The sequence below is a fragment of the Dryobates pubescens genome, chromosome 26, assembly GCF_014839835.1.
Source record: "Dryobates pubescens isolate bDryPub1 chromosome 26, bDryPub1.pri, whole genome shotgun sequence".
Classification (NCBI taxonomy): domain Eukaryota; kingdom Metazoa; phylum Chordata; class Aves; order Piciformes; family Picidae; genus Dryobates; species Dryobates pubescens.
Genome location: NC_071637.1, coordinates 15,021,550 through 15,090,570, shown reverse-complemented (window position 1 = coordinate 15,090,570; position 69,021 = coordinate 15,021,550). Strand labels below are relative to the sequence as shown.

The 69,021-nt window shown below is 52.2% G+C and overlaps 2 protein-coding genes across 2 annotated transcripts; both read left to right on the top strand.

The window, feature by feature from the left end:
- Nucleotides 1–37,724: 37,724 nt before the first annotated feature.
- Nucleotides 37,725–45,309, top strand: SLC32A1 (solute carrier family 32 member 1). Its single transcript, XM_009901801.2, has 3 exons — nucleotides 37,725–38,138; nucleotides 41,390–42,193; nucleotides 43,149–45,309. The coding sequence occupies exons 2-3, from the start codon at nucleotides 41,816–41,818 to the stop codon at nucleotides 44,334–44,336; spliced, it is 1,566 nt and encodes a 521-aa protein (XP_009900103.1). The 5' UTR covers nucleotides 37,725–38,138; nucleotides 41,390–41,815; the 3' UTR covers nucleotides 44,337–45,309.
- Nucleotides 45,310–49,865: 4,556 nt separating this feature from the next.
- Nucleotides 49,866–68,135, top strand: SGK2 (serum/glucocorticoid regulated kinase 2). The gene is made up of 15 exons (XM_009901802.2): nucleotides 49,866–50,037; nucleotides 52,926–53,066; nucleotides 58,621–58,690; nucleotides 60,031–60,088; nucleotides 60,955–61,004; nucleotides 61,559–61,616; nucleotides 62,170–62,253; nucleotides 62,566–62,697; nucleotides 63,835–63,947; nucleotides 64,620–64,656; nucleotides 65,298–65,384; nucleotides 66,720–66,815; nucleotides 67,086–67,241; nucleotides 67,649–67,738; nucleotides 67,924–68,135. Exons 2-15 carry the CDS (start codon nucleotides 53,015–53,017, stop codon nucleotides 68,077–68,079), a joined length of 1,239 nt encoding a protein of 412 aa, XP_009900104.2. The 5' UTR covers nucleotides 49,866–50,037; nucleotides 52,926–53,014; the 3' UTR covers nucleotides 68,080–68,135.
- Nucleotides 68,136–69,021: the final 886 nt, after the last annotated feature.

Genomic DNA, 69,021 nt, shown 5'->3' with positions numbered 1-69,021 from the left:
TCTCCCCCCACTGCTTTTTTTGAACCCAGGCTGATATGTAGCTATCCCCATTCAGTATCTCCAAGTCCTAGTCTCTGTTGTAAGGACACTTAATTCTGTGGCTTCTCTGTCTGTGTGCTTAAATCCTCTTGGTGGATCAGATCCTTGAGGAACAGAGAGCTGTAGTCCATGTTCATTCTAACCTGCTGTGAATGCTGTGTGAGTGGTGCTGATGTCTTCAGGTGGATGCTTGTGGTAGAGACTCTGCCCCTATGTTTTTTGCTTGAGCTGATGCAGATGCACTGAGTGGTGGGATCACCTTCATTAAAACCCCACCCCAGTTCCAACCCTGACCCAGAACCCCAAAGCTGAGACTTTTTGAGGGTTTTTGGGGGGGGGGGGCTTAAATTGTACCTGAAAGGGTCTGATTCTTGTCCTTGAGGATGGGTGACTTGTGGCTCTCGAATGATCAAGCTGCTTCAAAACTGAGCATTAAAAATTGAGGGCACCTCCTCACCCATCACTTCTGGAGGTCTTTGTGGCGGTGATGGAGCTTAGCAAAGAGCAAATGCCAGAGATGTGATGCTCTAAGAAACACCCAACCCACAGAGGTATCAGTGAGAGAGACAGGAGAGCCTCTTCCTGCTCAAAGATCCTTTTGTGAGGATCACATAATGCTGTTGGTGTTCCACCCCCCTCATCTACTGGGTGGTTTCCATACACCTGGGAGGACAACACAGCATCACTGCTGCTGTGACAACAAATGGGGGGGGGGGGGGGGTCCAGGTCACAGCAAACGATGTGAATCAGTGCTGAGACAACAAGGTTGGTGGGAGAATCTCCTGAGAACAAATATCAGCTCTCAGATTGGAAGGAAGTGGATAAAGAAAACAACTCACAGCCAAACCCTTCCCAGGTGATGGTTATGCTTCTCAGTTTTTCTTTCCTCTCTTTCTTCCAGAAAGTGTGAAATATTTTTTCAGTCCTTGAGGTGCAGCCTGCTTCTGAATGCTGTCTTTTAATAACTTTGGTTGGTTGGTTGGTTTTTTACAAGGTTTTAATTCTGTATTTAAAATTCATTTATCCACCAAAACAATAAAACTGTACTAAAAATCTCCTGGCTGCAGTTTCATCAGTGGCTGAGAATGAATGAGCCTGGCAAATGCCAGCTGGGCTGTGAATGCCAGCAGGGTTTGCCTCGTGCCTGATAGAGGGGTCCACCTGGGGGCTAAGTGACCTTGACAGGAGTTGCCTGTTGTAGCTTCTGGGGAAGTTCCTCCTTGGGTGATCATATGGGGGAGATGTGAGAGAGAATAGAATAGAATTAACCAGGTTGGAAGAGACCTTTGAGGGCATCAAGTCCAACCTATCATCCAACACCATCTGATCAACTAAACCATGGCACCAAGTGCCCCATCCAGTCTCTTCCTAAACACTTCCAGTGATGGTGACTCCACCACCTCCCTGGGCAGCACATTCCAATGGCCAGTCTCTCTTTCCAGTTCTGGGCCCCTCAGTTTAAGAAGGACACTGAGACACTTGAATGTGTCCAGAGAAGGGCAACAAGGCTGGGGAGGGGTCTGGAGCACAGCCCTGTGAGGAGAGGATGAGGGAGCTGGGGTTGCTTAGCCTGGAGAAGAGGAGGCTCAGGGAAGACCTCCTTGCGCTCTACAACTACCTGAAAGGAGGTTGTAGCCAGGAGGGGGTTGATCTCTTCTCCCAGGCACCCAGCACCAGAACAAGAGGACACAGTCTCAAGCTGCAGCAGGGGAAGTTTAGCTCGAGGTGAGGAGAAAGTTCTTCCCTGAGAGAGTTGTTAGCCATTGGAATGTGCTGCCCAGGGAGGTGGTGGAGTCCCCATCCCTGGAGGTGTTCAAGAGGGGCCTGGATGTGGCACTTGGTGCCATGGTTTAGTCATGAGATCTGTGGTGACAGGTTGGACTTGATGATCTTTGAGGTCTCTTCCAACCTTGATGATTGTGTGATTCTGTGATTTCTATGAAGAACTTCCTAGCATCCAGCCTAAACCTCCCCTGGTGTGATCTGGGAGGAGGAAGAGAAGGTCCGTGTTGGGTGTAGAAAGCCCAGCAGAAGGTTAATGTGGCTGAAGGTCTGTGAGCAGCAAGGATTCACTAATCACTTCTGGAGGAAGGAGAGCTGTTCTTATAAATTTAAGCTTGAGAAAAGATGTCCATGGCCCAATGGAAATCCTCTTCTTACCTCTCAGTCCCTTCTCTGCTGAGCTGTGCTCAGTGACCTGCATCCAAGTTGGCCATGGAAAGCAAGAATCCAGCCTGAATCTTTGGTTAAATTGAGAGCAATATTGTAGTGCTCAAGAGCCAGTGAGGAAATGGTGGCATAAATCCACTGCTATTGGTTTAAAACCAGTAGCAGCAGCAGCCTGGCCAGTACTGCTGAGAAGAAAGGCAGGACTTCATCTCCTATCCAGAAACAAAAGGGAAGAGAGGAGGATCCAAGCAGCTTTAGAAAGCTTTCTGGGCAATTACCTGAGGAAAACACCAGCTTCTCAAACTCTCTTCACCCATTTATCTTCAGCAGCATTGAAGTGCTAATCTCTCCCACCTCCAATAGTGGGTTCAGTGTTGGGTCCCTCACCACTAGAAAGGCATTGAGGTGCTGGAGCATGTTCCAGAGAAGGACAATGAAGCTGGGGAAGGTTCTGGAGCAGAAGTCTCAAGAGCAGCAAAGAGGAAACTGGTCTCTTCTCTCAGGTAACAAGGGATAGGACAAGAAGAAATGGCCTCCAATTGTGGCAGGGGAGGTTTAGCTTGGATATTAGGAAAATTTTCTTCCCTAAGAGGATTGTCAAGCCCTGGAACAGGCTGCCCAGGGCATTGGTGGAGTCCTTATCCCTGGAGGGACTGAAATGCTGCGTAGATGTGGTGCTGAGGGTTTAGTGGTGCCCTAATGATTGGACTTGATGATCTTCAAGGTCTCTAGAGCCTAAACAATTCTGTGACTCTATGACAGCTTACAACTTGTGCTGAAACAGAATTTTTTGAGCCTAACCCAGAGCTTTAAAAGGCCTGAAGAGCACAGTTGTGTGTAACACACTCATGTTACCTCCTAGCTCAGTCTGTGTACCTGCCTAGTCAGTGCAGGTGGAGAAAGCTGCTCTCATCCTGCGCTGATGACTCTCTAATAAGCCTTCCCTGGACACAAGAGGCAGGCAGAGGGTGGAATAATTGCCTTTTACTTATAACAAACCAGCAGAGCTGGCCCAGGGTTTCAAGAGAGACAATTAAAGACATGGCATTGTTTACTTCTAAAGGAGAAACAGACCTGGGGGTTCCCTAACAGCCCTCCCGGTTCTGCGCCGCGCTGGCGGAGCGCCTCGTTGTGGCTTGCATTTATTATGAGCCACTTATTATCCCTAATTATTAAGCTGGGGGGAGGTCTCTCAGTAACAGGCAAAATCTGTGACTTGATGAACACTCAGCTGCCTGTATTTAAGGCAAAATTACTGTGATTAACCAAATGGATCAAGCCTGCTTTCCCTTTGCCTGGCTCGGGACAGAACAAATGGACTAAATGAGACCTATTTAGCACAGAGGTAGAGAAAGGGGGTTGCAGGCTTCAGGATAACACAGGCTTAGAGGATTAGGGTTTTAAATGATTGTATTTTCTTTTCCACACTCTGCTTTTAATGGTAATGGCCCCTAATTGTCTCCTGCTAGATAATTTTGCCTCCCAACAAAAAGCACTCAGGCTGTGCTTTCTTCAGCTCAGCCCAGCAAGGCAGAGCCCCGGTGGGTGAGTAGCCAGGTGGGTTGGTTTGTGGGACCCTAAACCCAGAGCAGGGCTGGGTTGGAATCCCTGAGTGATCTGCTCACTCGTGGTTCTTACCTAGGTGTCTGCAGAATCATAGAAACATGATTGAGTTACTGGAAGATGTCCAGAGAAGGGCAGCCAAGCTGGGGAGGGGTTTGGAGCACAGCCCTGTGAGGAGAGGCTGAGGGAGCTGGGGTTGCTTAGCCTGGAGATGAGGAGGCTCAGAGGAGACCTCCTTGCTCTCTGCAACTGCCTGAAGGGAGGTTGTAGCCAGATGGGGGTTGGTATCTTCTCCCAGGCACCCAGCATCAGAACAAGAGGACACAGTCTCAAGCTGTGCCAGGGGAGGTTCAGGCTGCATGTTAGGAAGAAGTTCTTCCCAGAAAGAGAGATTGGCCATTGGAATGTGCTGCCCAGGGAGGTGGTGCAGTCACCATCACTGGAGGTGTTTAGGAAGAGACTGAATGAGGCACTTGGTGCCATGGTTTAGTTGATTAGATGGTGTTGGGTGATAGGTTGGACTTGATGATCTCAAAGGTCTTTTCTAACCTGGTCTGGTCTATTCTATTCTATTGGATTGTTCTGGTTGGAAAACATGTCCAAGGTCATTGAGTCCACCTAATGCTACCATGGCTGTTAAGCAACATCCCAAAGTGCTATGTTTAAAGAGTAATGGTGAGAGCAGGACTGATCCTTCAGGCTGTCATATAGTTGGCAGATGTAGCCTGCTCTGCTTCCTCCAGCTGCTTTGCTGTCCAAGGGTGTATGTCCTTTTAAGCCTGGCCAATCCTCCCAGCTCTCCTTGGTGGAATGGGTACCAGCTGCATGATGGAGCCACGATCTCTCAGGCCGCACCTATGTGTGTTGAAGTAGCACAAGGTATAGAGCAGTCCCCAGGATTTGAATTCATGCCCTGACTCCATGGGAGTTTCCTAATGAAAACCACACTTGGAGCCATGTGCTGTCTCTGAAGCTGTTCAGCTGCAGGAGCTTGTCCCTTTTGAAGCTTTTGAGGTGTGCTGGAGGTCATCAGCCCATTGTCATTGCCTTCTCATTCCAGGGTTGTGTGGCATCTGCACATGTACTTAAGGTGATGCTGTGAAGTAGGCAAGATACTGGAGGGCCAAGAAGATGCTCTTCATTTCACTGTGGTCTGCTCTCCTGTGAAACAAACTGATCTGCTATAGTAGAAGAAACCAGCTCTGGCCATCAGCATGAAAAGGGGGGAGGGTAGCTCAGTGCCAGAAATGGGGCAGTCCCTGTGCCTGACTCTGTGGAGGGCAGATCTGGCAGTGATGGAGGGAGACAATGTCCCAGTTACAAAGTGGGACTGGTTCAATGTCAGCTGCTTGCTCTTACAGGAGGATGAAGATGTCTGTGGTGGACGCTGGTGCCCCTTACCACTGATGATCATTGAGCAGAAGAGGGGTTTGCTTACATGTGCTGGCCAAGAAAACCATGGTCAGATTCATTTCAGCATACTGTTGAAAGAAAGAAGTTGGAAGTGCTTCAAGGGACTGGAACTGCTTATCCTGGTGAGATGTCTTCATCCAGCCCCTTTTCCCATTTGCCAGTGGGGAGGCTTATCCTTGCTGTCCCCAAACCCCCAGCTCTGCTGTCGTCAGGGTGTTGCATCTGATGAGTCAATGGCTGCTGGAGGCTGTCTGGCTTGGTCTGTGGTGCTGAAGGCTCAAGGTTTCAGAGGGCCTTGTGGATGTGGTGCTTGGGGATGTGGCTTTGTGATTTACTCGGTAGAGAAGGGTTAATGTTTGGACTCGATGATCTTGAAGGTTTTTTCCAGCCTAAACGATTCTGTGATGCTCTGGTGTGTGTGTGTGGCTGCCCTCCATTCCTGGGGCTGCTTGTGCCTGTCAGCTGTTTTGCTGCTCTTCCCCAATCCCAACCATCGCTCTCTCTCCTCTGGGCTTTTCCTCTGTCCAGCTCTGGAGACATCCCTGGCTGGAGGGTACAGCGATTCACTGCTGCAACTGTCACATAAATGCAAGGAAAACCCATGTTGAACTGTCAAAGGCAGAGCCAAGAGCATTTAAAAGCTTCATTAGCTGGGCTTTGTTCTGAGGGTGCAGCCAGGCGGGGAAATAATGCTGTGAGTGTTATCAGCCATGTGCAGGAGGTGGTTGCGTAGCAACCCCATTGGGGTACTGCTCTGCTTCTCTGTCAGCAAAAAGAAATGCTCATTTTCCTCAATTTAGGGGCACTGCAAACAGGAATTCATTACTGATGAAGGATTCACTTAGATTTTGCATCTGAAGAGATGGTGGCAGCAGTGGCCTCCTGTGTGTCTCCATCATGGAGCTACAAACTCATGAGTTAAATGAACCCAGGACAGTCGAGGCCTGGTTTGCCCTTTTCAGCTGCTGGTTTCCACCCCTTGGTCCTGCTGGGGCTCAAAATGGGGTGAGGACTGGAAATTGCACTGCTCCTTTCAGTCTTGATGTAAAGGCATCTCCAGAAACCCTCCTTGGTCCCATGATGGTTATTGCAGTTATCCCTCAGCCCCATTCAGACAGTAAGGTGCAGAAGGGGAGTGGCTCTCCTACTGTATCTCCATATCAGGCTGGAGAAGTGGCCAGAGCACCTTCCAGTCTGCAGCACCTATGAGGATGTTCAGGACTGTTGGATGGATAGGAAATGGATTCACCAACCTGCTTCATGTCTGGAATCCCAGATGGTGAGGTTGAGGTGAAGGGACCCTGCCCAGGATTGTTTTGAAGAGCAGCATGAGTTTGTGGCACAAGCAGTGAGGTGGGTGGTTGTCTGTTCTCCCAGGCAGCAAGTGACAGGAAGAGAGGAAATGGCCTGAAGTGGCACTAGGGAAGGTTTAGGCTGGAAATTAGGAAGCTTCTTCCCTGAAAGGGTTGTCAAGCCCTGGAACAGGCTGCCCAGGGCAGGGATGGAGACCCCCTTCCTGGAGGAGTTTAAAAGCCATGGAGATGTGGTGCTGAGGAGCATGGTTTAGTGGTGACTTGGCAGTGCTGGGTTCGTGGTTGGACTTGATGATCTAAAAGGTTTCTCTGGCCTGAACAATGAAATGATTCTGTGATTCTACAGGTAAGAAACAATTCCCAGCACTGAGGAGTGGGATTGCCAAGCACACAGATAGGACAGTGCAGACCATCCTCTCCCTCTCCTGCTGCAGCTCAAGCAGTTTCACACAGAAAGGGCACAAATAGCCTTATCAAACTTCAGCTCTGATACACATTGTCTGGTAACAGCAGTGTAGTAGGGGCAGTCTGTCCTGAAAGAGGAGCTGGGCTGCTGGGACATCATGTGGGCATCCTTGCTGAAGCTGTTGAGATGTGGTGGCTCAATCCAGGGCAGCTCACTGTCCATGTTCACCTGGACAGTGCATCTGGCTCTCCCAGTGAACTCATGCACTGGAGCACCTGCCCTCCTACACTCTTCTCTGGGTGCCCAAGACAGTGCTAGCACACAGGGGCCATGCCTGAGGGCTACCAAGTGTTAAACAGGCAATTAACAGCTACAAGGCTATTCACTGGGCTTCTGCAGCTCTGCACAGTCAGGTGCTTCATACTGGCTTTGGTATCAGTTTGGCTGTTCCATTAAATCCATTTTCATTTTGACCCATGGGCCTCATCTCCTGATTCCCCTTCTCTTCTGGGGAGGGTTCATCAGCTGATGGAGCACCTGCTGGAGATTAGCCCCAGATGCAGGCTAAACATAGACACCTGATGAGCTACTACATTAAGTGCAAGAAGTTCACCTAAATAGGAAGAGAAACTTCTCTTTGATGTGAGGCTGCTGGAGCCCTGGAACAGGCTGCCCAGAGAGGTGGTGGAGTCTCCTTCTCTGGAGAGATTCCAAACCCACTGGGCAGCCTGCTGTGGGTGTCCCTGCTTTAGCAGGGAGAATAGAATAGAATAGAATTGACCAGGTTGGAGAAGACCTTTGAGATCATCAAGTCCAACTAACTCATCACCCAACACCATCTAATCAACTCAACCATGGCATCAAGTGCCTCATCCAGTCTCTTTTTAAACACCTCCAGGGATGGTGACTCCACCACCTCCCTGGGCAGCTCATCCCAATGGCCAATTCCTCTTGCTGGGAAGAATTTCTTCCTAACATCCAGCCTGAACCTGCCCTGGTGCAGCTTGAGGCTGTGTCGTTGGAGTGGATGATCTCCAAAGGTCCCTCCAAACTCTCACCCTGCTGGGATTTTGTGACAACAAGGAGGCAAAACAATATCATTTGCCCATTGTGGAAATCCTTTCTCTGCTCTGTCCTCACCCTTCAGCCTTTCAATATTGAGCACTAATACATCTTCCCTTCTCATTAGCAATTCAGTCTGCAGACTGATTCAGATTAACTTGGCCTCTCACTGTATTAAACACTTAAAGAAAAGGGGAAAAAAACCCACAGAGGAGCTCAGGATGTTTATGAAAAGCAATTTCCTCAATGCCAGGCAGTTTAATAACTCTCCAGCCATGGCACTCAGGCTCATTTATTTTAAGCTGTGTTTCCAAACTGTGACGGGTCAGTAATAACAGAGGCAGCGTGGCAGATTTGGCATGGAGGAGAGCTGGTCTCAAAGAGGAGAGCACAGGCAAGTTCAGCTGGGTGTGCAGAGAGCAAGTCTGGCTCTTAGCTCCCCCAAATGAAAGGCTCATTGGAGAAACCAACTGTTCTCCTAATCAATATTTCCCCCTGCTCAGCTATTGGCAGAGGGTGAAACGGTGGTGGCCAACGGGAGGGAATCCTGCTCCCCTCGCACCCAAACTGTTCTGTTCCTCGTAACAGTGACATTGTTCTGCTCCTGATCAGTCAGGATTGCCTTCTTTAATCAAGTTCAGGGTGTAGCCCCAGGCAGTCTTTTGCACCTGAGACCTCCAGCCTAGTCAAGCAATAAATGCACACAGCACAGAGGACTTGTTCAAAAATATTGGAAATCAGTAGCTTGTAGGAAGCAGAGGGAGTTAATAGTATTTGTTGAAAACACCTTTTACAAACCATGTGGGACACTGAGGAGGTCAGCTGGAATGTGTACCAACAGTCACCTATCTCCTGCTTCCCTCAGTGGATATTCAAGCAGAGATGTTGCTGCCTTTAGGTTTTATTATCTCCCTTTGAAGCGTGGAGCCTGCTGAGGAACCCGAACCAATTGCTTTGCTTTGTGTCCTGCTTCACTGAAGGAAACTTTGGGCTCTTCAGCTCAGGAAGGTCTTCTCTTCCTGGTCTGCCCTGTTCAGATTAGCAGGGTCAGTGTGTGAATGAGCTTTAAAAAGTGGCCAGATTGTTGTTAGATGCCCAGGGACTGGGGATTTGTCTTCTCTTGGTGAGCTTTCATGTCAGAATGCTCCCTGGTAGGAGGAAATCCTATAAGCATGGGCACCTACAAAGGCTGTCTCTGGGATGGGATGGGATGGGATGGGATAGAATGGGATGGGATGGGATAGAATGGGATAGAATGGGATAGAATAGAATAGAATGGAATGGGATGGGATAGAATAGAATAGAATGGGATGGGATGGGGTAGAATAGAATGGGATGGGATGGGATAGAATAGAATGGGATGGGATAGAATAGAATAGAATTAACCAGGTCGGAAAATACCTTTGAGATCGAGTCCAATGATGCAGCATTTCACCACAGCTTCTTTTGATATTAAGCCCTGGATCTTTAAAGAGACAGCCCCTTCACTCCTGACCTTCAAAGAAAGGTCAGGTACAAAAATATCTCCACTGCCATCTTCCTCCCCTCTGTCCTGAGGCCCGTGATCTCTCTGACCCAATGAATGAGGACCCTCGGCAAGGATCCCTGCCCTTAGAGCCCTGCAGCTGGCAGGCTAATGAGACAGAAACATAACTCATCTTGAACTCACATCTCCCCCTCCTGCTCCTGCAGCTCAGTGACCATGGCTCCTCCTGCCCTGCCCACACCACCTTGGGGATGGAGGTCTATATGAGGACCTACAGCAGGATGCAGATGCAATGCGCTGGGATGAATATTGCTTCTCTGCTGGCAAAATATTTTAGGGTTTGGGTTTTGGGTTTTTTTTGGGGTGGGGGGAGCTGGTTGTTTTGGTGTTTGTTGTTTTCTTTTAGCTACCAGAATAAAAGAAGTCCTAGAGCCTGCTTACACTGCAAGGATTAAGTGGAATGGATGCCCTGTGCCTCATCCTCCCGCAGTCCTATCCGCAAGGATGTCTCTGCTCTCAAAACCATTTCTGAGTCACAGCTTGATGAGTCTGGCTGCAGGGGCATTGACTAAGTCCCCAGCATCACAGTGTGCCATGCAGGGATGCCTGCTGTTACATCAGGTGACCAGCAACGTGCATTGCTTGCTGCTCCTTGGCTTCTTTTTCCGTTCCTTTCGTTTTGAGGCACCCTGCCAGTGTGTGGGGATTCATTTGGCTTTGATGTGCTGCTCGCAGAGCTGTGGAGAGCAGGAATTGCCATCTCTGGTCAGGCAGATGGAAGTGTGTCTAAAAAGACACAGAAAAGAGACAGTTTTTACACTATTCAGCTCTGGTGGTGGTGTCCCAGCTGCTCCCAAACCTTTCTAGAAGGATTCCATGATGAGAATCGTTTGACAGCTTCTCATCTTGCAGGGTGACAAAATAGTTTCCTGATCCTCTTCTGTGCATTGGGCTGCTCACTTCTGTTCCTGGAGCTCTGGGGGTTTGTCTGATGGTGGGTGACACCCTTCTTAATGCACCCAAAGAAAACCCCCCACCCCATGGCCCTGTAAAAAAACCCTGGAGATAAGCCTTAGGATAGGATAGAGGAAGGATAGGATAGGATAGAGTAAGGCTAGGATAGGATAGGATAGGATAGGGTAAGAATGGAATAGGCTAGGCTAGGCTGGAATAGGAATAGGAATAGGCATGGAATAGGAATGGAATAGGAAAATGAATAGGAATGGAATAGGAAAATTAATAGAAATAGGAATGGAAAAGGAATGGAATAGGAAAAGGAATAGGAATGGAATAGGAAAATGAATAGGAATAGGAATGGAATAGGAGTGGAATAGAATAGAATAGAATTAACCAGGTTGGAAGAGACCTTTGAGATCATTGAGTCCAACCTATCATCCAACACTATCTCATTAGTCTGAAGCAGGGGAAACAGAAGTCACCCAGCTTGTGTAGCAACCAGGGAAGGAGCAGAGCAGTGCCATCCCTCATGCTGCTTGTCTGCAACGTGACCATTCTCAGTAGTTAGAGAGGGGTGTGGGCTTCAAGCCAGAAGTAGGAGAAAGTGACTCAGTCTTGCTCCAGAGGGGTGCAGTACAACAGGCAGTGCCTTGCTCTCCTCCTCACACGGGATGCCACTTACTCCAGAAATCCTCAGAGACAATTCTGTGAGTCATCTGTGGGAGGCAGAAGTGGAGGGGTGATGGGGAGCCATGTGAGCATTGTGTCCCTGAGGTGTGCTTTGCTCCAAAGCTTGTGGGGAGGGAGCAAAGCACAAAAACCTGACAAAGGTGCTTGGGGAGGAATGTGGGGAAACAGCTGGTCAGAAGTCTGAATGTTTGCCTGTGAGATCAATTAAACAAGGAAGGTGGGAGAAAGAACAAGCAGTTTCCAAATGTGCCTAATGAACTTACTAAGCAGCCTTAGTGTGGGGAAAGTTTGGACCCAAGAGTCCAGCAGTGAGGATACTTGGATAGAGGTGAAGATGGAAACTGGTCCATAAATCCCAACATTTATCATCTGCATTCTTTCAGACACCAGGCAGGACTGACACACATGCTTAATTCAAACTAAATAGCCTATAAAACAAGTTCCCCCAAGGCTAATCATAATAATATCAGGAGAAATGAATATGAGGATGATTGAATACAGGATACACCGAGGAGTGAATATGGAATACAGATACATATCGTGCTGCCAAGAAGGGGCTGCTGTTTATGGTAGGCTCAAAAGTCCAATCCATCATCTGACCAGGGAGTGTAATGCAGTTAGGATCACAAAAGATGCCTCTGTCCAAAGCAATACTGCAGGTTGGAAAGCAGCAAATGCAGACCATCAATCAAAGGCAGCAAGCGGGCAGCAGTGGAGTATCATGGAGCAATCATTCAGATCACAGCTGGGTTGATGAGGAAGAGCCTGAAATCTGCTATTTAATTAGTATGAAGTTCCTGACACCCTGGAGAATGGAGTGCACAAACCCTCTCAGGCTAATATGATAATAGGAAGAGAAAATGTTGTGGTCCTTAAATAGGGAGGTGGTGGAGTCACCACACGTGTGTTCAAGAGGGGATTGGACGTGGCTCTTGGTGCCATGGTCTAGTCATGAGGTCTTGGGTGTCAGGTTGGACTTGATGATCTTTGAGGTTTCTTCCAACCTTGGTGATACTGTGATATAAGCCAGCTCAAGTAGCCAAGAAGACCAACAGCATCCTGGCTTTTATCAGCAACAGTGTGGCCAGCAGTCTTAGGGATGTGGTTGTGTCCATGTAGTGGGCACTGGTGAGGTCACACTTCAAGTATTGGGTTCAGTTTCAGACCCCTCACTACAAGAAAGACAATGAGGTGCTGGAGTGTGTCCAGAGAAAGGCAATGAGCCTGAGGAAGGGTCTGGAGAGCAGGTCTGGTGAGGAGCAGCTGAGAGAACTTAGTCTGGAGAAGTCTGAGGGGAGACCTCACAGAATCATAGAATGGTCTGGGTTGGATGGGACCTCCAGAGGTCATCCAGTCCAGCCCCCTCTGCAGTCAGCAGGGGCATCCTCGACTAGATCAGATTGCCCAGAGCCCTGCCAAGCCTCACCTTGCATATCTCCAGGGACTGGGGCCCCAACCACCTCCCTGGGCAGATGTGAAGGATGGAGTTTCCTTGAGGTGAGTGGCCTGGCTGCAGCTAGATCTGGCTCTGTAGTAAGGCTGTGGATTGGCATCATTAGCAGAATGATTGTGATTCCCGAGTCTGGGAACCAAGCAGCTTCCATCAGCTTCCCCTGATTTGGGAGTGTGTGTGGCAAATGACCTTTGGAATGAAAATATTAACAGAAGAGGAAAACATGACTGTAATTTATGAAATGTTAGCCCAGATGCCTCCAGGGGGGACCAGACCTTTCTGGCTGGCAAGCTGATCCGTCGCTGGGGTGCTGCATTGACATAGGTGCATCTAAAGAGTCAATTAAGGGCAAGCTGTGTATTTACACAGCCTGGATTAATTTTGTGAGTTGGCAACTTGCTTTTTAAGCAGTTGAGACTCCTCATATTGCATAAAGAACTTGTTTGTCCGGGCTGAGACACCTGAGGCTGTTTAGCCTAGAGCAGAGCAGACTGAGAAGGGATCGTCTCAGTGCTGATCGATAGCTAAAGGCTGGGAGGGCAAGAGGATGTGGCCAAATGTTTACAGGTGGGGTCCAGGACAAGGGACAGTAGGCACAAACTGGAACCCAGGAGGTTCCACCTAAACATGAGGAAAAAATTCTTTGCTGTGAGGGTGCCTGGAGCAGGCTGCCCAGAGAGGTTGTGGACTCTCCTCCGGAGAGATTCCAAACCCACCTGGACATTGTGATCCTGGGCAAGCTGCTGTGGGTGCCCTGCTTTAGCAGGGGGGTTGGACTGGGTGACCTCCAGAGGTCCCTTCCACCCCACCCCCCCACCTCTTCTTCACCAAGCACTGGAGAAGGTAACAGAGGAAAGAGGTAAAGCGTAGACCTCCAGTAACAAAGCATTTAGGTGGAGAATCTGGGAAAGCATCAGCCTGAACAGCACATGCTGGAGGAGTCCTGGTTGCTGGGATTTTGGCTGTGGGATGAAAACAACACTGGCAAATGGCTGCAAAACAAAAGAAGATTGCCAAATTCCCAGGGATGAGCTCTGAAGGAAAGCAAAGGTGGTGGATGCTCTCTTGGCAGTTGCTTTGTGAATTCAGTCCTCTGGGTAAACCCCCTGGGTTTCTACCTTCATTACTGGCCAGGAGCTTCCATACAGGGATACCAAAAAAACCCAACCCCTTTAAAGACTTTCTTTGAACTTGAAGGTAGTTCAATGCAAAATAGGGCAGGGGAAAATGGTTTATTGCTGAGGAAAGTACAGCCCTGTGAATAATAAGGAAGGAAAGGCAGCTGGGGGGCTCCAATTGAATCCCTATTATGCCTATGATTAAAGATAATGTGCTGGGAAAAGGCAATTGCAGGAGGGTTTCTGTGCTAGGCTGGATGGCTAAAATCGTGGTGATTGTGGCTGCTGAGCCCTCATTGGCCTGGGCTGGATGTCTAAATTACAGGGCTATTACACACACAGGAGCTTGCTGCTCTGTCTGAAATGAGGAGCCCCTCTGCTGCCCAGCTGCCTGGGGGAGACTGTCCCTGCTTGAGGATTAGCAACCCTCTGTCTCTCTGTTTTCTTTGGGCAGCTAAGGGTGTGTAGAACTTTGCATGGCCACAGAGGGTAGGGCTCTTTCTTTGTCCTTTTGGTGGTGGGCAGCAGGAGATGGACTTGGTTGATGCAGGAGAGCAGTTACATTCCTGCTGCTGACCAAAGCCCTTCCTGAGTCACCAGTGTCTCCCTCATCCATGGTGCTCACATGCCTTTGCTCTGGAACACTCTGTGGGGCTAGGGCTAGAACTATCCAAACTGTTGCTGTCCTTGAAATAACCAAAGGGGAGGAGGAAACTCAAACCTGACATAGCTCAGAGCCATGAGATCTTTCCCCAGAAGGACCAGTGGGGAAGGAAAGTTCCTGGGAAAGGAACACAAGAAGTGGTAAGACCTCTTCACAGTGACCTGGGAGCTCTCATCCTGACCTCTGTACCCATGGCAGGGGAGGGGCTGCAAGTAAACTGCTTCGTTTTACCTTAAAGCTTCCCACACCAAAGCTTTGTTTTCAGAGATCAAAGCAAGTCAATACTAACAGGTCGTTGCAGTCTCCTGCAGCCCCTGTGCAAACCTTCAGGTGGGTCAGGTGTGTTTGCTTTGTTTGAAAACTAGGCAGGGGGAGGTTTGGCTTCCATAGAACCTCAGAATCGTTTTGGTTGGAAAAGACCTTTAAGATCTTGGAGCCCAACCATTCTCTCTAGCAAGTCTGGTGCTGACCTATGAATTCTATAGCCCTGGGTTGATAAAAGACGTTGATGAGGAGGAGGTGCAAGGTTTGTGATGTTTTCAGGAGCACACTTGAGTGAGTTCAAGCAGTTGGGGTGGTCAGTGGTGGCTGCTGGGCTGCTCTCTGGCAAGCTTGATTCCATTTGAAATGTATCTGGGCTTGAATTTGGGAGATACTGCTCTCTGCTGCAAACAAACTTGCTTTTGAAGATGAGCAGAAGGTTCCAGTGAGATGTTTTTATTTAGTGGGCTCAAGGCACTCTTCTCAAACCTCGGAGCCATCCAGCATCGTGAGCCATTTTCCTCAGGAAGCCTTTCCCACTCTGCAGCCTCAGCCCCCTCCCAGCCTTGATCTGGGAATTGCTGCTATCAGCTGCCTGTAGTGTTCTGCTTCTGGCTTATCTCCTCCTGACACAGAAAGGACACTGGCAGCTGCTAATCAACCTCGACCCCACAGCTCTCCCAGAATCATCAACACTATCTGCACGGTCCCCTCCTTTTTCCTTTCTTTCTCATCTTCCCGGGATGGGAGGGTCGGAGGGGAGAGTATCTTTTGCTGCCTGCAGTTTCTCTGTGCTTAAGAGCTGAAGCACCATTTATTATGCTCATTGAGTTGCTACACTGACTTGTAGCTGAGCCATGTTTTTAAGCACAGAGCTGCTTAAATCTGGAGTTATAGGTCACACAGTCTGACCTGAACCAGAAGGTCAGATCTCCTTCTGGCACCAGTACAGGGCACTGTGTGGTATAGCCCCATTCCCACCCTGGCTTTGTCACTGCTTTAAGGGCTGTGCTGCAAGTCCTGTTCCATTGGAGCCCCAGACAGGTCATTGGGTGTTGATGTCACCTCTAGGTCACCCTCTCTGTTAGTGCCAAGCACTTAGTTGGTGAGCTGGCTGTGGGGTGTGGGTGCCCTGCAGAGCTCAGTTGGCACCTCTGCATGTGCCAAGGGTCTGGGATGACAAACTGCAGTTCTTCAGCAAAGGGCAAGGGTAAAGATGCTGGATGGACAACCACATTTTCTGCAGGAGGACATCTGGAGGTAGTTTGGTATTTGGAACTGGAGTATCTGACCTGTGCTAAGTGCACCCTTTCCAGCACATGTTGACCTTGACATTGATAGCATCACAGAATGCATTGGACTGGAAAGGACCTTTAAAGGTCATCTAGTCCATCCCCCACTGCAGCTGGCAGGGACATTCCCAACTAGATCCCAAACAATCCGTGTTCCTTAGATTGTTAAGGTATAAACCATCCAAAAAAACCCCTCAGCTTTTCTTTCTGTGTTCCTGTCACAACTCCCATTTCCTCTGCTGCTCTGCCTGCCTTTGCCTGGCTCATTGACACCACAGTGGTCATCACTTGCTAAAATGTGGCAGGAATGGGAAGGGTTTCTGCAGAGGTATAGGGGCAAAAGAGGACTTGGGGTCCTGGGTTCTTGGAGGGTTCTTAGAATCATAGAATCAATAAGGTTGGAAAAGACCTCAAAGATCATCAAGTCCTTGTGAGGGTTTGGCTGGAGGTTCTGTGATGTTACTGGGAAGTCAGGTAATAACTGTCTGGTAAACATCTAACCTTAAGTTCTGTGCAATCTTTGCTGTCTTTAAAGGGGGGGAAATGAGTCCAAGTCAGAAAGTGCAGCCTGTGGTGCGGGGCTGTGAAGGCTCCAGTCACTGGTGAGCAGTGCAGCGCTGGCCCACTGTGGCTGGAGCCCTGCTGTGGGGTGAGGTTCTGCTCTGTAGTGAGGACAAGGCAATGACATCTGCTTTGGTTTATGGGCTGTGCATGACTGGTTCCTGCACATTTTCCACCATGTCTTTGTGGCTAGTGGGAACCAGCTGGTGCTGATGGTGAGGTTTAGCCTGGCTATGCTAGACCCCAGCCTCTGCCCTTCCCCTGTCTTGTTGTTTAATTCAGGCAAAGAAGGTCAAAAGCACGGTAACTTCCCCCTCCTTCCTTCACACTTCTTCTGCTGTCATTTTTTAAGAGCCAGCCATGTGCAAAGGTTAAATTGCAAGGGTCTCTTTAGCCAAGAAAAGATTTGATTCCTTGCCTGAGGCAAGGGGATCTAACCTGAGCTGTTACCTTGCTTGTTTGACTCTGGTTTTCCATAGGCAAAACATACTGCCAGTGTCACCTCCCTGTCCTTGTTTGCTGTGAGGAGAGATGGATGGTAGTCAGGCTGGGTAAGCCTGATCTAACACAGCCTGGGAACACGTTCTCCCTACCCCATCCCACACCTGGCTGCCAGAGACTGGGGGCTGCTGACTTCTCTCAGGAGGAAGTGGTTTGCTTCTCTGCATCTAGTGTCTGCTGAGTGGGAGCTGGGAATTATTGGATGTCTCTTTGGGTTTCTGCCTTGTGTTCCTTGCATGTGCACACAGGGCATGGAGCTGACTTGTGACACAGCTGTGAGCGCTGGCTGATTGCTTCTGCTTCCTAAGGGACTTGGGAGAATTTCACTTCCATTCCATGAGTTCATCTGCACTGAAATGTATACAAATGTGACCTGAAGGCATCTTGCTGTGAGCACCTCGGGTGGCAGATCTTGCTTGGGTGTGCTGACGAGCTGAGGTGAACCTGGGACCGGCCACCCTCACAGGCTGTGCTGGGCCTGACAAGCCTTTGTCTGCCTTTTCCTAGGCAAAGGAAATGAAGTGGCAGCACAGTGAGCTGCATGAGAACAGCAACGTGGGACCATCCTTATGGACCATCTGGCAGAGCCAAGGGAATGGCTGAGCCTGCAGGGCTCTGTGTCCAGCGACACACAGAGGGAAGCCATGCGTGAGGAGAAGCCTTGCTCCTTCTGGCAGCAGGAGCAGTGCTTAGATCTGACAAAAGATTGCACAGCAGCCCTCATCTTCTGTGAAATCAGTTCTAGCTAAGTCTTCCTCATGCAGATGTCAGCAGGCCCCCACCTCTGCAGCATGCTGTGTGCTGCTTGACCCTGCAGAGATGCTGCCCTGCTCTGTTTCCTGATCCTCCATCCTGTGATGAAGGCAGTGGTTTACCTGCCTGATCTTTCCAGCTTTCTTGAATGCAGGTTAGATGTGCAGCCAGCTGCAAGTCCAACGGTGTTGCTTGAAGTCTCAACTGTTCTTTGAGATAGGGCTCAGGAGAGCTGCATCTCCACAGCCATGGGTCTTCTCCTTCTGCCTATTCCTCCCAGGCACCCCTGTCTAAGAAAGGTTTTGGTCACCAGTCCCCCTGTACTGTTACAGAACAGCTCCAAGCTTCTTCAGAGAGCCATTCTTGTGGTGAGAGCCACAGTGGAAGAGTGTGCTGTGGTACAGAGGGTGAAAGCCATCACTGTCTCAGCCAAGACTGAGACATTGGAAGCCGCTGATGTGGCCATGAGGTAACTTACAGCCTTTTGGCTGCCAAGCTAAAATATCTGGGAGCTCAGAGAAGCCAGAATGAAAGCTGTCAGCATCCGGGGGGAGTTTTGGAAGGAAGTCTAGCTGACCTTTCTTTGCCTTACACCAACTGCTGGCTTCTCAGGTGTCTGCACAAGGTATGCCCCTGCGGGCAGAACACAATCTTTGCTTTCGCGTTGGGATCCAGACAAACAAAGGCATCGGCGGCTCCCCCCGAGAGGCCGGGCTGTAATTGAGGTTATTAGCTCCGCTATTTGTCAGAGCTCGGAGCCGGCTGGCGAGCAGCCAACCCCTCCCTGTGCTGCCAGCATCTCCGCTGCTCCCGCGATCGCTGCCTTTCTGCATCCCCTTCCAGCCCGCCCCTCCTCAGCTCTCTCCTCCCCAGACTGTCAATCGCCTTCTCACCAGGGAGCTTTTGGAACGGCAGCGTGTCTGGTTAAAAATAAAATGCAATTTTAATGATTGCTAAATATCCTCCTTTCCACCCAACTGCTCTCTGGGGGAAGGGGAGGGTTAGGAAGCTGGAGGACACCCCAGAGCTGGAGCAGGGGTCAATGCTTCTCACCTGCTTTACTGGGGCTTATGGGGTAGGGAGGAGAAAACAAAAAGAGATCTTTTAATTAGCCAGATTGTTTTCTTTTATTACCTTTTAGTGTTAGGGATGGAGGAAAGTGGCTAGAGAATCATTTGTTTGAGTTGGTAGTAGCCAACACAGCTCTGGTGATAGGGTTGTGAATCCTGAACACAGATTGTGCTTTGGAGCTCTGACCAGCAACTCCAAATCTGCCCCAGCCTGGGCACTTAGGGAGAGCCAGAGCGGCAGCACCCCCTGAGCCCTGGCCACAGGAGCTCCACGGTGCAGCCCTGCTGGGGCACACGAGCAGAGCTGCCCCGCTGGCATCCCTGGACCTTGTGCCTTGTTTTGGGAGGGACTGCAGTGCTGTGACAGACCTGGCTGAGCAGCAGAGTCTGCTCAGGCAGTCTGCTCAGCGTGCTCAGATTGAATTTGTCACTTCCCCCCGGTTTTGCCCTTGGGAAAACACTGTGTTCTAATACTTGGTGTTTGTGTTTGCTGAAACACTGTGTTGCTTCCTCCAGTGCTGCAGAGACCACAGTGCTCTAACACCTCCAGCCTTCCTCCTGATGACCTGTTTAATCACTGCTAAAACAAGTGGAGACATTGGATTGAGCTGTGAATCGATAGTAAGGCAGTGTGCCTTGTGGAGACTGGGTGGTAAAATAACCAGAGGTGTTACTGTCTTCACAGGGTTTACTGCTGGAAGAAGTTAACTCCACAGCAGAGCTCTGTGATCATCTTCCACGTGTGAAATCCAGCTCTGCAAGGACATTCCACGTGTGAAATCCTCCTGGAGATCTGCAGACTCCAGCACTTTCTGCTCAGGGCTGGTAAAAGGCCTTCCCCTGCCTGTGTATCCTTGCTCTGTAGAAAGACTGAAGTCTGGAGCATCTACTCACCCAGGGCAAGCTAGTGCTGGCTCCTGCCCTGCTGGCTCACATGGCAGAGCTGCTGCCATCCCATGGCCAGGGATGAAGTGTGGTGAGTCACCCCAAGAACTGAACCTGTCAGACATTATCTCATCGTGATGGCTGCTGGGGACGTCGCAGGGAATCCCAGAGGTTACTCAGCCCCCACGGCTGCTTCTCTAGCAGGTAGGTGCCGCTACACGTCAAAAGGTGCTGGTCAGCGCTGTGGGGACAGCAATCCCATCACCCAGCTGGGATTCCCTCCCTTTCCCTACACAAACCTCCCCAGCAGCAGTCTCTTTTTTTCACCCTGCATTTGCTCACAGTCTGGAAAGACAAAGCAGGCATCGTTCTGTGCGTGTGCTCTGCGACTTTAGAGAATGAGACATCTCTGACTGCTGGAACCTGCTGAGGAAAACAAGGGATTGGCATCCAGAAATTAGTGATGGGTGCTTTGCAAATGTCTGGGTGCCCAAAAATAGCTGCAGAAGACAATGCTGCTTAATACATTTTAAGCACAAGAACGAGCAGTGAGAGCTTTCCCAGAAGTGCTCAAGGGAATAGCAGACTTCTCCTTTGAGGCTGCAGTGTTTAATTGGATCATCTGTCTAAACATATAGGTTATGTGAGGACCTGATGATACAATGCCCTTTACAAACAGCTGCATGCAGCTGGAAATGGCAAAACAAGTGCTTGTGTGCCAGGGAGAGTCACCATAAATGCTCCTCTTGACACAATTGCTCTGGAGAAAGCTGTGGCAGATGCCTTGTGCTGCCTTTTTGGAGAGAAGGGCTCTTTCCCCCCCAGTGAATCAGTTTGTGAGCTGCCCCTTGCCAAAATAATTGATGATACCTGATTCATTGATGATACCTGAGTCACTGATGCTGGGCATTCTGTTGGATTTTCCTCCCTTTATTCACACCGGGCTTGATTCCCAGGCCAAGTGACACAGTCCTGCAGTGGCCCTGCTGCCTGCAGGGCTCTCTCTGGAAGCCACCGAGGCTGCTGTTAGATCCCTGTGATTTGGGAGCAGTCCCACCAGTCCTGCCACTTGGGTGAGCTGAATAGAGTGATAGAATGACTGGAGTTGGAAGGAACCTTAAAGAGCATCTAGTTCCAAACCCCTTGCCATGGCAGGGACACCTCTCAGTAGAGCAGGTTGCTCAAAGCTTCATTCACCCTGGTCTCAAACACTTCCAGGGATGAGGCATCCACATCTTGGGCAACCTGTTCCTGTGTCTCATCACCCTCATGGTAAAGAACATCTTCCTAATCATAGAATCAACCAGGTAGGAAAAGGCCTCAGAGATCATCAAGTCCAACCTATTACCTAATACCTAACACCTCCTGACAACTAAACCATGGCTCCAAATGCCACATCCAAGCCTTTTTTGAACACCTCCAGGGACAGTGACTCCACCACCTCCTTGGGCAGCACATTCCAATGGCCAATTACTCTTTCTGGGAAGAACTCTCTCCTCACCTTAAGCCTAAACCTCCCCTGGTGCATCTTGAGACTGTGTCCTCTTGTTCTGGTGCTGCTTGCCTGGGAGAAGAGACCCGTGTCCAGTCTAAATCTACCCTGCTCTAGATGAAAGCCATCACCCCTTGTCCTATCACTCCATGTCTTTGTTAGAAGTTCCTCCTCAGCTCTCCTGCAGCCCCCTTCAGATCCTGGGTTTATAAGAACAGATTTAACTCGGTGCTTTTTTCCTCTGCCTGAGCAAGGGATTTGCCATCCCCTGCAGCCGGCTGTTTATTAGCATAACTTAACGTCTGCCTATAAATAGAAACAAAGGGAGGTGCAGACAGAGACCTGCCTTCCTGGGGTATCTCTTGGATTGCTGCCTGTGATCTTCTCTTTCTTCCCCTCCCCCCGACCCTTTTTTTTCCCCTTCTTCCGCAGCTAAACAGTTAAAAGGCAATTACAATGTTAATTTGTTGTGTTAATGTGCTACAGCAGGAAGCCGAAGGGAATAGCATTGGTGACTGTGCAGAGCCAGTCGGTTCCCATTAACCATCCTGGCTGCTGGGGAGTCCTCCACCACGGCTAAAAAAAAAACAAGAGAGGAAACACAATCAGCATCTTATCAAGGCTGACACAGAAAATGAGGCAATCATGGTCAAGTGTCCCAGAAGGACCACGGCACTGAATAAAGATAAAGCCACTCAGCCCTTCCTTTCTTCACTGGGGTCATGGGCAAGGAAAGGATGTTATTAACCAAACAATGAATCTCACTCCTGAGGCTTCTAGTTTTGGTTTTCTCCCCTGCAGCTCCTCAGTTATGTGGGGAAGGGGATGGTACCCAGCAGACCACCTTGTCCCTGTAGGGGAGGGTCCACACCAAGGAGCACCACAGCCATGAGGCACTGAGCACAGCAGCCACGTGGTGAACACTGATAGGAGAACTGGTTGGTCTCTTCTCCCAGGCACCCAGCGCCAGAACAAGAGGACACAGTTTCAAGCTGTGCCAGGGGAGGTTTAGGCTGGAGATTAGGAAGAAGTCCTTCACAGAAAGAGAGATTGGCCATTGGAATGTGCTGCCCAGGGAGGTGGTGGAGTCCCCATCACTGGAGGTGTTTAGGAAGAGACTGGATGGGGTGCTTGGTGCCATGGTTTAGTTGATTAGATGGTGTTGGGTGATATGTTGGACTTGATGATCTCAAAGGTATCTTCCAACCTGGTTTGTCCTACCCTTCCCTTCCCTCCCTTACCCTTCCCTTCCCTACCCTATTCTATCACCCTCCATCAACCTCTTCCAGCTTTGCTGTTGCCCCGTCCACCTGTGCTCAACTATTGCTGGAGCACTGGGGATGGAGACCAGAAAGAAAAGCTTCTTGTCTCATCCCGTTCTTGCTGTCCTTGAGCCACAGGGGGCCTGGAGGCAGCTTTGATTCTCCCTCTTTTTTTTTTGCATAGACCACATCTGGATCACTTTGCAAGATTTGCTTATTTGACACTGAATTTCTAACTCTCTGCCATTCACAAGAGCCATGGAAGCTTGTTGGGTTGTTTGGGGCTCTTCTGTTTCTCTTCTTTCCCCTCTGTTTGCTTTCCTTCCCAGTAAGTTACTAATTAATTCTTTATTTTAGCACAAATAATGGAACCCACTTCAGAAATTCCAGTTCCTGGCTGCTTTTCTGCACTTCCCACCTGTTTATTAGGGAGACTTCTCGCTGGATCCAAGTGGTTCAAGAGCAGCTTGCAAATGGATTCTAAATGCATGTTTGAAAGCCACCTTCTTTCTAAATGGGAGAGGCTAATGAGTTTTAATTCCAGGGAAGGTCAGCCTCTTCAGCAAGTCAGCTGTTTTGCAGGCTGGTTGGTTCATTTATGCATCTATGTCCTGAGCAAAAAAGCATCTGATGAAGGCTGTGTTTTGTCAGCCAAGACATTACATGGAGCCCACTGCTGGAGCAGGCTTCACTTTGCAAACATTCAAAAGGAAATGCAGGAGGAATGGAATGATTGTAGCAGCTGAAGGCCACAATTGGGCCACTTCTTCCAGCACTCTGCTTTATCAATAGTTTTCATATGCTCAGAGCAGCACATTTTAGAATCATAGAATTGTTAGGGCTGGAAGGGACCTCAAGGCTCAGCCAGTTCCAAGCCCCCTGCCACGGGCAGGGACACCTCACACCACAGCAGGTTGCTCACAGCCACATCCAGCCTGGCTGCAAACACCTCCAGGGATGAAGCTTCCACCACCTCCCTGGGCAACCTGTGCCAGGCTCTCCCCACCCTCCTGGGGAAGAACTCCTTCCTAACATCCAGTCTGTCACACTAAACCTCGATGGGGGGGGAAAAAAAGCCCAAACCAACAACCAAAAGCTCAGGCTGTGATGTCTTCCATGTAGATCTTTGCTGTAAACTGCTGTTTGATGGCAGATGGTCCCCAGAGCAGAGGAGCAAGGCTATTGACTCAGCTATTTGCTTGAGCAGCCACTTGACTTTTTAAGGAGGACTTTTTTTTTTTTCCCCCCTCTTTATTTAGATTTTCAACTGTTGGCCATAAGTGCCAAGAGAGACAGATTGCTAAAGGCCAGAGAAGCCCTCTCCCTCTCTTGGCACTCTGCAGTGCCACACAGCTGGGATGGATTTTAATATCATCAACTTCAATTAAAAAAAAAACCCAACATTAAGCCAATTTTAGAAGGGGGAGGGGGGAAAATGAAGTCAGGATTTTCTGCTGGGTCTAACACCTCCCTCCCAGCCCTTGAGATTGTTATAAATAGAAAACCATCATCAACAAACTCCTTCACTGGGCAAGAGCCTAATTCCTTCCCCTCTGCTGGGATCTGGTGTGTTTCTCAGGCTCTGTCATTAATTGTGTGCATTGTGTGTGTTTTCTGCTTCACTAGTCAGTCAGATAGGCAGCAAATGGAGTCAGCTCTAGGTCAGAGAACACAAAAAGCCAACTCCTGCTGCCTCCCAATCAGGTAGAGATATTGAATTGGGCTTCACATAATTGAAAACATTAGCAGGCTAGACAATGAGCCAATTCTGAAACAGGCAAGCCTGAAATGCAGAAGAGAGGCAAGGTCTGAGATTCCCAATGGGCCTGATGGAATCAGGGAACTGTTTCTGTTGGTAAAGATCACTGAGTCCAACCATCCAACCTGATCTAGTGTGAGGGGTCCTTGCCCGTGGCAGGGGGGTTGGAACTCAATGGTCCTTGAGGTCCCTTCCAACCCTAACAATTCTATGATTCTGTGATCAATCTGACACCACCATGGCCATCAAACCACATCCTGAATCACAGGATACATCTGGCTGCAAGAGACCTCAGAGCTCTTCCAGGCCAAGCCTTGACCCAGCACTGAAGGGTCAACACTAAACCAAGTCCCTAAGCACCAGGTCCACAAGCTGCTTGGACACCTCCAGGGATGGTGACTCCATCACTGCCTGGGGCAGACCATTCCCATGTTTGAGAGCCCTCTTTGTGAAGAAACCTTTCCCAGTGTCCTGCATGACCTTGCTTTAGCTGAGCAGGCTGAGGGCCCTGGGGCTGTTTAGCCTGGAGAAGAGCAGATTGAAAGTGGGACTTCTCAATGCTGATCAACAGCTAAAGGGTGGGGAGCAAGAGGATGGGGCCAGACTCTTTTAAGTGGTGCCCAGTGACAGGACAAGGGTCAACAGCCACAACCTAGAACACTTAAACATAAGGAAGAACTTCATTCCCATGATGCTGCTGGAGCCCTGGAGCAGGCTGCCCACAAAGGCTGTGGAGATTCCTTCTCTGGAGGGAATCCAAACCTACCTGGACATTGTGATCCTGGGCAGTTTGCTGCAGGTGCCCCTGCTTTGGCAGGGGGGTTGGACTGGATGAGCTCCAGAGGTCCCTTCCAGCCCTCACCAGTCTGTGATTCTGACCTCCCTGCAATATTTGACCTCCCTTTTCTCAGCTTGCTTTGTTTGTTTGTTTGTTTCCTTGACTGAGCCAGTAGTGATGGAGCTCACCTTAGGCATAGTAATGTGCAGGAGAGGAGGTGACAGCACCTTCAAATGCTCTGCTCAAATGTGTCCAGAGATGGGCAACAAAGCTGGGGAGGGGTTTGGAGCACAGCCCTGTGAGGAGAGGCTGAGGGGGCTGGGGTTGCTTAGCCTGGAGAAGAGCAGGCTCAGGGAAGACCTTCTTGCTCTCCACACCTGAAGGGAGGTTGTAGCCAGGTGGGGGTTGGTCTCTTCTCCTGGGTGGCCAGCACCAGAACAAGAGGACACAGTCTCAAGCTGTGCCAGGGGAGGTTTAGGCTGGATGTTAGGAAGAAGTTCTTCCCAGAAAGAGTAATTGGCCATTGGAATGTGCTGCCCAGGGAGGTGGTGGAGTCACCATCCCTGGAAGTGTTTAGGAAGACTAGCTGAAGCACTCAGTGCCTTAGTTGATCAGATGGTGTTGGATGATAGGTTGGACTTGATGATCTCAAAGGTCTTTTCCAACCTGGCTAACTCTGTATTCTGCTTTGTATTTACAGTACAATGCAATTAAAGATGGGACCCAGAAGCTCCAGCTCAGGCATGGTGAGTGTTGCAGGCAGGGCAGGTAAAACAGTGCCCTTGGGGATGGGCTGCTCTGTCCAGAACACCTCAGAATGCCTAGCCTAAATCTCAGCTCTGCTGTTAAAGGGCAGGAAAGGGAGACAGGGAGGGAAATGTGCAGCACATCTTTTTCTGCAGGCAGCCTTTGGCTGGGATAATTATGGGTTTGCTTCCCATCGTGGCGTGCAGCATGAACTTGCATCTTACACTCCAGCCAGGCCTGCAGGGCTGCTCTGCATTGTGACCCCCTCAGCCAGCACGTGCACATTAATTAGTTGGGGGCATGGGCTCCCTTCTGTGCCCCCCCCACAACCCCAAAATGCAGATTCACAGTGGTGGCAGTGCAAGGTACAGGTCAGGAAGGAGCCCCTCCAGGCTGTGCGCTGGGGCTTCCCTTATCAGGTGAGCAGCACCAGCACACACATCCTCCTGGGACCTGCCAGAGCAGGGGATGGCAGAGATGATGACATACACTGAACGAAGGAGATAAGGCAAGGAATAATTCCCTGCTGTCTCCTCTTGCTTCAAGCTTCTTATCTACACCATCACAGCCTTGGGCTGTGTGTGCTGAGCGCTTGGCATCCCTCACAACAAGCCCTGCACAGCGTAGCAGTGGTACCACCACTGTTCTGAGCTTGTTGCTTTGAGTATCCACACCCCAGCCACCTTCAAAGGTGTGAACAGGAGCTGGCTGCTCAGTTAGTGATACCCCCACCCCCCAAAGAGTAATGTAGCTGCCTGAACCAAGGGGCAACTGGAGTAAGTATGGTTGGCTTTACCTCCAGTGTCTTCCCAGTAACCTACAGAACAGTGTCCTGGAGTCTAAAGGCATCAGGTTAATAGGGCTGCCTTCACCACCTCCCTGGGCAGCCTGCTCCAGTGCTTGACCAGTTGTAGGCTGCTCTAATTGTCTTTTAACTTGTTGGAGACTAAATGCCCTCTCCCTCCCTGCAGCACGATGCCTCCAGCCCCATAGGGCCCCACAGGGAGGCAGAGTGCAGCAGCTCCCAGTCTCATCATGGGCATGGAGAAGTGCTGCAGTTGCACAGATGGGTACAAACCACAGCTCACAGCCTGTCCTGTTCAGCACAGGACAGGTCCAGTGGGTTGTAAGCTCAAAGCTGAGGAGGTCTGTGCGAGGTGGTCAACGTTCAGAGAGTAAAACATGTCCTGGCTTTGGCTCAGCACCACTCTAGAGAGCACCTTGGAGCTGTGTTCCAGCTGGGACAGGAGACTGCTGGGGAGGAGAAGGGGAGGCACAGCCCTTCTGCAGGTAAGCCTGCTGATGCTATTGATGGCACAAGCAGAAATCCCCTGGGTGTGGGGATGGAGAGGGGGCTGGGGACATCACAAAGTGGCTTCCTGGGCTGCTGCTGCCCTCACACTTCTGTGCTGCTGGTCCACTGATTACACAGCCCAGGGGTGTGTGAGCATCACACCAAAACAGCTGGCTGCAGGTAACCTGGCCAGGGAGGTCACCTTCATTAAGTTTCAGAGTAAAGAGCACACAGGGATGAAGAAGGAAGTTCACAGTGCTCAGAGAAAAGTGGTAGGGATCACCTTTCCAGAAAGGTGAAAATGAATCTCTGCCTCTAGCCAGCTGTGTGCTGTAAGCTGACACCTTTAACAATGTGCTTTTGCTCCTGGTGTTGTCACAGCTGAGACCTCTCCACAGCTCTCTGCCTGTGCTGTGATTGTACTCCCCTGTACTCAGCCCTGGGGAGGCCACAGCTTGAGTACTGCATTCAGTGTAGGAAAGACGTCGAGGTCCAGGAGTATGTCCAGAGAAGAGCAATGAGGCTGGGGAGGGGTTTGGAGGCTGAGGGAGCTGGGGTTATACAGTCTGGAGAAGAGAAGGCTAAGGGGAGATCTTATTGATCTCTACAGCTACCTGGAAGGAGGTTTTAGTGATGCTGGTGCTGGTCTCTTCTCCCAGGTAAGCAGCAACAGGACAAGAGGAAATGGGTTTGAATTGTGCCAGGGGAGGTTTAGATTGGACATGAGGAAAAACTGCTGAGAGAGAGTGGTGAGGCATTGGAACAGGCTGCCCAGGGAGGTGGTGGGGTTGCCATCCCTGAAGGTGTTCAAGAGGTGTGTAGATGTGGTGCTTCAGAATATGGTTTAGTGGTCGTGGTAGGTGGGTTATGGTTGAACTCAGTGATCTGAAAGCTTTTTTCCAGCCTTAATGCTTCTATCATTCCATGATTCTATCATTCCATGATCCTCCTTTGGTCTCTCCCTGTGTGTAATGTTGCTGTTGTCCTGGCATGGGCCATGGGACATCACTGTAAGTGCTGCTGCTTGAGCTGATTTGCTTCCATTGCAGGCTACAAAAGCTGTGTACAGGGCTCAGAACTGAGGCTGATGCTGACACCCAGAAATCCTGGGTTAAAAGAATGCTTTTCTAGGTCATCCACTAAGAGCTAGACCCTTGCTAGGTGTTATGTTTGTGTTCCTGTGCTGACCAAGGGGCTTTGGCCTTACCTGAAATCAAGGGAAGTGGTCTGCAGTGATGAGGGACCAGGCAAAAACAAAAGAGAAAGAGATACAGAGTTTGATCATAAAATGAAACTTTAATTCTTACAAAGCCCTGAATGAGACACAGGAAGGGCAAATATTTGTTCTGCTGCTGACCTTCTCAGGCAAATAGTGTGGAGACCTCTGGGGCTGGAGGCATCACGCTGCAGGGAGGGAGAGATCATAGAAGAGCAGAGAGGGCTGGGAAGAAGCAGCTGATTGCTCAGGAGAGCCATGATGAATTCCCCAAATTCCAGCACAGGGAGAAGCTCCTATCTGGATGAACATGCCCCAAAGAGCCCCTTAGGTTTTGAGAGTAAGCAGCCCACCCTTCCTCTGGCTGATGCTGGCAGCAGCAGGAGAGGTACAGACATGGATTCCAGGCAACACCAGGAGCAGCTTCGGGAGCCCTGTGGTACCAGAGTGCCCCCAGCCCCCTGCCCAGTTGTGCTGCAGGTGCCACCAGCCACCAAAGCAGTGGTGGCTCTGACCTCTGCCTGGCCTGGGGGTTAGGCCAGGTTTGAGATGAAAAAGAGAAAGACTCCGCAGGAGAGTCTCTGAATGGCAGTACCTGGCTGGCAGGTGAACAGGGGGGGTGTTCCTCACAGCTCCTGCTCTCTTCATCGCAGCTCCTCATCCAGCCACTGTCTTCCCCTGCTCACCTCCGTGGCGATGCCGTGTCCAACCTCCCCGGATTAAAACCGAGCTGTGGCTGCTGCAGCAGCTTCCACCTTTGCCGCATAGCAACGAGAGCAGAAAGTCAATTAATTACCTTCCCGCTGGAATCCGGGGGCCCTTCCCTCCTCGGCTCAGCCGAGTGTGTAATGGGAAAGGGAGTGAGGCAGGCTGCAGCTGGCCAGCTGGGAATTGCATGACAAAGTGAAAGATGAGCTCTGGGGAAAGAGCAGAGGGAGGATGCTGAGGGGAAATCCTCCTCCTACAGGTTCATTAGGAAAACAAAAGTAAGATGCCACTTATTACACAATTATTGCCTCATTACCCAGCTTTCAGCCCGAGTAATGGTTCTGTGGACACCCTTGTCGCCTTGCAAGACAGCAGCTGAGCTCCAGGGGGCACGGAGTTATCTGCTCCGAGCTTCTCCTTGCTTTGGAACTGTGCTTTTGAGAAGCTTCTTTCAGCAGTGGTCCCTTTTGAGCTGCCATAGCCTCTCACGTTGCCCTAGAGAGATGCCAGGCAGCACTGGTGGCCAGACCTCTGCTTGCTCCAAGAGGTGATTTCAAAGGTGACTCTTATTGTCCTTTAGGGTGGCTTTCTACAGGGAAGGTTACTGGGAAAATCATTCTAAAGGCTGGATTGTCTCTGAAAGGTTTGGCTGATGGGTACAAACACAGCTGAAGGCATGGGTGATGATCTGAACAGGTAATAGCTTTGACTCAGAGCAAGAGGAGGTGCTACTGCTAGCAGCATGTCTGTGATACAAGGACATTAAAGGTCACCCTTAGTCCTCCTACAGCAGGGCTCAGTGTGCAGAGCTCTGTTCTGGGCCAACCTGGAAGAAAGCAAGCAGGTAAGGGATATCTTAATGTCCCTTTCTCAGACCTGGCAGCTTCAGACCCCTCAAGAGCTACCTGCAAGTCAGTGTAGCCTCTGGCCCCTCTAGTTCAGCAGCACCACATCACCTCACATGGGTTAGGAGGGGGAACTCCTCCTGGGGTAGAAAAGAAGTGACAGTAGAAGGGGGAGGATGAACTTGGGGTGTACACAAGCTTCCAGCATGGCTGGTGGATGAGGCTGGCAGAGCCATGGGGTAAGGAAGGCATGCCCATGGAGGGCTCTGAGGGCATGACAGCCAGTGAGGTGTTGGAGGGAATGTCAGAGGGGAATGTGGCACTGGGTGACCAGGAAAGCATCCTGGTTTGTAGAAAGATAAAGCTGGAAAGCCCATGGAAAGTGAGACCCTCTAGTTTAACCTTACTTCTGGGCACTTCTGTCCTCCTATCAGCTGGGCTGAGAGCTGAACCAGGGTTAAATGGTTTGTCTACAGTGACAAAGCTTCAGTGCCTGAAATGGGAAGAAGAAAGTTTAATCTCTGCTTTCCTACACCCATGCTGCTCATTGCCCATCAAGGGTTTATGCCACAGAAAAGAGTTTGGAGGTGTTTAGAAGGAGACTTGATGGGGTGCTTGGTGCCATGGTTTAGTCACTAGATGGGGTTGGGTGATGGATTGGACGTGATGATCTCGAAGGTCTCTTCCAACCTGGTTCATTCTATTCTGTTCTACTCTAAAATTAAACCTCCAGCTTGCTAACCTCTGGCACAGGGAGAAGGATGTCAGCTCCTCCTGAAAAGATTGTGTGGGTCCTGTACTCAGCATGGTAAGTTCAGTGACACTTGCAAGGCTCCAGAGACAAGTCCTGAGGCTCTTCTGCTCGGTGAGACTATCAACCCATGTTTAATTAATCACTTTAACCTAAGCTTAGGTGGCTCCAGCTCAGAAGAGTTGCTGAATTGCAGCCCTGCTCTCAGACCATGCTGCCCTCTCCTCTCCCAGGCTTCTTCCACTCAGTTTTCTGCTGTGCTCCACGCAGAAGTAGTAACTTTCGGTCTCATCATTAATTTGCCTCAGCCACAGCTTACGAGTGTGCAGGGAGGAGGTAATCACAGAGTTCCCTTCCCTGCTGTTCCTTTCCTGAGGTGTTTTACACTCTCCAAATTTCTTTTTGTCACAAATCAAATTAACTAAATTGCTGAAGAAGTGCTTTGCTATTAAAAGAAGGCAGTGTTATGATGCCACAAGGTTTGTTGTGAGCACTCCCTCTTTGAGAGCAGTGCTCTGAGTTTTAGGGCTGCTACCTCCAAAGTTCAAAGGCTTTGAGGGTGCTCGAGAGCTTCCCCTGTGTGATGGATGTTCTGGCAGGCATCTGCAGAGGTCTAAACCAAGGGATGAATGGATGAGAAGTTCTAAAGATGGCTAAAAGGTTGGTTACTGCCTTTGCTGAAGGCTCTTGGATGTCCATCTCAAGCTGCACCAGGGGAGGTTTAGGCTGGATGTTAGGAAGAAGCTCTTCACAGACAGAGAGACTGGCCTTTGGAATGTGCTGCCCAGGGAGGTGGTGGAGTCACCATCACTGGAGGTCTTTAAGAAGAGCCTGGATGAGGCACTTGGTGCCATGGGTTAGTTGATTAGATGGTGTTGGGTGATAGGTTGGACTTGATGATCTCAAAGGTCTTTTCCAACCTGGTTAATTCTATCCTATTCCTATTCTATTCCATTCCTTTCCATTCCAGAGTGGTGCCTGGAGCCTTGGTGGACATTCATTCTCAGGACAACTAACAGTTCAGATCAAATCAACTGCAGCTTTAATTTAAGTGTTAAGCCAGACTATCACCAACCAGACTTGGTTCTCAGGTGGGTTGACCTAAGCTGACCATCAGGCACACATTGGTAAGTCAAACTCTGGTTCTTGGACTTTTGACTTTGGGTCTTTAGTCCTCTCCAAAGCCCATGGTGTGTCCTGGACAGATTCACCATGCTGGGCTGGGCTTCTGCTCTGCTCAATGGAGGGGTGGCAGTGGCCTTGCAGGCACCATGAGTGTCTCTAAGCCTCAGGCAGACACCAGATGCTGCTGCCCTCTGCTCAAGAGCAAGGATGGAGAGAGTGAGCAGAAATGCTGCTCCAGAGCACAGAAAGTGGTCCAGGTGTGGCCTTCCAGTGTCTGAAGGGGGCCTGCAAGAAAGCTGGGGAGAGACTTTTTAGGGTGTCAGGGAGTGATAGGACTGGGGGGGGGGGAACCCTAAAAATGGGTAGGTTCAGACTGGATGTTAGGAAGAAGTTCTTCACCATGAGGGTGGTGAGAGACTGGCACAGGCTGCCCAGGGAGGTGGTGGAAGCCTCATGCCTGGAGATTATTGCAGCCAGGCTGGAGGTGGCTGTGAGCAACCTGCTGCAGTGTGAGGTGTCCCTGCCCATGGCAGGGGGGGTGGAACTGGCTGAGCCTTGAGGTCCCTTCCAGCCCTGACAATTCTATGATTCTATGATGCCTGCTGACTGTGGCAGGGGTTTAAGGCTAAAATGGAGCAAATGCAACAAAAAGCAAATGCCCCCCATGCCAGCCCAAGCAGTGCTGCTTTGCACAGGAAAGGTTTTCAGGCTGGACAAGGAGGACATTTACAAAGGAATCAGAGCCAATGGGCTTAAGCATGGAGTGGATGCTCCTGTGCCAAAGGCATAGGTGTGAGATTAGGACATTAGTTGTGATGTCTGATGTCAGGGGGGGAAAAATGTATCTGTTTGCAGCAGTAATTTAGGTTAAACTGTTCCTAAGTGATGGAGTGCTGAACTGCAGCTTTCTGCAGGGGGTAATGTGGGGGCTAGATGTGTATGTACCCATTGTACCTGTCTCTTCCTGCCTCCATTTCTTGTGTCTGAAAGGCAGAACAACAGAGCTTCCACCCACACAGCAGTGAGAAAGCCCAGGTAGTGCTGCTGGTGGTTGTGGTAGCTGTGAGAACACCTCTGGGCAGAGCAGGAACAGAATGGGGGCCAGGGAGCTGGGATTCAGCATCCCCTGGGGGTGAGTTCTGGAGAACAAATCTTACAAGGAGCAGCTGAGGAAACTGCAGTTGTTTAATCTGGAGAAGAGGAGGCCGAGAGGAGACCTCATTGCTCTGTTCAGCTACCAGCAAGGAGATTGGAATGAGGTGGGGGTTGGTCTCTCTAGTAGGAAGTGATAGAACAAGAGGAAATGGCCTGGAGCTGTGCCAGGGGTGGTTTAGGTTGGACATGAGGAAAAATCCTTTTCCTCAAGAGAGGTCAGGCATTGGAACAGGCTGCCCAGGGAGGTGATGGAGTCCCCATCCCTGGAGGTGTTCAAAAAATGTGGGGACATGGCACTGTGGGATGTGTTTTAATGGCCATGGTGGTGCTGTGGTCAGTGGTTGAACTCAATGATCTTAGAGCTCTTTTCCAAACAAAACAGTTCTGTGATTCATGATGGTAAGAGGTTTTGCCTGGCTTTGCAGGTGCCCCTGGACAGGGAATGCTCCCTCAGCATGTCTCACTGCTCACCTGCTCGTGAGGACAGTAAACATTACTCTGTCCCAGCCTTCCTGTTCTGCAGTGCTGACAGGAAACCTTTCCAGGTCAGAGTGTTTGATAGGCTCTATAGAAAAGCTCCAATTAGAGTGTGATGAACATGGGCTGTCCTCTGGAGTCAGCATGGAGGAGCTGTCTGCTGTCAGCACATGGAGATGAGCTGCTTGTGCCAGCGAGGATCAGACACTGGACATGGGCAGAACCCAGCAGCAAACTGGGACACTGAGATTGGCTGATCTCTCTGAGCAGCATTACACACAGGTAAACTCTGTTCCCCTGCATTTGCCCCCACTCACACCATTAGCCCCACACAGCTGCTGCTGCTGGATGCTGAGTCCCTTTGGGCTGCAGAAATCCAGGTGCTCCCTGGGCTGCAGCTTCTGCCGGTGCTGTGAGCTGCCATGCTCACACTGGGGTGCCTGGGATGAAAGGCAACGATGGCTTTGGAGCCATGCTGCGAAAAGAGAGGCTTTGGCTCTTTGCTTTTTCACCTTTCTTTTTTTCCTAGGGGCAGGACCCTGCCTGCAGTGCAGAAGCTCTGAGCATGCAGAGGGCTCACCAACACCAGCACAAAGTGGGGTCTCCTGACTCAGCCTTTCCAGGAGCAGATGCAGCAGCACTGGAAGCATTGCTGGGTGCTGAGCTGTGAATCCCTTTGGACTGTGCAGCAACTCCTCACTTTGCCCTTTGGTTTTCCTTGCAGCACAGCAACAGCTTCCCATGTGCTTTTTTCTCTCTCCCCAGACTGTGACTGTATCCTTTACATGGCTTTTGTATCCTTTACAGAAACAACAGCAACAACAAAAATCCAGCCCAAACTGATTGATAGCAACAGGCAGAGACTGAACATCCAAATCCTGCCTCTGGAATCAACAGCTCCACAAAGAGAAACAGAGGCCAGGTTCAGAGATCCAGATGCAGTTCTGCTGTTAACATCAGCCCTAGGTGTAGCCTCTGAGTCACTCAAAAACTTCCAGCAAGGTCCTGTTCCAGGCAGTTGCACAAGCCTGTGCCTGCTGCCTTCCACTGGGGTGTCACAAAGCTGGGGCCAGGTTTTCCCAGTGTGCTGGTGTTGGCTTTTGCAGGGGCCTGGGAGGTGTTTGCAAAAGATGTGAGGAACTGTTTGTGTTGTCATCCTGCCTTTGTCAGGAAAACAAACATGGAACAGAGAAAGAAAAATGGACAGATGGGAGGTGGGGCTGGCTGAGATTGAGCCCTCCTGACAAGAAACACCCCAAAGGCAAACTGGCTGCCTCTGCTCAGAGAGATTCTTCTCCACAGCCTGCACAAATTAAATAACATGAAGGGAAAAAAATAACACTGGAACCCCAAAACAACAAGAAAAAACACCCCCCAAAAAAACCCACCACCAAACCCCACAACAAATACAAAACCAACAGCAAAAACTTAACCCCAAGCAATATAGATGATAGAAAAACTCTCCAGTCCTGGGGCATCATCTGCTCACAGGCTGGGGGTGGGGGGAGATGTCCTGTGCACATCAGTCACTGCTCATTGCAGATTTCATTCTGTGCTTTGAAGCATCACTTAGGAGCCAGGATAGCAGCAAGCAGAGGAGCAGGAGGAGGTGAGTCAGACCCAGGCAGCAGTTGCTGGGTCTGGAGGAAATGAGCTCACAGCGAGGTGCAGGACTGGGGTCAGCAGAGCAAGTGAGGGATATGGCACGAGGATTATCCCCTTGACCAAGCCAAGGGGCTGGATGTGCCCTCCTGGGCAGGGTCCTTGTTCTGCTCTGCTTAGGAACACTCTGGGCTGGACTGGGCAAGACAGGCAAAGATGCTGCCTGAGTGGTCACCCCCATGAGCCTGTAGGTGATGCTCAGCTTCCTGCAACTTGTACTTTCATTGCAATTGATCCTAACTTTGTTTCACATCACAAAGGAAAAAGGGGAGGGGGAGAAAGAACAAACCCTAAAAATAACAACATTGTCCAGTATCTGAAGGGGGCCTACAAGAAAGCTGGGGAGGGACTTTTTAGGGTGTTGGGGAGGGACTTTTTAGGGTGCCAAGGAGTGATAGGACTAGGGGAATGGAAATAAAATAGAAATGGGTATGTAGGAGGAGGGCTGTAGATTCAGATTGGATGTTAGGAAGAAGCTCTTCCCCAGGAGGGTGGTGAGACACTGGCACAAGTTGCCCAGGGAGGTGTTGGAAGCCTCATCCCTGGAGGCTTTTAAGGCCAGGCTGGATGTGGCTGTGAGCAACCTGCTGTAGTGCGAGGTGTCCCTGCCCGTGGCAGGAGGGTTGGAACTGGCTGAGCCTTGAGGTTCCTTCCAACCCTGACAATTCTATGCTGGAAGAAAAGAGCCAGGCTAGCACTGGGGAGTTTGAAACCCCAACACTTAGAGCCTACAGCTGCAGCAGAGGAGGTTTTTCATTTGAAAGCTGAGATTAGAGAGCTCGGCATGGGTGAAGTATGTGCTGTCTTAATCCATAATTGTTTCCTACAAAAGCAAACACATATATGAATCTGTAATTTGACAGTGATGAAGCCTTATATATTAAGTCAATAAAAAATGCCCTTTGAGCTCATGGGAACGACGCTGCTTGTGTAGTGAGCTGGGAATTGGGCATGGCAAGTACCCAATGGCCACCACTTAATTTTTCCTGTCAGCAATGAAGACAAACTGGGAGGTAAATTTAATTCCAACTTATTGGAAGTGTCTTTGCAACCGTGCTGCGCTCCAGCTGCAAATGAATTTTCAGTTCAGAGATGACAATGGCTTGTCAGGGCTCTTCCTTTCTGGGAAATGGGGAAAAAAATCACAGAAATGAATGTGCAAACTGTCCCCCAGAGTGCAGATCAGGAGCTGGCACACAGTGAGCTTAAAGCAAGAAGCCTTTATTTAGTTTTTGCACCTTCTCCAGCTGTTTGGGTTTTTTTCCCCCTATCATAAGATATATTAATCTCCAATGACAACATTCCCAGCCCCTCTATGTGCTCTCTCTTTATGTCCCCAGAATGTAGGCAGCCATTTTGTGTTCAGCATTAAAAACAAACAAACAAACAAAAGGCATGAAAAGGAGGCATCCACTGCAGGCTTTCTCTTGGAGACTTTGCTTTTGGATTTGTTTTCTCTGCTGTGGATCTCTCAGTGCAAAGTCTCTGTCCCTGCGGTTGCAGCTGCCTGCCGTGAACAGCATCCTGCACATGAATTCAGCCTCGACATCCAGAGCAGCAGCTTCTGGGATTCTACCTCCACGAAGGTATAGGAGGATATGGCAAGGAGAAGGTGGCACCCAAGGCAGGGATGTTTGCCACACTCTGCTGAGTGTGTTTCCATCATGCTGGGCTGCAGACTGCAGTCCTCCTACCCCTCCCCAAATCCCCTCACCCTGCACCATGTGCTGACACCGCTGCCTTTTCCTTCCCTACCCTCCCGAAACTCCCAGAGCTATTAACTAGGTCACAGGAGCTGGTCCCAATCCAGCAGTTTATCTAATTGCCTTTTTATAGTATATTGTGCAAGTCTTTATTATCCTGTCAGAGGTCTCCTGCGTGGTGCCGGAGGGGGATGAGGAGGCAGAGTTGGGATGAAGCTCACTGCCGAGCAGCCACTCGTGGTGGAGAGCGGAGGATGAGCTTGTGCAACCCTGATGCTGCAGGGATGGTAATAGCCTGGGCAGTAAACCCAGGAGCTGCTTTTAGCCACGGCTGGGAGCAAGCTGGACCACTGCTGACTCCTGAGATCACATCTCTAGGTACCCCCATACCTGCCTGGGACTTGGGGTGCTGCTTCTTCAGTGAGTATCCAGGCTGGCCTGCATTAGGTCTGCTTTGCACAAGCTCGTCCTTGGACAAATGGGACTGAGGAAGGTTCTTGGCTCGTCAGGCAGAAGGTGCCCCCTCAGCCTTCTCCTCTCTGCTGCTGGCAGCTCTGTGATGATGCCTAGCAGTGAATTTTAGGGGTGTGGGGAAATATTGCGGCATAAGCAGGGAGGCTACGCAGGAACTGGGGGGATCCAGGCCAGCTTTTGGACACCCACGCTTCTCCTTTGCAGAGGAGGACAGAGCTGAGCATGCAGGATTGGAAATCTCCTTTTCATGTGGCCACACTTTGCAGCACAGCGGGTTTGAGGTAGTTCACAGCCCACTGAAGCCTGTGAGAATCCAATCCTTTGGGGTTTGGGAGCAGGACTGAGCAATGAACTAGGAGTGATGCATATCCTGCTCCCAAATAATCACCCTTCATGCAGCTGCCACCACTCAGTAACCTGGAAGAGGCTGTGGGTGAAGGCTGGTGAAAGGCAGCCCACCCGGGGCCAGCCTTTCCTGCTTTCCTTAAATGATTTTTGAGCGTGAATTGCTCTTTCCCCTCAGTTTATTAATCAGAAGATCCAGTCACAACCCCTCGAGCCTGCTTTGCAGAGATAAGGCACAGTCACTCTGCTGGCTGGATCTGGGGAGGATAGGGGGGGTCTGGGCGAGCTCTTTTCCTACCAGTGCTGCCAGTGGGGGAACAAGACCCTCCGACCGCTCCAGGGAGCAGCTGCAGAGGAAGCAGGCACTGCCAGAACCGCTAGCGCCAGCCCCGGGCAGAGTGGAGGGCTCGTCTGCAGTCTCGCCTTCTCCTTTTAGCTTAATCTGAAACGATTTGCAGCTCAAACGCCCCCCCGAGAGCCCCTAACCTTTGGATAAGGTTTGGCACCGGTATCCTACTTTGGTTAATAAGGAGTTAGGGGGAGCCCAGGAGTGACGCTGCCTCCATCCATTCCTCCATCCCTCCATCCATCCCAGCATCCCACCACATCCCTCCTGCGCCCCTTGCTCCCTCCACTCCGACTCCCGGCGGCGCGGCTCCCTGCGGGCGGCGATGGGGAGAGAAGCCGAGGTAAATGCCCCGATCCTCCTCTTCAACTCTCCGGGCTTTGCTTTCCTCTCTTCCTCTGCTTCTTCCTTCTGTTTCCCCCCTCCTCTCGCCCCCTTCTCATTCTTTGGGCTTTATCCCCGCTTCTAGCCGCCGGTAGAAATTCGCCTGTGTGTGTATGTGTACGTGCGTGTGTGTTTTATCCCCAGCTGCTGCTACAGAAAGTCTTGTTATCCCTCCTTTGGAAAAGGGGCAAGAACGAGCCGCCCTCCCACCCCCCGCCTGGGGCAGAGTGATCCCGTGGTGGGGAGGGGGGGTGTTCCAAGCCTGGCAGCAAGGCAAGGTGCTGCGGGGGGTGGCTCCGAGGGCTCCCCACCAGTCGCGGTGGGGCTCGGTGGGTGCCGATTCGGCTTCCCGATGTTAGAACTCGCCGAGGGGTTACCGTGTGGGTATGGAGGCATGCCCGGCACCCCCACTCCTCAGCTCCTGTACTCCTCGAACGCCTGCAGCCTCTGAACTCCCCAGCACCCCGGCACCCCTCGGAATCCGCGCACATCCCCTGCCTCTCCTGCACCTTCAGTTCCTTATTTCTTCGCTGTCCGCCGAGGCGGAGCAGGCAACCGGGGCTCCGCCGCGGGGTTTAGGTGAGGGTCTCTCGGGCACTGTGGAATCCAGCAGGGGGAAAAAAGACCCCCAGCCCCAGAGCATCCCCGCCTGGAAAAGTGGTCTGAATCCGTGGGCGGGTCCGTGGTGGGGTCCCACGGTCCGAGCAAGAGCCCTGCCCCGGGACGCACCGCTCTGAGGATTTTCAAGCTCACTATGCTCTGCGGATGTCTTTTTTGTTTGAGGTTTGGTGAGGTTGGTTTGGTTATTTTTTCTGTTTCCAATCTGGGGTGGTTTTGTTTGTTGAGGATTTTTTCATTGTTGTCGGTTGGTTTTCCTAAGAGGTTTCTCCCGAGCCCAGCACATCCCTAATACGTTGGATGCTCAACGAGCAGACCAAAGCCCGTCTCCACCACCTCTGGTGTGACACCAGGGGCCGAGGACCCCCTTCCCATCCCCAGCATCGAGAAATGCTGAAGCAGGTGGGGGGAAATGCAGCACATTGCCCCGGCGGGGTCGTGCCGGTGCTGGCCGGGGGCTGCGGCTCCCAGCCGGGGCAGGGCGGGGGTTTGGTGGTTATCAGGACAGGAGGGGGGATGTGTCAGGGCTATTTTAGGAAACACTCACGCACCAGACAGCGGTTTGGGCGATTTTTCGTTTCTTCCTCCCTGATGCCCCCTGCAGCCTCCAGAAATCGGTGTCCTTTGCAGCTTCTTTCACAATGAACTTCTCTTCTGGTAAAATAATTGCATTGAAATAAATAAATAAATACGAATGTTTGAATTGACCCCCAGACGTGTCCACCGTGGCAGCCGTTTTCCAGCGCTGTAAAGAGGTGAGACGACTGCTGCGGCAGCCCAGGGCAGCGGTGACAGCTCAAGTCCCCCGCGTCCCTCTTCCATTCATTTTCAACCCCCACGACCGGTTAAATCTCGGCCCCCAGCACCTTGGTGTGGGCAGGACGCAGCTAAACCCGGGGCGAAATCTGCCCGGCTTGGCTTTCTCGACCTATTTGTGCAGTGACATGTATTAATTCCTGCGCGCAGCCAAGGATGCGCCGCGCTGAGCCGCCCGCCTCCCCTCGCAGAGCAGCGCTTGCTATCCAAAAGCCTCGCTTTTGCGGGGGGGGACTGTTTGCCGCAGCATCCCCCCACCCCGCTTGGAGCTGCGGTCGAGACACCCCCTTAGGTGCTGTAATTATTTTGGGGGGGGGACGAATTTCAGTCTCTTTGCACCCAATTTCCTTTCGATTTCTGGCAGGAAAGAAAAGAAAAAGGACGTTTAAGGTCGGGATTATTTTTCCCCCTCAGGAGACTTTGGGGGGTTGGGGGGGAAGTTTCGTTTCCCACCTCAGCTCGGTGCCGCATCCCACCTGCAGCACTCTCCTCCCAGCGATCATGGAACGTTTTGGGTTGGCAGGGACCTTTAAGATCGTCTGATTCCAACGGTATTAGGGCAGAATTCAGCGCTGCTATTTTCTACCCATCTGGAGTTTTAAAAGAAAAAAAAAATAAATTAAATCCTCTTTCTTTTTTATGTATTTATTTTTAAAATTGGATGTGTATTTTGTTTTGGGTTTTTGGTTTGTTGTTTGTTTGATTTTGTGTGTCTGTGTGTGGCTTTTTTTTCACGTTCCAAACAAAAGGAAACTCAGATCTCCACCTTTTTCGTTTTTTTTTTCTTCTTTTTTCCCCCTTTTATTCTTTTTTTACGAATAACAGCTATCTATTTTATAAACCAACGATTCCAACGCCCCCCCTCCTTCAGCAGCAGAGGGGATTTACCCTCCCACACGCCTCCTCGAAAAGCCAGCGCTCCTCTTTGCCACCGTCCTTGTCTCTGCCCCGGCACAGGACGGGCGTTTCTCGTTGCCGTTTCTCTCTCCCTTAAATAAACAGCGCGAAGGTTCTTCGCTACAGTTCAGCCCAAGCGCTCGGCAGCACAAGGAGAATACTGCTATTTTTAATAGAGAAAGAAGAATTTCTGCCCTGGATGGTGAGAACCAGGAGCAGGAGCCTGCGCCCAGCATCCCCGGGGGTGCGGGATCCCGCAGCGCCAGAGCGGTGCCGGGGCCGTTCCGCGGGGCACCGGTGCTGTCTCTCAGGCTGTGAGCCTCGCTTGGCCCCGGGAACCAGTTTCCCTCCGGTTTTGGAGCCCTCAGATCATAAGAGTCGTTTCGGACGGCCAAGCCCGTGTTTCCTGTGCGTGGATTTCCACTCCCTCCTCTGCTCTGAGATTCTCTGTCCCCACTGTCCCCACTGCTGCCCCCGGCCTCCCATGGGTCCGCACGTTTTTGAGGGGAGAAAAAAGCAAAAGGAGAGGGTGCGAGAAGGAAAATTCCGTTAAGGAGCTGTCGAGAGCCGTTTGTCTGACTCTTCAACGGTTTTTTGTTGTCGTTTCACTGTGGGGAAGAAGCTGGCTGCCAGGTGTGGGGCAGGGTGTGAGGCAGGGTGTGAGGCAGGGCGGACAGCGCAGGGGATGCGGAACCGGTGCGCGGTTGTCGGGGGCAGGAGGGGGGGTCCGCTCTGCGGTGCTGCTGGCGAGGCCCGGCGGGCGTGGGTGGGGCGGGGAGGGGAAGGGCAGGGGGGGAAGGCTGGGCTTGGCCGGGGAGGCTGGTACCTCCCCCAGAAATGCAGCAATTCTCTCCCCTCTCCCTCTTCTCTCTCCGCGAGGTGGGCGCACTGCGATGGAGACGCGACGAGCTCTGCCAGGGGCTTGTTTCGCCGCCCGTCTGCTGAGAGCCGCCGGCTGCTGACAACCTCCTCGTCCCCTTCCCCATCCCCGACCCGACTATCGCCCCCCACCTCCCTCTTCCAACCCGGTCCCACCGCGGAGCAGCGCGGAGCGGGCGGCGGGGCGTGCGGGCCCGCAGCTCCCCTGCAGCGGTGTCATGCCCCTGGGCACCCCGGCCAGGACCCGCCCGCACTGCGCTGGGACGCGGAGGTAGCGGCTCGGAGCAGCCTCCCCCTCCCCAAAGCCCGCAGCCGCCCCTCGCCAGGCGCTGCCGTCCCGGCCGCCGCCCCGCCGATCCCCCGTGCCCCGTCGGGTCTCTCCGTCCCTAAGGCTGTCTCAGCAGCGGAGCCGGCCAGCCAGCCACCATGGCCACCCTCCTGCGCAGCAAGCTGTCCAACGTGGCCACCTCGGTCTCCAACAAGTCCCAGGCGAAGATGAGCGGCATGTTCGCCAGGATGGGCTTCCAGGCGGCCACCGACGAGGAGGCGGTGGGGTTCGCTCACTGCGACGACCTGGACATGGAGCATAGGCAGGGGCTGCAGATGGACATCCTGAAGTCCGAGGGTGGCGAGGAAGGGGGCGAGAGTCCCCTAGAAGGGGATATCCATTACCAGCGGGACGGCACCGGGCCTCTGCCGCCCTCCGCCTCCAAGGAGGCTGGAGTCTGCTCGGAGCTCTCCGGGCAGGGAAAGCCCAAGATCACGGCCTGGGAGGCAGGCTGGAATGTCACCAACGCCATCCAGGTAAGGCCGCCACAGCGCTGCTACCGCCGAGCACCGGGGAGCGCTCCCGGCTCCCTGCTCCTGGCCCCACTCCCCTCACCTGGTCCCATTCCCTGCTCCTGGTCCTCCTCCTGGCTCTGGTCCCGGCCCTGCACCTGGGGTGATCCCAAAGCCTCTTTAGGGATAACGGGGAAAAAGAGGAAAAAATGGGAAAAAAAACCCAAACCCAACCCCAAACCACCAAACCTTCAAAACAGAGGGAAGAGAGAAAACCTGGAAATAAAAGGGGGGTAGAGGGGGTGAAAGAAAAAAATAAGGGAACGACAGAGAAAATTGGGGGGGGGGGGAAACAGAAAAACGCAAAAAAAGGAAAGGAAGAAAACCTAAACCCAGATCTCTGCTTTGCTCCTCACCCAGAACACAGTGCAAGGTTGGGGGGTGGGGGAGGGCACTGGGCCCCAAGTCTTGCGGGGCCAGACTGGGGTGTCCCCTTTGGGCTGCCCCAGCACATGGAGCAGGGTACAAGGAGAGGACCCTGGGTGATGCCCAGGTGGTCAGCTGGGATGCACTGAGATGGCCCCAGGCTGTCTCCTTCAGGGGTCCCTGTCTCTGGGGGTCTGGATGCACTGAGAGTGGCTGGGGATGGAGAGGGTAGATCTTGGGGTGAAGCTTGGGTGCCAATCCCGTGGTAGCTTGTTCTGAGCGCTCGGGGGCGAGATTCTGCGGGCGCGATGGCACGGGTGCGATGACTGCGGGGGTGGCACGTCAGAGAGAAGGGAGGGGGGGGCTGGTGGGGGGTGACATGGCGTGTGGCTGCGATCGCGTGGCGTGACTGTGTGCCCGGCTGCGTGGGTGTGATGGAGCCATGAGCGAGGCAGCCAGCGCGCCGTGACCGACTGCGGCTGCGTGCGCCCAGGCGCCCGCCCGGGGCGCCTCCGTCAGCCCGGCAACGCGGTTTCCATTTTGTTTCTTCCAGGGGATGTTTGTGCTGGGCCTGCCCTATGCCATCCTCCACGGTGGATACCTAGGACTCTTTTTAATCATTTTTGCCGCGGTGGTTTGCTGCTACACTGGGAAAATCCTCATTGCCTGTCTCTACGAAGAGAACGAGGACGGGGAGATAGTCAGGGTGAGAGACTCCTACGTGGACATCGCGAACGCGTGCTGCGCGCCTCGCTTCCCCACCCTCGGGGGCAGGGTCGTGAACGTGGCTCAGATCATTGAACTGGTCATGACCTGCATCCTCTACGTGGTGGTGAGTGGGAACCTGATGTACAACAGCTTCCCCAACCTGCCCGTCTCGCAGAAGTCGTGGTCCATCATTGCCACGGCAGTGCTGCTGCCTTGCGCGTTCTTGAAGAACCTGAAGGCGGTCTCCAAGTTCAGCTTGCTCTGCACCTTAGCTCACTTTGTCATCAACATCTTGGTGATCGCCTACTGCCTCTCCAGGGCACGCGACTGGGCCTGGGACAAAGTCAAGTTTTACATCGATGTGAAGAAGTTTCCCATCTCCATTGGCATCATCGTCTTCAGCTACACCTCCCAGATCTTTCTGCCTTCCTTGGAGGGGAACATGCAGAATCCCAAGGAGTTTCACTGCATGATGAACTGGACTCACATTGCGGCTTGCATCCTTAAGGGACTCTTTGCCTTGGTTGCCTATCTGACCTGGGCTGATGAGACCAAGGAGGTCATTACAGACAACTTGCCATCCACCATTAGGGCAGTAGTCAACATTTTCTTGGTGGCCAAAGCCTTGCTCTCGTACCCCTTGCCGTTCTTCGCAGCTGTGGAAGTCCTGGAGAGGTCCCTTTTCCAAGATGGAAACAGGGCCTTCTTCCCCAACTGCTATGGGGGGGATGGGAGGCTCAAATCCTGGGGGCTCACCCTCAGATGTGCCCTGGTAGTTTTCACCCTGCTCATGGCTATCTATGTCCCACATTTCGCCCTCTTGATGGGTCTTACTGGGAGCCTCACAGGCGCAGGGCTCTGCTTCCTGCTCCCCAGTCTTTTCCACCTCAAACTCTTGTGGAGGAAGCTCCTGTGGCACCATGTCTTCTTTGATGTGGCTATTTTTGTCATAGGTGGCATCTGCAGTGTCTCTGGGTTCATCCACTCTTTAGAAGGCCTCATAGAGGCCTTCAGAACCAACGCTGAAGATTAAGGAGGGGGCCAGAGGTGGCTGCAGCGAGAGAATTGCATCGAACATCTGCATAGCCAAATAATTCTGCATCCCTTTGATGGAAAGAGTCATTATTTTCGTTACATGCATCCCACAAATTCTATCTCATAGAAGCTGCCAATTAAAGGAAAGGAGAAGAGGCAGGCAGGTTGGTCCTGCTGTCATTTTAACCGAGCAAAGATTTAAATCTATTTTTGTGTTATTTAGAGATTTTTTGGAAGGAAATGATGAGGTGCCCTGCCCCTATCTCCTCACTCGTTGCCTGAAGCTTGCCCCTTCCCCGCCCCCTCCCAACCCCCCGCCGCGAACGGCCCCGTTGGGAAGCAGTCGCAGCTTTCACTACTCCTCACAGATATGCAAATCAGTGTTTCAGGAGCTGAAACACAGCTGCCGATCCGATGGGATTGGGCTCACCGACGGGAGCACACCCAGCCCTGGGCGCTGGGAGCAGGGACCTTCGTTTTTACCCACTGTGAGACGGATGGAGGTGAGACCCAGATTGTATGACCAGCCCCAACGAGTCCGAGCCAGCGGCTTGCTGAGCAGCGATGCCGGTTAGCTGCAATGTTTACATCTTAGTCACATCCATGTCAGGACTGCTTCATTCTTCCGCCCCAATCCACACCGAGGGACGGGCGACTTTCCCACCGACGAGCTTTGAAATCACAGACCCGGGAGCCCGCGTCTCGGTGACTTTCATTTTTGTCGTCCTTTCTACATGCCGAAAAGTTAAACGAATGAAACAAACAAACAAACAAACAAACAAGCAACTAACATTATATTTGTTGGATTTGACGTCGTTCAGGATACAGGAACAAAACTCCGACACAACTCATTCTGTGCAATCTTACCAGATCCGTGGAGCTGTTTCCGATGTGCGTGTGGTGTCCTTGTGGTAAATAAGATGAAACACAAAACAAAACACAAAGATAATGTATATCTGAAAAAGAAAAAATACCCCCCCCCCCAAAAAAAAACGAACAACCAACCCTCTATCGTTAACATATAATGTGGTACATAAATATATCGAACAATAAAAGACAACATAGTCGATGAGTGAGGCTGCTTTGGTTCGTGGGGGAGGGGCTCGGAGGAGATGGGCAGGGGCAGAGGGATGTTCGTCCTCGCCAGGGGCAGAGGGATGTTCGTCCTCGCCAGGGGCAGAGGGAGGTTCATCTTCCCCAGGGGCAGAGGGAGGTGCACCCTCCCCATGCTCGCTTGCATCGAAAGGGTAGCGGTGGTGGTGATGGAGGGGCAGCTCGAGGTTGTATGCATCGAAGGGGTAGGGGTGGTGGTGATGGAGAGGCAGCTCTGGGTTGTATGCATCGAGGGAGTAGGGGTGGTGGTGATGGAGGGGCAGCTCTGGGGTTGTATGCATCGAGGGGGTAGGGGTGGTGGTGATGGAGAGGCAGCTCTGGGTTGTATGCATCGAGGGAGTAGGGGTGGTGGTGATGGAGGAGCAGCTCTGGGGTTGTATGCTTCGAGGGGATAGGGGTGGTGGTGATGGAGGAGCAGCTCTGGGTTGTCACCACTGGTGGATGGAGTTGTTTGTCAGAGGTAGAACGTGTGTATTTTGGGAAGAGGTCGTCCCGCGGGGGTGGATGGGGTATTTTCCACCCCTCTCCCCCAATCTGGCTTTACCCCATAGTTCTCAGACTCCAAGGGTGGGTGGAGTTTGTACCCCAAGGTTTTGGGGTTTGTGATGGAGGGGAAAATAATCCTCAGTGTGGGGAGTAAATGAAATCAGAAGGTGGGGGGATTCCTTGATTTGAACCAGACTCTCTCCACCCTGCCCACAGGTGTGGATTGTGGGGCTGATCCCTGCCAAAGGGGCAGTTTGGATCCTCAGCAGGGAGCAGCCCCATGCTCCACACCCATGATCAAAAATCACCTCGATTTCCACCCATTTAAAAGCCACAACGAGTAACTTGCTGTCCACTGCACGGCGAGGATGAAGATGGAGGGGGGAACCCCTGATAGCACTCTTGCAGGCCAGGCATAGCAGATATTCCCATGGACCTCCTCATGTTGTCCCCAAATCATGTCAGACCCTGGTAAGATTTGGGAATCCCCCTCCTCTGCCCAGCCTGGGCTGGAGGAACTTCTCCTGAAGGCAATGGGCAGCTCCGCAATGCGGTAGCAGGGAGGGGGTTGCAGGCAGTGTGGGGGGGCTGATGTCCTTTGCTGGAGAAAACAAGATTTTGGGTGTTTTCCCAGGCAGCCTCTGAAAGAAGATCACAGTGGAGTTGTGGGGTTTATTCTGTGGGGGGACAGGGATGTGTGGTGCTGTGGATGGTGTGGGGGGCATTGTGCTGAGGTGGCTGCCCCCCACAGTAGCCACGTTTCTCTCCTTTTCTGAGGGTATTCAGTTATTTCTCATCCCCATTCTCAACCTCAGAGCCATTCTCACCATCTTCACCCTCATCCTTACTCCCATACCCATTCCCTTTATTCATCCCTATCCCCATGCTCACTCTCACCCCCATCCCCACCCGGTGCAGGCAATCGGGGGTGATTAGCGGCACCGGCAGGCACCGCAGCCCGCGATACCCTCACCCCCACCTACCGCAGTCCCCCGGCGGTCCTTGCCTTCTGGCAGCCCGGGGCTTCGTCAGCCCAACGATGCCCCTCGCCCCCCCTCCCCGCCCCCCCCCCCCCCCCCCCCCCCCCCCGCCAGACAGCCCACCCTGTGGCGATAGGCAAGGAGCTCCTTCTTAATGTGTGCCTGATGCTTTTTCTCCTGTCCTGAGCTCTCTTGTCCAGCTCTATTCCCTCCCTAGGGGGCTGAGCAGGGACTAGGGCGGGAAGAGATCCAGCCCATCCTGTCCCTGCCGCGGGCAGGACTGAGATAACCCCTCGCATCGTGCGAGTAAGCAGAGAGCTGAGGAGCCCTGGCAGGTTAACTTACTCCTCTGCCCATCTGCGGTTTGCATCTGCTTTGCCCGCGGTGGTTCTAGGGCCCTTCTCTCCTTGCGTTTCCCTCTGGGGCTGCGGGAAGCAGAGGGATGCAGCCAGGCCCAGGCTGGCTGCCATGCTGCAGAGCAGCTCGCTCGCCTCGCCTTGCAGACAGCTGCTGGCCGTTGGTTTGGATGCTCACAGACTCACCTGTCCTGTCTCTTTGTGTTTTTCAGGGGCCAAAGTTTCTCTGAGAAGGGCACACGATGATGGAAACCTTTTTATGAAGATTTAACTTTGCAAAGGATTTAAACCTAATTCAGCTTCCCCCTTCCCTTCCCCCCCACCCCCTTGTGAAGAGAAACGGCTCCAGCTTTGAGTGCATTTGGGGCCGTAGGATGATTTGTGCCTTTTTGTGACCACGGGGTGGGGGGGGAAGTCAGGACAGCTGAGGGCTTCTTATTCTCATGATTCGTGGTGCAGAGCAGCGGCACAAAAGCAGAGGATGCCCTCAGCCTCTGCAAGGACACCTCAAATCCTTGACCCACCTCAAACCCCTCCTTCCCAGGGAGCATCAGCGGTCACCTGGCTGGAGGGACTCTGCAAAGCATCTCTGGCAGCCTCCTGGACGCTCGGCAGCAGGCTGCCTGGGTGCCGGGAATGAGTTTTAGGGATGACAGGACGTCTCGGGGGCTGGCTGCAGCTCTCAGCTGTGGCGAAGGCAGCGATTGTCCCGAGAGCCCCAGCGGGTTTGTGTCGCTGTCAGCTCTGCTGCGCGTCTCTGCCGGCTGCCGCCGCGCACCCGCGGCTGACGTGCGCCGAGCTTGCGAGGGCGGCGAGCCCGGCGATAAGCTCAGGCTTTTGTCCTCTAAACTTGTCCGTGGCTGGAGCGAGGGCGGCTGTTGCTGCAGCCCTTGTGACGCGGACATCTTGATGCTGTGCCGCTGGTGGGGACAGCCTGCGTGAACCTAGGTTTGGGGGGGATGTGCAGCCCTTAAAGCAGGGGATGCAGCAGGGTGAGCAAAACAAATAACCCCCCCAAACAGCAGCAGGTTTGACGTGGACAAAGCAGCAATCTTCTGAAAAGCCAGCACGGTAGGGAGTTCTGGTCTCTGCTCCAAATGGCTTTTGTCTGCAGCTTCCTAGCTTCTGGTCATGTGCTGCAGCAATCCTCTAAACCTTCTCATTCTGCAAACCAGACAAACAAAGGCCCTCTCTGCTCTAGCAGGGATGGATTTAGTTCTCTCTGTGTGACTTTATGGTTCTTCAAGCACAATAGGGACCTCTCTTTGGGTTTGTTGCCCGAGGGTTATATCCAACCTCTGTTGTCCTCATGCACCCACACGGCTGTGCCACCTCTGAGACTGCTTCCCTCCACACGCTGCCACTGGTGCTGCAGCTCACAGAGGAGCAGGTATGGCCTCTGCCTTCTCCCCGTGCACACAGAGCTGGAGACCTTGGCTGTGGTGGCAGGTGGCTGTCTTAGCCTTGTGCACTTTGGTGGCCCCAAATCATGTCTTACAGTCTGCTTCAGAGAATGCCTCCGATAACCTCCACCACCTGATTTTCACATGGTTGTGCCCATCTGTGTATGCAGATCCCACCTCAGCTGACCCTTTTGCTTTTGTAATGGCCTCCCCAGCCAGTGACCCTTCCTCTTTCTCCTCTCTGCTTTGGGATTTCCAGGCCACATGTTGGGATGGCCACGTGCTGACAATGCCAGCAGCCTGGCAATGCCTGAGGAATTGTGTGGCCCTTCCTGTTTTCCCAAGGCTGTGGGACTTGTCACCCACCTTGGTCCACTCCCACGAGATGGGCAGGTGCAAAAGGGCTTCTGAGGCTGGAAAACTTCCCTGGGCAATCAGAAAATGTCACCTTCATACAAAGTTTTTTTGCTGAGGAGCTGGGCAGTCCAGCAGCGACCAGCAGTGTGTGGCTCAAACAACATGTTCAACCAGCACCCACCTGTGCAGGAATGTGGTGATCAACAGTGCTGGGCATCTGCAGAGGGGAAGGGCGAAGAACAGGGAAGGTGGAAGGCATGAATGGAGGGCAGTAGGAGTTGGCTTCAAGAGAGTTCTTCTGTGCCTGTGGGGCTTGGCCCTCATTAGCTGCTCAAATGCTTCTTCCTGTGTATGTGTGGCCCAGGATGGGGTACATGGAGCCACATGGAGGGTCACACAGGAGGCAGAAGTGGAGTGGTAGGACTGTCACACCTGCAAGGTCCAAGCAAGTGGAAGTCCCTGCATCGCCCACCCTGGACGCAGTGCTACCAGGGGATGACACTCCACCTCGTCCAGCCCATTCCTTGCTGACAAGTTCTGTGGCTTGTTGGTGGGTTAGCAATGAGTCCTGTCCACACCCAGGCGATCTGGCTGGTGTTTGGGAGGTGACCCACGTCTCATTACCTCTGCTAGGACTTGGCATGTGACCCGGCACAGCCTCCGGGGAACAGAGTACTTTGTTCTGACCCTTTGCACTTCCCTGCCAGCCAGCAGCCCTCTAATCCCCCCCAAGGAAGGATTTTCTTCTCCCACCCCAGCTCCCGGGTGCCTCGGTCCCGGTGGCAGGGTAATCATTTACTTCCTGCCACAAGCCACTCCTTCGGACTTTTCCTTCGACCTTCAGACCGAATCGCCAAAACGCGAACGAGGGGAGGGAGAGAGGCACCTGCTGCGTCCCGCTGCCGAGCGTGGCACTGCCTGCTGGCCCCACTGCCGAGCGTGGCACTGCCTGCTGGCCCCACTGCCAGAGCCCAGGATCCCAGCTCCCATGCCTCGCTCTGCAGGTAATGACCATTTGCTCTCTCTGGGATGATCCTGCCTTTCCCTTCTCCGCATGAGGACTTAACCCCCAAAGGGGGAGGTAGAGAGTTTTGGGAAAGACTTGTCCCTTGATGGCAAGGACCTGCCTGGCCCATGGGACAGCTGCTTTCTGGGGGGGTCTGGCTCAGGGTCAGCAGCTGGAAGAGTATTTGTTTCCCAGCTGTGGAGGTATCCAGAGAGGAGATGAGCAGAGTCCTTACTCCCCCTGGAAATACTGTACTAAGTGGAAAGGTTTCCTGCATTAACTGTTCCTCCCCCAGGAAATTTCCATCAGAAGGAGCTTCCACCACCCTGTTTGTGTCTGCAGCCGCACATCAGCTCACCTGGCTGGGTGAGCTCCCGGGGGGAGCAGCTACAGGTGCCCCTGACCCTGGTTAGTGTCAGGAGCTGGCAGATCAGCAGATCCAGCTCGTGACCAGCTGTGTGTCCCTCCGTGTCCTTGAGCCACCTGCACAGGGAAAGGAGGCTTGGGCTGCAGGGGCCTTTTGAAGCGAGCCTCAGAAGGGTGAAGTTTGCACCAGGAATTTCAGGGCATTTTGGCTGTGGTCTCTTGGGCTGATCTCGGTGTCCAGCACCCCTCTAACAGAGCACTCTTGACACACTTGCTGGCAGGGGGTCAGCAGCCCAAGGGCTGTTCCTGCTCAGCCCCAGCCAGCAAGGGAACAGAGATGAGCTCAACAGATTTCAGGGCAGATCTGCTGCTCTTTGCTCAGGGGCTCACAGGTCCTGACAGTGCCTTGAGCAGTGCTTGGCCCAGTTTGGACTGGGCTGCCCACTGGATCCAGGGTACATATATAGCTCTGCTGGAGCCAATCTCTGCCTGTGCCAGCACCAGCTGCTCCCCAGCTCTGGCATGTGGATTAAAAGGGTGAAAATTCACATGCCACGCAGTGGAGCTGGAGCTGCAGCTCTCAGGGATAGGGGTGGGGCTAGAATGGAGGAGCATTCCCAGGGATGCTTCACTCACAGCATTCCGAATGAAGCCAGCACCGTGCCAGCAGAGAGGGGCCTGGGTTTGGACTCTCTGAGCTGTCCCTGAGCTGCTAAACCCTGCTCAATCCAGCTGGGAATCTGCCTTTCTGCCCTTGTCTCCACCAGCTTGGTGACACTTAGGGCTTGAGCTGTGGCTGGTGACTCTGACTGTGCACCCTGCATCAGGCTGACTGCTGCAGAAGAAAGGAGAGGCTCAGTGCCCCCCAACCCCCTCCCCCCCCAAAAAAAAGCAGTGGTTTTGGTTTTAAGAAAGGCTCTGAAACACAGCCTATAACTGCCCTGAGGTCATGCTGGGGAGAGGAGAGGGAGGAAGGGAGGGGAGGAGAGGAGAGAGGAGGGGAGGAGAGGAGAGAGGAGGGGAGGAGAGGAGAGAGGAGGAGAGGAGAGGAGAGGGGAGGAGAGGAGAGGAGAGGGGAGGAGAGAGGAGAGAGGAGAGAGGTGGAGAGAGGAGAGAGGTAGGGAGAGGAGAGGGGAGGGGAGAGAGGAGAGGGGAGGGGAGAGGAAAGGGGAGGGGAGAGGAGCTCAAAGAAAAATATAGGGGGGAAATAATTGTATTTTAAAGAACTCCAGTGGTCATCAATAGTCTATTTAGTCTTTCATGAATCCTCTTAAGATGAAGAAATAGGCTCTGATCTTTTAAAGAATATCCTACCCTATCCCTAACCCTATCCTACCCCTATCCTGTTCCTCATCCAGCAGAGATAACTGAGTAGCCAGACCTTAGGTCACCTTTCACTGCAGGTCAATGGCTTTGTGCTCTCTGGAGAACAGTTTGTTTTAATCTTATCTGCACCTTTCCCTGCAATTCTGATTGCTCAGGTTTCACTTCAGGGAGCCTTTTATGGTTTGATTATGGATCTGGCTAGATAGGGAGATTTAGACAGGACACCTTTCCCTGTGAAACAGCTCATAAAATATTCTAATACAGAGAGAAGGGGGAACTGCTCTGTGTGTAAAGACAATGGGCTGGACCTGCTGTCAAACAGGACTTGTCCTGCCCTGGAGAAGTTGCACCAGCCAAGGTTTGCCCCACCAGGAGGGATCAGGCTTACCCAAGGAGACCCATGCAGCCCTTGGCCCCATGTAGGGCTTATGGAAATGAAAGCAGCTTCCCTTCCCCATGGGGGAAAGGAGAATGCTGCCAGTGCAGCTCTGAACTCCACCATTCTGTGGCCAGGGCTTGCCCTCACCATGCTCTGACTGAGTCCGGCCCAGGCAGGAGCCATGCACGAAAGGGGTTAAGTTACCCAAGAGCTGCTCATCACCTCTGGACCCAGGTCCAGCCAAGAGGTTTTCCTGGCACAGATGTGCTCTCTGGAGGGCAGGGAACTGCCCCTGCAGAGCAGATCAGCAGCACTGGCCAACCCCACACTGACCCCAGCAGCTCTCTGCTTTCACTCTAGGGTTGGTTAATGTTCTGTAGGAGCCTGTGGGTGCTGGGCTGGGGAACAGGCCAAGGCCAGTCCTGCTGTAGGGGGTGTGTGGCCATGCCTGGAGCACCTCCATCCCTGTGTGCCTGCATGCCTGTACAGTGCATGTGCCCTGGAAGAGCTCCCACCTCCAGCAGCCTCTTCAGGTGGCACTAACTTGTCCTGCCGTGGGCAAAGGGCAAGAGCTGCTGCAGGCTATTGCTGAACACTGGAGCAGTGGCAGTGGAACCCCAGTGATCTCCACCAGACCAAGTGCTGGGTGGGTGCTGGCCAGACAAGGGTCAGGGACCTGCCCCCCCCTTGTCCCAGAGCTGTACCAGCTGGCAGGAGCTGGCCCCATGCCCCAGAGCTGTGCTGGCTGTCAGGCAGCCAGAGCTCCACCCGAGGGTTTGTTTCTGCTCTTACTCCTGTGCCTTTCACCTCTGCAGCTGGAGAAACATCTGTGTGAGCTGCTGCCCGAGGAGGCCCCGTGCTGGTTGCCCAGCTGTGAGGAGAAGGCACTCTTGTGGCTGGCTTTATGATCGTGGCCTGGATGGAGCCCTCCTCCACCGCCCTGGGGAAGACAAAGGGTAATGCTGCTGGCTGGTAGGGTGGTACTAATCCCTGGGGGTGGTAAGGGCATGGAAGAGGCTTCCCCACAGAGGTCTCCCACCAGCATTGGGTTGTGGAGCAGCTGGCAGAGGACAGAACCCCACTGCACATCTGGCTGGTGCCACAGCCTAGCCTGGCAGGCACAGACAGGGGCTCACCCTTCCCAGCGAGGGCTGCATGGAGTCCAGCTCCCATGGGACCTGGGAGGGCAGGGGGGGAGCTGTGTGCACAGGGGGTGGCAGATTCATGTCACAAGCATGGCTCTGAGTGACAGCCAGTGCGTGCACAGCCCCTGTGTGTCAGCAAGCCCTCCAAGCAGGGGGGGTGGGGTGGGCAAAGCCAAGCCAGCCACTGCCTTGTCCATCAGCATCGATCAGCATCACTGGCCCACACTCCTGATTGGGTATATTCTGCATTCTAGCTGCTACAATCTTTTCCTTCAGGATCCTTCTGCTCTCTTTGGTTTGGAGAGAAAAAAGTTTTGGGGTTTGGTTTTGTTTTGGGTTGTTTTTTTTTTTTTTTTATTAAAGATGCTTTTGTGTGGGGGGGAAAAAATCATCAAATCAAGTAGACTTTGTCACTACCAGCTAGGTTTTTATTGAAGGAAACCAACCCAGGAGTCAGCTAGTCTGAAACTTGACCACCTCAGTGCAAGGAGGAAATAGGAACAGAATGGAAGAGGCTTTAAGAGCTGGCAATGCTAACAGCTTGAGGATGTTGGCTGGGCAAAAATAATCAGGGTTGAATCTGTTTCAGAGCACATGCTGCTGCCCCTCTCTCCTTACACATGGCAGTGGGCACATCAGATGATTCAGAGAATGTCTTCCTGTTGGCTGTAATGTGGAGTGAGGGACCTGTCCCAGGGTGACCAGCTCCTCTGCTGCCCCCCTGAGAAGGTTGCCCAACCCTCTGCCTTGCACCTATCACTCAACAAGCTGTCAACAAGCTGGTTTATTTGTAATCACAGAACCACCAAGCTTGGAAGAGACCTCAAAGATCATCAAGTCCAACCTGTCACCACAGACCTCATGACTAGACCATGGCACCAAGTGCCACGTCCAATCCCCTCTTGAACACCTCCAGGGATGGGGACTCCACCACCTCCCTGGGCAGCACATTCCAATGGCTAACAACTCAGTGAAGAGCTTTCTCCTCACCTCCAGCCTAAACTTCCCCTGGTGCAGCTTGAGACTGTGTCCTCTTGTTCTGGTGAAGAGAGGAAGAAAATATCCACCCCTCCTCCTCCTCCAGTGCCTCCTTTTGCTCAGAGCTCAGGCTCTGTTCTCAGATCACCCTCCCACTCCAGGTTTTCCCCTTCACATGTGTTGATGTTTGTATATAACACTGCTGCAGAGTGCCAGTCTGGCTGCCCTGGGTTGGTGGAGGACATGGGAAGGAGCAGCTCCTTCTGGGTGTGACCTGAACCAAACGACAGTTTTGACCTTCCTCTAAATCCACAGGGCAGTGCACAAACTGCCAGCTTACTAATGTGTCAAGAATTGTTGTGAGCACCTGAGAAGCCTGCCCAGATGGAATTTGCTTCTACCCACCACCTGCATCCCCACCTAAATTCTCCCTCCTTGGGTAAGGGATCTCTTAATTTTTTGCAGCTGAGCAGCTTCTGCTCTCTTTAAAGGGCTGCAGTGAGGCAGTGGCAGTGGTATGGTCACCTTGGGAGGGTGCTTGTGTTCAGGGGCTCAATGAACTGCTGCAGGAAGCACAGCTACTTCCAGCTGAGCTTTAGGAAAGAGCCTCAGGCTTCTGGTCTGCCAGGGCAGTCAGAGGCAGGGTGGGCTGGCATGAGGATGGGAAGGCTGGGGTCTCTGTGCTCACCAGTTACGGACTGCTTCCCCTGCTTCCAGGCACAGCCTCTGCTGGCAGATGTGCTCCCAGGTGGGTTTGAGCCTTTGTTCTTTATTTTCATGGGATTCATTTTTCTCTTGCAAAGTGCTGCAAAGCTTCAGCCGCCTGCTGTTGCCTTCCAGCTCTGCATGGAGTTTTTCTCTCAAATCTGGAGTTGTTTGTCTGTGGGCTGCAGTTTGCTCAGAGCCAGAACTCTTTGGCTGGGCTTCTTGCTCTGAGCTGTGGTGTTCCTGGAGTGTAGGGGCAAGGGTCCACGAGAGAAAACTGTGTGAGCCAGGAGCTCTGCAGAGGGCAGCTAAGAAAACCTGCCCAAGTGAGGAAGTCCTTTAAAGCCTTCTCTAACATTTTCCTGAGCTTGCTGTGTGCTGTTGTGCCTCAATGGGAATGAAAGTGGAGCTCAGTGCTGGCCTGGAGCTATCTCTCAGATCTGTAGCAGAAGGAAGGCAAAGGATTTCTTTTTCCTCTTGCCAGTAAAAGCCTGTGCTTGCAGGGTGTCCTCCTGCCCACCTCCCCAGATGAAACTGGAGCATCCCCCTTATGCTGGGTGAATGCTCCAGGCTACCTTGGGTGCCCCTCTCGCAACCCTGAGCTTCCCCTGAAGCGCTGCCTGGAGTCCCAGAGGCTTCCTTGCCTCTCCGTGCTGGCAACCAACCCTTCCCAGAGCAGCAGAGGACGAAGCCCTCGCTCGGAGGGGTTTGCAATCTAGGTTAGGTAGGAGAGGATGCCGAGAGCAGTGACACGAGGGAGGAGGGTGGGAGGCAGCTCTGCAGATGACGAGGCTGTGAGGTTGCCTCTCCGTGCAAGGTACGCCTTGCATTAGTAATGTGTTTGTAGCAAATAACGCTGGGCTAGCATGGGAATGTGGGTCACTGCCGGCAGGACTGGCGAAGGAAGAGGGAGCTGCTTCTGCCGTGCTGGGAAGGAAACGTATGTGCCTGGGGGATGCGTGGTGGGGGGAGGTTTAGCCGCAGTAACTGCTCCAACTCGGAAGCAGCAGCTTTATGTGGTGGGAGCGGGTGCCTCCTGCCTGCGGGGTGCCCCTGGCCCGGCTGTTGGGGTGAAATGCTCTTTGAGGAGAGGGTGTAGGGTGCAGGGGTATGTGTTCCCGGGGGGTAGTAGTCCTGTCCTGTCAGGAAACTGTTCGACTTGCTTGCTGATGCTCTGTATGACCTGGCTGTGCCTGGAGCATCCCTGCTGCCCCAGCAGGCAGGAGAGGGGAGGCAGCTGGGCACGGCTAGCCCGGGATGCCAGCGGATTTTCGTGACCTATTTCTGGCTCCGTCGTTCGGCGTGTGCTCGCATCCGTGCTTCGGGGGAGCAGGTTTGCTCGTGGGGAGGAAGAGCCTGTGTGACTGCTCAGCAGATGCCAACCAGGAGCTGCCCTTGGCTTGGAAGGTGGACACAGGCTGGGGAAGGTGGCTCTGAGCCTGAACAGAGCGTGGGACGGGGATATAGACATCCTAAATGCGCCTGTGGTACTTCAGTGCAGGGAGAGAGAGGCTCCTGCCTCGGTGCCAGCACGGTTAATGACACAGTGCTGCTGGAAAATGCTGCCCTTGGTCAGCAGGGACTTGTTGAGTAGCTTCACTTCCAGCAAAGAGGCAGTGGAGCAGAATGGGGCTGGTGAGGGAAGGCATGAATGGGCTGTGTGAAGGTGGCCCTGTAAGAGCTGTGCAGCCTTTGCTCAGCAGCAGGGCTCTCGCCTGGCCGCAGGTTGTGGAGACCTCCTAAAGTAGCCTTGTCCAAGCTCCTTGGAGCAAGTCAGGAACTTGTCCTGCACCCTGTGCTGCCAGCAAATACCTCTGAGGCAGATGGATGTGTTTCTGTAGCTTGTATATGTGCTCCACAAGATGCTCTGACCTGTCCACCTGTGTCTCACTCGTTATTTTTCCAGAGTCTAGGATCAGAGCAGTGGCTGCAAGCTGACCCTGGGGCCAAACCTGAGGTTGTGGGGGTTCACATTTGGAGGGAACAGGATGTATCACCTGATGCATCTATGGATTGGGAGTGAGGTGTTAAACTGTGAGCTTGGCTGGGTTGCTCCAGTGAGAGGCTCCTGAGCAAGGTGTAGGAGACTTCACTTTATCTACTGCTGCCATTTGCAGCTTGAGGCTTGTTCCGTATGCACCTGTGTGCTCCCAGCCACCCCTTGTGCCAACCTCTTCCCTGGCACTGAGCCCTGAGTAAGCATTGCCTGCTCTCAGACAGAAGCACTGGCATCCCTCTGCTGTGACCATAACATCTGGCCAGTCCATCTAGCAGCCTGTGGGACAGGTACAGCCCTAAGACAGGCATTGGATGACCTTCAGGAGAACTTGGTGAACCAGGGAGAGCCAGACTGAGCCAGACTGTCAGGGCAAGGAGGACTATGCCCAGTGGGAGGAGATGGGGATTGAATTGTCTGGGTACTGGCTCTTGTACCTGCTGCAGGGGCAAAGTATGGGACAAGGTCAGGGTCTCAGACCAGACTTGATTAGCTCCCTCGCTGAATGGTTTTTGGTTTATTTCTTTAGCTTCCTACTTTCCCTTTTTGTTACCCATTCAGAAACTCTAAACCCACAGCTTCTCTACTTTTTGGCTCCTCCCCAGATCTCAGACCTGCTGGGGGTGCCAAGCTCAGTGACCCTTTGGAGCACACAGACCCTGAGACCCATGTAGGAAGGGTTCTGTACAGGGACTTGTGTCTACCTCAAAACTTGTTGTCCTGCAAGCTCCTTGGCCAGGGAGATGGCTTTGGCAGTTGATGCTTCCAGCTCCTTGGGCTGTAGAAGATTGCAGGATGGCTACTTGCTTGTGCCTGCAGAGGCTCTCTTTCTTTTGTGTTTGAGGGTTTTTTTTTGGGTGGGGGAGGGAAGTGCATATTTCTGTGACTGCTTCTGTGAATGCTTTTGGTTCTTTCTTTCCCTCTGATAGCAAAGCCACAGCAGAGCCAGAGGGCAAAACTGAGTCTTGAAATAGTTTTATTATCTACTCCTAAGCAAAACAATTCCTCTGTGCAGGTTCCACTTCTTGGGCTTTTCTCTTGTCCAGCCTGTGCAGCAAGGAGCAGGCTCAGGACTTTCTCTGAAAGGAGAGGAGGTGGTAGTGATGATGATGATGATGGGTGGTGGCAACTGCCTCGCATGGCTGAGCAGCTGGGATGCTGCATGGTGGGAGTCCCAGCTTCTGGCACTGGCTGTGTATGGGCAAGTCACTTATTCTGTGACATGTGTGTGCTGGCACACCTCCTGCAGAGCCCTGAAAGCTTTCATTCATGTCCCTAATTACTCACAGAGCCCTGAACGGAAGGGGCAGTGGCTGCGCCAAGTGCCTGACCTATCCCAGTACAACATTGCCCTTGTGAGCACTCCCCTTGTCCCTTCTGGGGACCCGAGGGTAGCTCAGGGAAGCTTGATGGTGGTGCTTCAGCCCAGGTGCTCTCTGCCACGGGAAAGAGTGTCTGTTCTGTGGCACTTGTGCCCATCCTCTGAGCTCCTGAGTGCTCCTGGTAGGGCTGGGAGGGGAGCTGTCCTGGTTCCTATAATTTCCTGGTTATTTTGGTATGTGGGTGGAAGAGGGAGGAGGGTGGCTGTGGAGAGGAGAGCAAGGTCGGTGAGGAACAGACGTGCCTCTGTGCACTTGTGATCCTGCTGCCAGCTGATCGGCTCCGGTGCTCCGGCTTTGCTCGCAGAACTCATCAGGCACGGCCGGGAGAGGATAGGACAAACCATCAAGGCCTCCGGCTCCAGGCTCTGCTCATAGTGAGTACCAAAAGCCTCCCACTGGGACGAGAGCCCTTTAAAAGCTCAGCCCCATGACCCTGGCTCTGGCTCAGCGGTGAATGGAGCTGGCTGGCACCGGCCAGATGTGGGCAGTGCCCAGGGACAGCCTCCAGCACCCACTGCTGCCTGGCGTCCCCTGCCATGGTCAGCCTGGCCGTGGAGGAGGGGGGCTCTGGGATGGCCTGGGGTCAGTGCCTGGTGGTCTGTGGGGGTGGCGAGGGGGAGCATCCGCAGGTGAGATGTGGGGGGTGGCTGGGGGTCTGGGGGTGTGTCTTTGAGCCCTCTTTCTGGAGGGGGCTGGGGGATGAGAGCCTTCAGAGCCTCCTCACCATGTATGAGGCTTGGGGGAGCTGAGGGGGAATGGTCAAAATTTTGTGGGGCAGGGGAGAGTGGAAGAGAGCTCTGTATGCTGGGGTCTGTTTGTGTGGGCTTTGCCTTGCTGGGGTTTTGTTGCTTTTGTTTTGTTGTGGTTTTGTTTTCCTGTGTCATTTCTTTAATCCTGGCTTCATAAGGAGAGTTGGGGAACCTCTAAAACCCAGAGGGAGTTATCTCTGGGGTAGCAGGACCCATTCTCCCCCAGTGACACTCAAATAGGGTGGGTCTGAACCAACAAGAGTGGAGTTCAAATCCAACTTCTCTGGCCCTAGCAGTAGCTGTGCTGGGTACAAGAGAGCCCTGTGCTTTGCTGCTGCTCCCTGAGCTTGTCCTGGCTGCCATGGCCACCCCTCCTCTGCAATGCCACCAGCCCCAAACAGCCCTGCCCTGGTATAATGCTGTCTAGCTGCTGGCAGCTCAGATGCCATGAGGTAGTGGGACCCAGCTGGACTCTCCTGGCTGCTTTGTGGGGACACTCCCTGGGTTGCAGGTACAGGTGCTGCAGCATCCCTGGGCAGTGCAGTGGGGGCTCCATCTGCCCCAAGAAGGGTCTGGCCATGGCCAGGAGGGTTGCAGCCTTGTCTGGCCCTGAAGCTGTGTTGCTGCTGGGGCTGTGCTGATCTTCACGTGGTGGTGCCCTGCCTGCTTTCTGCTGTTGCAATCAAGGCCTGACAGTGGCACCAATATTCCTGTGCTTGTTTAAGTCACTTGTGCACTCAGGCACCATTTCCTCCCCCACCATGTCTGCATGCACCCCCTGTCCCCTGCGTCCCCCAGAACAGGTTCCCCACAGCCTTTTGGGAGCAGCCAAGGGGGTAGCTGGGAAGCTGGGGAGCTCATCTGAGGCATCCTGTGAGGCAGGGGAGCACACACTGGGGTCTGTGGTGGTCCCTGGCAAGTTGATGGTGTGAAGCTGTTTCTCTTGTATTTTGCTCTCTCCCAAGTGCTGAACGAGTTGCTTTTTTAATGGATCGCTCCCGGAGCCCAGATAAAAACACCCAGGTGAGATCAGAGCTCTGAGCCAGAGAGTCCTCACTTTTAGGTTGGTGCCTGTAGGGGAAAAGCAAGGAGGAGAGCCTGCATTAGCCTGCCAGGAGTCTTTCTGCTGCCTTGTCCCTGTGGGGGGTGCTGGGTGGAGAAAAAGGAGAGCAGAGAGGCTCTGTATAGCCTTTTGGATAAGACATAATGCTTCCAGAGTCTGGGGAGCATGAACAGGAGGCTTGAGTAACCTGGTCCAGTGGAAGGTGCCCCTGCCCATGGCAGGGGGGATGGAAGTAGATGATCTTCAAGGTCCCTTCCAACCCAAACCATTCCATGATTCTGTGTTCGTAGTGACTTCTCACCAGGAGGAGAGAAGCTGCAACGCTCAGGTGCTGGGCCTGCAAAAGGGAACTTCCATGGCCCCAAGCTTGGCTGTTGTGGGGCTTAATAGGAGTGGGCAGAGGGCTGTAGGGTTTAGGGTGATGTGTCCTGCTGCAGGAATGCTCCTGTCTCAGAGCTGGGCACAGGGCTTTTTGCCTTGCTAGGGTAGTGTGCAGTGCTCTGATGCCTTGGTGCTGCAGTGAGAACTGAACCTTTTTTCTGTGGCAGCACAGCAGCTTCTGAAAGCCTCAAACTGAGAGCCAAGAAGCCACTTAGCACTTTGTGCAAGTATGGGACGAGGACTTCAGCACAGGCTCTGTCACAATACAGCCCCCAGCTTGAGGATGATATTGCTTCAGTGCATGGCTCAGCTCTCCCTTTCCCCAAGAGTTTGCAAGGCATCCCCTGTGTCTCACTGGCCCTGTACCAGTGATGCTGCATGGAGAAAAGGAAAGCACACCCTGCCCTGTGCTCCTTGTGACTCCTGTTATTGTTATCCTCTCTAGCCTTCAACACCAACTGACAACATCAACCTTGGACCTTCTGCAAACCCAAAGTAAGCTCCCTGCAGAAGTCAGGTAGGGTGTGGTGTGTGTGCCGTGAAGGGCTCTGGCAGGGGAATGGTGCAGCTGGTCCATGTCTCATGAGTGGTGTCTGCAGAAGTCCTGAGCATGACATTGCTTGGCTTTAATGCCTTGTGTACCATTGGGGCACCAGACTTCAAGACACTCGGGTCTCTGTTACCACAATCATGCTCTCCTGTATGTGGATCCTCATCCCATCTCTCCTGAGAGGTAGTAAGGGAAGATCTTTCCCAGTCTTGCTGGCTCTGAGTAGCCTCCTGTAGAGGAGTGGCTATAGTGTGTTCCCTGTACAGATGCCACCACCTGGTGCTGTGTTCAGCAGGTGGGTTGCTGAGGCATTGCTCATCCTCTCCTGGGTGCACCAACACACACAGTGTGAAGCCTCTGCGTGTTGGGAGGGAGGGTCACCCACCCAGTGCCCTTTAATCCCTTTCACAACCACTGGCCTTTCCTTTCTGCTTTGGCACTGTTGCTGTTGTGTGCTTCTCTCCCAGAAACATTAACTTGTTCCATTCTTGCCCAACAGTGCCAAGCCAACAGACTTTGACTTTCTGAAGGTTATTGGCAAAGGAAGCTTTGGAAAGGTAGGTGGGCTGTACAGGTGGGGTCTTTAGCTCTTGAGGGGCAGCTTGGAAAGAGACTTTCTTGCTGAAAGAGTTTCTGCCTGTGCCCTTTGCTTGCACCTCTACCTTAATAGAGGCACTGAGACCACATGAGACCTCAGGGGTTTTATAGCCCATTCTTACTCTAAGCTGGCCTGCAGCCTCTAAGGACAGATGTGTGAGGTGATTTATGCTCAAGGTGGTGATAGTGAGGAGCAGTATTTGTTTCCAAATAAGCTTCAGGCTAGCAAAAGCTCTCCAGGTAAATCTGTACCTCATGATACAGGAAGGATCCACTTCAAAGGGATGTGTCCCCAGAAGCTCCCAAACTCTTCTCTCTTTTGCATAAGAAAGGTCTGTGGAGGTGCATTACTTTTTTTACCCCTGGCAATGAGAAAGCTCCAGCCCTCTGACTTCCTTAGTGGCCCTTTTGAAGCTATACTTGGTGTATTCACTCCAGTGAGCTCCTGAGGAAGCACTAACCACAATGGCAGAAGGTGTGACGGGAAGCTGTGACCAGGACCTTCTGTTGCAGGTCCTCCTGGCCAAGCGCAAGTGCGATGGGACTTTTTATGCAGTCAAAGTCCTGCACAAGAAAACCATCCTGAAGAAAAAGGAGGTAGGTCTGCTCTCCTGGGCTACTCCTGCAAGCAGTGGCCACTGTGTGAGCCACCCTGGCAGTGCAAGTGAGGTATCTGGCAGCTGGCCCCCGTGTAGATATCTTTAATGCTGAACGTGGATTTGTCTGTGCCGTGGGAATGGGGGGAAAAACGGAGATGAGTTGGTCAGATAGGAGGGAACAGTGCCATTCCTCAGGCTGGAGAGGCCCTTCTTGGATTCCCAGCTGTCCTGAAAACAGCACTGAGCCCCTACAGCAGACTGGCCTGAACCTTTGCCTGCAACTCTTAACACCTTCCCTGCCTTTTGACAGCAAAACCACATCATGGCAGAACGCAATGTGCTGCTGAAAAATGTCAAGCACCCCTTCCTAGTGGGGCTCCATTACTCCTTCCAGACCTCAGAGAAGCTTTACTTTGTGCTTGACTATGTGAATGGTGGAGAGGTGAGTGCCTCACAGGCTTTATTTTAATCCTTGGTCTGGTCCTTCCCAAACATTCTGCTTTATTGCCTTAGACTGCTTGTTGTCAGAAGGCAACGATGTTAAAGTATAGCAGGAATAGTGTAGCCAGCAGGACAAGGGTGGTTATTCTTCCCCTTTACTCAGCACTGCTCAGGCCATGCCTTGAGTACTGTGTCCAGTTCTGGGCTCTTTAATTCAAGAGAGATGTTAAGGTACTGGAATGTGTCCAGAGAAGGGCGATGAAACTAGTGAGGGGTTTAGAACACAAGCCCTGTGAGGAGAGGCTGAGGGAGCTGGGGTTGCTTAGCCTGCAGAAGAGGAGGCTCAGAGGAGACCTCATTGCTGTCTACAACTACCTGAAGGGAGGTTGTAGCCAGGTGGGGGTTGGTCTCTTCTCCCAGGCAACCAGCACCAGAACGAGGGGACACAGTCTCAAGCTGTGCCAGGGGAGGTTCAGGCTGGATATTAGGAAGAAGTTCCTCACAGAGAGAGTGATTGCCCATTGGAATGTGATGCCCAGGGAGGTGGTAGAGTCACTGTCCCTGGAGATCTTCAAGAAAAGACTGGATGAGGCACTTAGTGCCATGGTCTAGTTGATTGGATAGGGCTGGGTGATAGGTTGGATTGGATGATCTTGGAGGTCTCTTCCAACCTGGCTGATTCTATGATTCTATAATATTGCTTTGACTGCTGCCAAGGACCAACCAGGAGCAGCTGGCATGTTAGTACCTTACCTCTAAAATGAGTGAAGAGCTTGCTGACTATGACTTAGAGCCAGATGATGTCCAAAGTGAGGACTCTGAGAAAAACATGTGAAGACTGTTTTCTGTGGAGAATGTGAAACACTGATAGTGAGCTTTAAGCAAAATCCACTGATGGGACAGCCCTGGATCCTGGTCTAGTGCTTGGGTGATGCCATTTGTTGTTTGCCAGATTTCCTCCTCTGTTCTGCAGAAGCTTGGAAAGGGGTTCAGATTTCTTGGAGTCACTTGTTGCACTCATTTAGGTGCTTGCTGCAAATCAGTTTTCATGTGAGCAGCTGGCTTTCAGGCTTGCCCTGGCCATACTTCATTAGCTTTGCTGGGAGGAGAAATGACCAAGCCTCTCATCTGCCTGTAGCTCTTCTTCCACTTGCAAAGGGAGCGCTGTTTCCGTGAGCCCCGGGCCCGCTTCTATGCTGCAGAAGTCGCCAGTGCCATTGGGTACCTGCATTCCCTAAACATCATTTACAGGTGAGGCATGAGGACAGCAGGGCCACCAAGCCTGCCCAGCCAGGTTGTGTGTGGTGCTGGGAAGGAGATGGGCTTCACTGGCTCCCTGCAGAGTGTGGGACTGGAATAGCAGAAGAATCTCCTACCCCAGACAAGGCAACATGCTGCTGGCACTCTGCCCTGCAAGAAGGGTGCTGTCAGCACAGGACCTAATGGGCAGGAAACCTCTCAGCCTGAGAGTGGGAAGGCTGCCCAGGGAGGTGGTGGAGTCACCATCCCTGGAGGTGTTCAGAAAGGGATTGGATGTGGCACTTGGTGCCATGGTTTAGTAGTCAGGAGGTGTTGGGTGACGGGTTGGATTTGATGATCTTTGAGGTCTTTTCCAACCTTATTGACTCTATGATTCTAAGAGAGAATGGTTAGGTGTAAAGATCTAAAAGAAATCTGGCTCAGTAAGTAAGAAGTTGTCTCTGCAGAAATTGTTCCTGAGAGACATGCAGGCTGACAGCTGACCTGTGACAGCAGCCTTTGTGTTTGCATGTGTGTGTGCTCATAACCAACACTGATGGCAGCCTGCACACTGGGAAGGTCTGGGTGAGCTAGATTGGGAAATTTTGTTAACTCCTGTTGTCAGATCCAGCTCTTCTAAATATTCTGGCCAAATCTGCTCAAACAGCCCATTTTGTCTTGCAGGGACTTAAAACCTGAGAACATTCTCCTGGACTGCCAGGTACATCCCCAGCTCATGCTGTCTGGCTTTGAAAGCATCAGGACCAGAAAGGGAGGGCTGTGGCTCTGCAGGCTGGGCTATAGCTCTACCTCACTGCATGGATCTTGTCCAGAGAAGGGCAACAAAGCTGGGGAGGGGTTTGGAGCACAGCCCTGGGAGGAGAGGCTGAGGGAGCTGCGGTTGCTTAGCCTGGAGAAGAGGAGGCTCAGGGGAGACCTTCTTGCTGTCTACAACTACCAGAAGGGAGGTTGTAAACAAGCAGAGGTTGGTCTCTTCTCCCAGGCAAGCAGCACCAGAACAAGAGGACACAGTCTCAAGCTGCACCAGGGGAGGTTCAGACTGGGAGTTAGAAAGAAGTTCTTCCCAGAGAGATTGGCCATTGGAATGTGCTGCCTGGGGAGGTGGTGGAGTCGCCATCATTGGAGGTCTTAAGGAAGAGACTGGATGGGGTGCTTGGTGACAGGGTTTAGATGATTAGGTAGTGTTGGGTGATAGGTTGGACTCGACCTCAGAGGTCTTTTCCAACCTGGTTAATTCTATTCTAAAACATACATGAGATGCAGTGTGAAGTCCAGTGCTTGGAAATCCTGTCTGCTTTCCAGAAAGAATGGGCCAAGGTGACATTTCTCTCCTCTCTTTAGGGACACATAGTACTGACAGACTTTGGACTCTGCAAAGAAGGAATGGAGCAAGAGGAGACAACAACTACCTTTTGTGGCACTCCTGAGGTACTGCATGTGCTGGGGTTTTGCTGTGACCCCTGGGCATGGGCTGAATGCCTTCAGAGACTTGTGGCTCTGGGTCTCAGATTCGTGTGGGTGCTCAAAATAGGAGCTCTGAGTAAGAGCATCTTGGTCTCTTTGAGGCTGTCAGCCTGAAGCTGGTAGTTCAGATAAGGCTTTCCCTACTCAGCAGTGCACAGTTTTGCCTGTAGCAGCTGTACTCTAAATTTGCTGTGCTTTCAGAAGCAGGGACACCTGCACTTGACAACAGCCACTCCTGTGACACTAGGGCTGCTCCAGGTAGCTGTGGACATAACCTTGAGCCTGGGAACCCACAAGCGAACCTGTGAGGAGGCTGTTGACCTGTTCTGATCCCATGGAGCTACAGAACAGGGAGCCTGCTGGTCCTGACAGGAGCTTGCTGTGCTCTCCTGCATGTCCTAAGCAGGTGCTGCAAAACACCTTGTGCAGAGGAGAGGACCAGGCTCTCCTGGAATGTGAACTCTGCACCTAGGGGAGGAAATATCTTTTCTCCTATGCACCTTGACTAGGCTGTGCTAAAACTGATCCCCAGTTTGGCTTCTCAGAGGTTTTTTCCTGCTTCTTGCTGACCTGGGGACTTTGTAACACTTTGGCCTAGGTAATACACCTGTCCTACAGTCCTTCCTCAGGTAGCTTGAAGAAGAGTCAGCAAACAAGATACCTTTCAGTATTTCAAGCTCAGAAGTGGGCAGCAATTTCCTGGTGGTAGCCCTTTGGCTGTCAGTGGGGACACACTTATGCAATAGTACAGCATGAACCAAGCAGGAATGTTCCAGCTCTGGTTTGTGGGGTTTTTTTGGTGCCCTAATGGTACACAGATAATCCTCTGCGACACCAGACTTGATGTGCTGCCTGCTCTGCAGGCCAATTGAATTCTCTATTGCTCCTTGGTGGTGATTATTGGTAGTTTTCCTGCTTTGGACAGACTTACTGGGACTGAAAAGTGCAGCCTTCTCAAAGCCAAAGGAGCCTCTTAGAGGTGTAATGTGTTAGTGCAGGAGAGCTTTGCAGGCGGAGTTGCAGTGGGTGGCAAATCCTTGTACAAGCCCTCTATAGGGGGAGAACTTTCTATAGCCACCCCCAAAAAACCAAACCAAACAAACCCAGACCACTTTGAGAGTACTAGTAGGTATCTTTCAAGCCTATTGCTCCGAAGCAAGTGGAGAGTCTACCAAGGCATAGCAGGAACTGCATCTGTGTGCTTCCTAATGCATTTGCTGAGTATGAGCTGCAGCCAGGTTTGTGTTCTCGTGACGACAAAGCTTTTTGACTCAAACATTTACTCCTGATTTTTCCCAGTACTTGGCTCCTGAGGTGCTAAAGAAGCAGCCCTATGACAGGACAGTAGACTGGTGGTGCCTAGGAGCTGTCCTCTATGAGATGCTGTTTGGCCTGGTAAGTTTGGAAGCTGCTTTATGCCACATGATGGAGACTGTTGTTGACATTGAGGTTGGTTTGATGTTTGTGTGGCACCTGGCACAGACAGTGGAATCCTGAATGAGAATGACCTGTTGCCCTCTGAATCTCTATTCACATCTGTTTGATAGCTGAGATGTGGCAGGTTTCCTTCATCTCCTCACTGCAGGATCCAATTTGACCTGTGATGTGTGGTTCCTTATGGTAGCTCATGCTTTACCTGGCTGCTTCTCCTTTCTTTCAAATTAGCCTCCTTTTTACAGCCGGGATGTCTCTCAGATGTATGACAACATTCTGCACAAGCAACTCCAGATCCAAGGGTGCAAGACTGTGGCAGCTTGTGACATCCTCCAAGGACTTCTCCACAAGGACCAGAAGAGGAGGCTGGGTGCCAAGACAGACTTTGTAGGTTGCTTCTGTTCAGATCAGGAGGGAGGATTAATAGGAAACCTTTCTGTTCTGAGCCTTTCTTTCCTAACAGCACTGCCTTGGAAAAAGCTTTCCATGCATGCTGATGTCCCTTCAGCTCCCTAAAAGGGGCATATGGCACTGAACTGGATTTCCAAAGGGGAAAATACTATGACTTGAGATGTGATGACAAGCTAGGACACTAACATGTGATGGTGTTATCTCCCTTCAAGGGATTACTGGACCATGACCCTCCTGTAGTGAGGATTTGCTACATGGCCCCTACATGGATATGTGGTAGCTCAAACTCTTGCTTTAACTACTTCAATGCTATGAAACCTGCTGGCAGGTGCTGGCAAAGGAGGGCTGGCAGAAGACTAATTTCCTCCCTGCTTTCTATGCAGCTTGAGATAAAGAATCATGTGTTCTTCAGCCCAATAAACTGGGATGACTTGTACCACAAGAGGATTACTCCTCCATTCAACCCCAATGTGGTAAGTGGGTGTCTGTCCTCGTTGTTTAGTGCTGCAAAAGGAATCCTCTCCAGATGTCTTAAGCACTGAGGAACTGCAAATGCAGTAAGAATGATGCTTTTGGAAGAGTAGGTCTCTTCTTGAACCTAAGGGGGTGGTTGGGCTCTGGTCCCTCACAATGACTGTCTCTCTGTTTCTTGGCTTAGGCTGGTCCAGCTGATCTGCGACACTTTGATCCAGAGTTCACCCAAGAAGCAATCTCTGCCTCCATCACTCACACACCTGACCTAGCAGCCAGCAGCTCCAGTGCCTCAGATGCATTTTTAGGCTTTTCTTATGCACCAACTGAAGAAGACATCTAGGTTTTACAATGGCTTTGAGAAGCCAATTTTTAACTGAATAGGTTTTATGTTGGTTGGGGTTGGGTTTTTTTTCCCCCTTCATTTTTCTTTCCTTTTTGAAAGGATTGGTACCGTGCTTTGCCCATGGTTGAAGGAGATTGGGACTAATACACTAACTGCCTTGGATGGAACAGAGCTCTCAACTTTCACTGTTTGGATTTCCCTCTAAATGACTGTTCCTCTGGCAGGGAAGGTGGGACACAGATTATGATTTATTTTATTCCCCTCATGTGTGGCTTGGCAGAATTGCATTCACTCTGTGGTTGTATTTATGGTTGAGGTATGTACCATCCCTCACATCAACACACACACACACACCCCCCCCCCCAACTGGCCATTCTTTTGTGGAGCTAACTCTGCCCACTGCCATCTACTCTTTTACTTCCCAGCAAAAGAAACTCTTCATGCTTAACTTCCTTTAGGTAGGCCTTAAGAGCCACTTATTCTGGACTGAGCTAGACTGTAAAACTGCTCAGTTCTTGCTCCAAAGGCTGCTGTACACCTGTCAATCCTGACCCTGCCCTTTGGATTTTCATGCCAGCCAGTCCCTCTCTCTAGCCTATGACTAGGATGCTGCTGAAGCAAGAGGGAGGCTATTATGTTGGCGGGGGGGAATCTCAGATGAAAGAGGGGGGGGGAAGAGACTGAGTTGCTCAGAAAGAATAAAGATAACTTTATGGCCAAACCCTTCTGGGGGTGGGGGATCCTTTCACAGCACGTGCTTGAGATGCACCAACACTGCTGCAAGGAGCATAACCTGGAGCACCTCCAAGCACAGGGAAGCACAAAGCAAGGGAGCCTGAGCCCACTCCACAGCTGCACTGAGCCCTGGCACAGGGGCCAGCAGAGCAGGAGCAGTGCTCCAGGCTCCAGCACCCCTCTGCAAAGCCCTGTCACCCATGT

Bases quoted from the DNA above. Each gene is read 5' to 3' on its own strand.
- SLC32A1 (XM_009901801.2), top strand. From the start codon at position 41,816: ATGGCCACCCTCCTGCGCAGCAAGCTGTCCAACGTGGCCACCTCGGTC. The intron at 42,194-43,148 runs GTAAGGCCGCCA...TGTTTCTTCCAG, and splicing joins ATGTCACCAACGCCATCCAG to GGGATGTTTGTGCTGGGCCT.
- SGK2 (XM_009901802.2), top strand. From the start codon at position 53,015: ATGATCGTGGCCTGGATGGAGCCCTCCTCCACCGCCCTGGGGAAGACA. The intron at 53,067-58,620 runs GTAATGCTGCTG...CTTTGCTCGCAG, and splicing joins CGCCCTGGGGAAGACAAAGG to AACTCATCAGGCACGGCCGG. The intron at 58,691-60,030 runs GTGAGTACCAAA...CTCTCTCCCAAG, and splicing joins GGCTCCAGGCTCTGCTCATA to TGCTGAACGAGTTGCTTTTT.